This window comes from Mus caroli, unplaced genomic scaffold (assembly GCF_978045245.1).
Source record: "Mus caroli unplaced genomic scaffold, Mus_caroli_1 scaffold_17, whole genome shotgun sequence".
Taxonomy (NCBI): domain Eukaryota; kingdom Metazoa; phylum Chordata; class Mammalia; order Rodentia; family Muridae; genus Mus; species Mus caroli.
In genome coordinates, this window is record NW_028227272.1 from 42,198,743 (window position 1) to 42,270,831 (window position 72,089).

Below are 72,089 nucleotides of genomic sequence, written 5' to 3' on the forward strand. Positions count from 1 at the left end.
CATTATGGGAGCACGGGGGGGGGGGGGAGGGTTGTAAGATACATTACACTGATGAAGTATCATAATCACAAACTATAAAAAGGGGAAATATATGCTTACCATAGGTACTTTTCGTAAGAATTTCCTGACCCTGATTTGATCAGAATCTAAACCTAAAGGCTGTAACAATTTAGATCTTTTTTTTTTTAAGTTTAATTGTTCACTTTGAGAAAAACCTCAAGGTTATGCAAGAATGGTGGCAGAGCGGAAGCAAGGAGCCAGCTGCTTTGCACATCAGAGGGCTTGAAAGAGAACAGCAGGTCGCATCAGAAACAAAACCACAGCAGGGCCTCTTGCTCTCACAAATCCTTCGGACTACTCACACTGTCCTGTCCCAGCAGGTCTCCTGATTTGATTTTAATTAATTAATTTATTTTGGCCTAAGATGCTGCTAGTGTGAATAACGTGATCCAGCTCTGAAGATCTCTAGGGAGGAAGAGGAAGTTTGCCTTTACCTGACACATGCTGGGAATGAAGACAATGCCTGCCATGCTTGGGACTCCTCGGTTATTTAGGGAATTCTTCATCCTCCATCTGGGCCTCTGGAGCATCCTTTGTGAGAAAGCTACTAAGAGGAATGGTAAGGGACCTATTAAGAAAGCTGTTTTTCTTCCTCGGGGTTCCTGTCAGTGATAGTTGAGCTTGCTCTGTGGAGAGGGATGTTCATGTCCAGGGTATATATAGCTCAGAGTGATGAGTCCCTTTTGCTTCTTGAAAATGCTACAGGATGTGAGTGAAGTTAGGACATGCTACTAACCTGCCTACAGAGCAAAAACCGATCCATAGCTTGAGCTAAGTTTCCTAAAACCAGGTCCTGATGGTAAATGAAGAGATTTGAGCAGATGTTATAAATGTGTACGTACAGATTTGTCACTATTACAAAACTCTCTGTGGCTGCCGTGCTAACAGAAAAGACATGTTATGTGTCTTGGTATGAGATGTCAGCAGGATGTTGTAGTGCGTACTGGGGTGGGAAAGCTCTTGGATACTTGTGGTTATAGCTGTGGCCATGGTTACACTCAAATAATGTTCAATCTAAATAGGCTCCCTCCTTCTTTCTATGGGGTGTACTATGAGAATACTGTGGGCTGTGCTATGAGAGTACTCAGCAGGCTTCTCCATGTGAAGCTGAAGAGTAAATCATGAGTGCTTCTTTAGTTTGGCTGGACAGGATGATTCATGAATGGTTGCCAACTGAAAATAGGAAACAATTCTCCATAGTTTATGAAGACAAGGTCTGTAATGCTTGGGATCCTTGGGTTATTTATGGAACTCTTTCTGGCCAAACTTGCAATCCCTTCTTTATCTTGAAGGCTCTTGGTACTTTGAACCTGCACAAGAACCAGGTACTGTAGAGGGGAAAGGCCTATGAATGATGAGCAGAAGTTTCTTATTGCTCAGTTGATTCTGGGCTCAAAGACATTTTTAAGATATTATCTTCCACCATCACACGTGTAGCAACTGGGCACATTCGTGTTGAATTGAAAAATAGAACCACTGAGGTCCTGTGGAATGTCATCTTGAAATCTGGAACTGTGAAGTTTAGGATTTAGTGATCTGATGTCACGAGACCACCTAGCCAAGAGCAGAGTAGAACTTCTTCTCAGCCATTCAAGCCCTTGTTTATTATTACCCACCTCTGAAAGACAAGAGGAGTCAAATATTAATTCTATTTCATTCTAAGGGATCTCTTGTAGACTGGACTCTGTGAAACAAAGGAAATATTTTTAATTTCACAGCACAATTGGGGTTGTAATTCGAATTACATTCTTCTACCCAGTATGTTATAATCTGGTATTTATTCCGCACAGAAACTTGGTTATCAGGTGGGAGTATTTACTCCCTCTGCTGCTTACATTATGAACTCAGTTAAGTTTCTTCTCCTTTCTTAGTTTTCCTTTCTTCATTAAAAAATATATAATTATACCTAGCAGTTGGCCTTTTCTTATACCTATAGTGCCTAGCTATGGTAAGCGGATGCAATTAAAGCTTGATAATGGATGTTAATGGTGACCTTTGCCAATAGTTTTTTTTCCTTTAGTACCTTTGATAAAATCCAATTAAATGAGAACTTAGGTTTAACATTAATACCTTAAGTAGATCTAGTTTTAAAAATCGCCAAATGCTATAGATATTTATGAAGTAAGATTATAATGCAGGCATACATTGTAGAATGTTTAAATCAATTGAACTAACTTGCCTATGACCTTACATACTTATCATTTTAAATTTACCAGATCTTAATTTAAAAATAATTAGCTGTAGTCACTGTGTTTTGACTAGAACATTTTACTTATGTCTAGCTCTGACTTCATGCTTTGGTATTAATGTCTCACTAATACTTGCTTCAAATAATTAATATTTTGTTGGAAATTTTTATCCCCAAACATAATAAATCAATACATAGAGAAAATGAAATGGAAAGATTTAGATAAGCACAGGCCAGGTGCCTTATTCAGCAGTTTTTATGGTGGATTACAATGTTGCTCGTATTAAATTACTAACATAGACTGGGTGTTGATAGGATGGCTCAGTGGGCAGAGGTGCTTACTGCCAAATCTGATAACTTGTGTTCAATCCCTAGGACCCACATGGTAGAGGGAGAAAGCCTAACCTTGAATCTTGAAAGTTATTAATATTCTCTCTAATCCCTGTACATGTGAATCCCCCCCAGACACACACACACACACACATACACACACACACACACTCCGGTGCACATGCACACATACACATGTGCATATACACATTAAATAAATGTAATAAAATATATTTTAAAATAATATAGGTCGAGAAAGGAACATTTGGTGAGTTTTGGAAGGGTGGTTCAGTGAAAGAGCACTTACTTAACATACATGAGGGCTTAGACTATCCTCAGCACCCCGCTGTCCCCTCCCTTCAAAAGAAGAATGAAAAAAGTAATCTTTTGTAAAAATGTATTCTTCTGGACAAAACCGATAGTGAATACATTCCTTAAAATTATACTAATGACATAAATAGCCTTTATAGTCTGAAGAAGTCCTAAGACTTTCAGAAACTATGGAATTCTTTACAACACTCTATTTTCAACTTATTTCCCACCGTTATAGTAATATGAAATTCTCAGGAGGTGGGCTTTTGTGTTTCTCAAGGGTGGGAAAATACAGAGAAAAACTCCCCTAGTTTCAAGAACATCATTTCTCTCCTGATTGAAGTAGAGTAGAAATCACTGCTCCTCAGGATGCCTGAAAGATGAAAATCAAGTTGAGCTGGTAGGTCTCGTTAACATTTTTTTTCTTTTCCCTAATTGCCATGTTCATCTAATGAACAACCTGGAGTTCACATCCATCACAAATAGTCCACAGTTCCCAAGTCATCAATAGGAGAAACCGAGGTGTTCAACTCTGAGCTGGATGGGAGTGGCTCATTTCATTTTCATTTGTAATACTAGAAAAGGAAAGTGAACACTGGGGAACAATGGGTGAATTTTTAACCACAGAGGTAGAGTCAACCATATCTGGGGCTTGAGATCCAGTGAAGCTCAGTGAAGTCTGCCATCTCTGTAGCAGACTGTATTGGGGATGTGAGAAAATCAATTGGAAGTGAAAGTGGACTTCCCTGCACCTTTCTTTCTCTTTTTCTTTTTTCTTTCTTTTTTCCTTATTAGATATTTTCTTTATTTACATTTCAAATGTTATCCCCTTTCCTAGTTTCCCCTCCGAAAATACCCTATCCCCTCCCTCCTCCCCCTGCTCACCAACCCACCCACTCCTGACGCTGCTTCTTAGCCCTGGCATTCCCCTACACTGAGGCATAGAGCCTTCACAGGACCAAGGGCCTCTCCTCCCATTGATGACCGTCTAGGCCATCCTCTGCTACATATGCAGCTAGAGCCATGAGTCCCACCATGTGTACTCTTTGGTTGATGGTTTAGTCCCAGGTAGCTCTGGGGGTACTGGTTAGTTCATATTGTTGTTCATCCTATGCCCTGCACCTTTCTGACTTAACATACTCTTACTGAACATCACAAGGAAACACCTTTTGACACTTAGAAAAACTCATGCTGGTTTCTGATAGAATGTGAGAGCAGCTCACCAGTTCTACTGTCAACAGCTGTTAAGGCTGGCTTCCCTTCCTGAAAGCTTTGTGATCAAGGTAGAGAGGTCCTGCCATCTATGGAAGTCAAAACCCACTTGTAACAGGTAGCCAGTGTTCCCCTGACCAGAAGTATTCTATAGCTTATCAGTATGAATCATCATTCCTTGGATTCACTAAACTGTTCAAACCCTTCTGTTATTCACTGGAGACATTTATATATTAACTACCAAACTAACAGCCAGAACCTCACCCCTTGACACATACAATGGACGAGGAATTCCATGAGGTGGGATGAATGTGAAGCCTTTGACCTGGGTTGCAAAGGCAATGAACAATAGGGTAGAAACATAAAGAGACACCTGTCACCTTGTAGACGCATAATGAAGTATCAAGAGCCAACATTAAAACAGCCAAAGACAAAGCCTTTTAGTTTGTAGTTTTGGCTATGTCAATCAAGCCTTGTTGGTCAGTGTAATTCTATAACATTTTTATTTATATAAAGGAATTACAGCATGTCCCTTTTCCATCTCTATTAATTGTTTGCCTATCACAGATCCCATTTATTACACACCACTGTTAATTCCATGAAAGTAATTAGGATTAATTTTTCAGAACAGAGGTACTTGGGGAAGACGTTTGAATTTCTATTTTGTCCCTGGCATTCACTGGCTTTATAGCTTTTGACAATTACTTATGTGTCAGTTTTATAAATCTATATTATTATGAAAATTGCAATACCTGGATTTCTAAGTATAATCTGAGTGTAGTGATAAGAACTTTTTCTACATATTCTCATTCACAATAAGCCTTTGAATCACAGCCTGCGCCTTGGAGTAAGCAGTGGACCTGGGTTCAGATTCTAGTTCCAAATCTTTCTCCCAATACATGGTGACCTACGGCTGGTGGCTTATTTGTTCTCAGATTCAGTGTACTCAACTTAAATAAAAAGACAGTGCTGGTAACTACCTTATAAAATCATTGTATGATATATTGAAATAATATATGTATGATTTCCTAATTAGGATCAGTCAACTTGTAAATTGTCAAATTTTACAATGGTGCAAAAGTGATAGGAATTCAGTAGAAGATACACTTCAAAATTTTGATATCTTCCAGGCTAACAGTATATGCTATGGACAGTCTTTTGCAATTCTGTGTAGCCCTACTCAACTGTGCAATCGCTAAGATAAACATGATAGTATACCATGTCGCAAGCATTTTTTTTTTGGTTAACTATATTCTAAAATTCCATGAGGTAACACACTTAATTATAAAATAGGCTTTATATTGGTTTATTTTGACTTACTGTAGGCTAATTTGTTTTGAATAAGTTTAAGGCAGGATAGATTAATATATGGTGCTTGATAGGCTAGGTTTGCCAAATGCAATTTGACTTAAAGTAATTTTTAAAAATTATGATAAGTTTATCAGGATGTGATTTTACAATAATTCAAAGATCACTTGTAACTATGATGCCCCAAAGGGCTTACCACATAGTAAGAACTTCAGAATTACTAGTCATCTCTCCATTTGCCTGCTTTTGTGCTAAACCTGAGAGGTGTGTATGGCACTTTGATAAGAGAGATTTGGAGGGGGGGTAACTAGTTATGAGTAAGTTAGATGAGGTTCTGGAATTATCTGCTATACTGCCTGGTTTTGTGTGTCAACTTGACAGAAGCTGGAGTTATCACAGAGAAAGGACCCTCCCTTGAGGAAATGCCTCTATGAGATCCAGCTGTCAGGCATTTTCTCAATTAGTGATCAAGGGCAGGAGGGCCCATTGTGGGTGATGCCATCCCTAGGCTGGTAGTCCTGGGTTCTATAAGAAAGCAAGCTTAGCAAGCCAGGGGAAGCAAACCAGTAAGAAACATCCCTCCATGGCCTCTGTATCAGTTCCTGCCTCCAGGTTCCTACCCTGTGTGAGTTCCTGTCTTGACTCTCTTTGGTGATGAACAGTAATGTGGAAGTGTAAGTGGAATAAACCCTTTCTTCCCCAACTAGCTTCTTGGTCATGATGTTTTGTGCAGGAATAGAAACCCTGACTAAGGCATCTGCCAAACATGGCTTAAATTGTTCTCTGGGTGACTTCTCAAGATCTCTGCTTGTTCCACTTTAAATATCTCTAGGAGAGAAAATATCATGGTATTTTAAACCCCCAAAGTTTCAAAATCATTGGTAAAAATAAGAGATGTCTAGCTTAATGTCTCTGATAATCATATACAACTAAATTTAAGAGGTAGTCTTTAAATTCTTTTCCAAAATGTCATAGTAACTATAAGAAATTCTAGACCTAGAAGAAACCATGTTGGAAAAAAAAAAAAAAAAAAAACACCATCTGAGAGCAAATTCAAATGTTTCATATATGACTATAGAGATGTATATGCTTTAAGTAGAAAATAATAAATGATTATGAAAATCCTTCCAATTTTCTTGTTTCGTGGTCTCTGCTGTATTTTAAGTTGTGTTGTTATGAGTTCATACCATGTGTTTCACCTGGAGTTACTTCTGTCCAGGTTCATCTGAGAGCAGACTCAGCTTTCATTGATTTCTTTAGCCTGTACACCAAAACACAAGGTTTCTTTCAACAGTGAGTCTTTCACCATTGCAGTTCTGATTTACACACACACACACACACACACACACACACACACACAGACACACACACACACAGACACACACACACACACACACACACACACACACACACACTTCTCTAGGTATTCCTAGAATTTCTGGGAATATCGAACTTATAGAATGGGCTCATTTACTGTAAAGTAATACATTTTACCAAAATGGCACAACATTAAATGAGTGGTTTTTGAAAGGAGTGCAGATGCCCCAGTACCCTCTAAAGTTACTGTCTTTCTAATTTTGTTACTGTGACGGTTAGCATATGATTAAAAAAGTGATAGATGATGACTCGATTTTCTGACATAGTGCCTATAATTTTCTCAAGTGTCTTCCCTGATATCCTGGGATTGTTCATGTGCAATTACAAGGCTGTTCATAGACTAGTCTGGGATGGGTGTAGGCCACTAACTCAAAGGACTTCTACATGCCATTTTTCTAGAGAAGATGCAGCTCTTTTCCTTCCTCGGTGAGTGTCATCTCTGCCCTTCACTATCCTTACCCTTGAAGGTAAACAGACTATATTATTGAATGTTATCTAGAGACCAACTCCTCTCTCCTGGCTATGAAGATTTTTCTACATTTCTAGCTTCTCTAGCATGTTTCTGAAGCTTTTCTTTGTTGTTTATGTATCACAATATCTCCTGATAGGAGCTAAAGGGATTGATTCTGGCTAGATAATAAAAGTATTAATGCGTCATTGATAATAATTTTATTTTTCTAAAATAGTTTACATTTCTATGTTCATCTCTAGCATTGTAAATCAAATTAATCTTTATTCATTTTTTTCATTGATTTCGCTCAACGAAACCATTTTTGAAATTTCTATTTGTAAGAATTTTTCAATGGGAGGTTAGTGACTTTCAGTTGGGATTTGCTTTACAATAATAACTGTAATCAAGGCAATGTAGTTGGAGCTATCACAGAATAACATAAGGTATTTTTAAGGAGTGCCCATGGTATTAACTGTAAGGCCAAGAGGACTAGATTCTCTAGGAGTGGGCTTGGGCTCAGATTGCTCTTTCATGACATCTTTCTTGAGCAACTCAACCAGAGGTGTTTCCCCTTCTTGAGGATCTGAAAGATAGGAGATTATGTCATGTATAAGGTTAATTGTAAAATTCTGTTAGAAACCATCACATTCTTACATAATCATAGGCAATGGGATGTCCACACCTTTAGAGTATGGACAGTAAGAAGGTACAGTATCCATACTATCTACTGTCACCTATCACAATGTATTAGAAGTGATGAACAACGTCCATGTTAAAGCATTCTCCACAAGAATATTTTTTGGTTTAAGTTCTAACTAATTAATATGTTATTACTGAGGTTCAATAATATGTATGTAATTTATAAATTAATATGTTTGTAATATTTATCTTCCACAGAAATTTTACTTTACATGAAAGTTAACTCATAGACCTGCCCAGACAGGAGAGCTGGCCCTGAGCACATGTGAATTCAACTTCTTGTGCTCAGAATCACTTGAGTTTGATTTTGGCCAGTGTTCCCACATTGTCTGTGATAATACATATTCCTATAATGGTTTTGTTTCTTGACTTTATTTTAACATTTCTGATCATTTTATTGTTTGTTTTCTATTGTGATTTCTGAAAGTGTATTTTTCATATGGAGATAGCAGTTGTTCAAAATAATGCAGCCCAGACTTCACATTTGCTACGCTACCTGGTTATGAATCTCTGTATACAGTTCATGTAGAATAGAACACAGAAATAACTTTTGGGAGCCCTTTAAAGAGACTTCTCTATTTCTAGAGGCTCACAAAGAGGTGTATTGGCATATGATATCCTAAGGGTGGCAGCTAATTTTTTTTGTCTTAATGTACATGTCTTTATTTTTTAACATTTAAAATTCTCTATCAGATATAAATGTTTGAGAAAAGCAGCAGGAACAGTAATACCAAAGATAGAGTGAGGAGGAGTTGGCAGATAAGTCAGAGGTAAAAACAGTTGTGATTATGCCCTCTTCAGAAAATATTTGCTTGAAAGAAACACTGCAGTCAAGTGTAGCTGAATGCGTCTTGAGTGTCACACAGTTGACTGGCATATTTTGAGGCAGATACAAAGGAATAGTCATGTATTCCTTGTCAATGTGCTTGCCAGATAGAAAATCAGAACTGTGACATCTGACTTGGGGGATTATTCTTGACCCACTAATGCCAGTTATCGGCTTTGAAGGTAATAATAAAAAAAAAAAGCACCTTATTTGTACACAGAAGGGGGTTGATCTTGATTTCTAATATGGTAAAAATCATTCCTCTTCTGTGCATTTTGACACTCAAGAAAAAATTCTGTGCCAGCTGATGTGATGGTCAGTCACCCTTATCCTGTGGAAAAGAATAGAAGCCACCATGTTTCCATCATCCCGTTCCTGGTCAGTGACGTAGTCAGGGCTGGTCACTACCTCTTCCCTGCATGTAATTCATGAGCTCCTCTCGAGTGTGTAGTCACAGAACACTCACACGAACAGTATGTTCAACTGTGCTATTAGCATGAGGTAGCAGTTCTCTGCCTGAGTGGGAAGGCAATCCATCAGAATATGGACAGAGAAACGGAGGATCAATCAGATTAAATGTCCCAAGTAGACACACTGCGCTGTCATTGGAAATGGCTATGTTAAGTAAATGTTCCCATTTTTCACCAATTTCATGCCTTTTGTATGTCTGCCCAAGTTGAACTTCACATTTTTTCCTCCGTGGCTAGAAAAAGTTTCAGTGTCCCCCAGTTGCGCTTCTCCTATTCATTCTGAAATAACCAAGGAGCTCTGTCACTTCCAGAAAATTGCAGCCCTGCTGTGCCTCTGTTCCCTGAACAGCTGTGAGGCTTTTGATCTAACAGAAAGCCCCTTGCCTTTCCACTTCCTCAGCCTCCAGTATCTCCCCTGTCTCTGCTCTGATGGTCAAGGGTGGTTCATTCACCAAAGGGCAGCCCCGCCTTCCAGCAAAGCATCATCCCCCAGCAGCCCATGCCAACTGCTTTGTACCCAGGGCCAGTGGGATTCTCCCACCCTTGAGCATGTTTCTTTTCCATATGAAGGCAAATTCCACAGAGGCAGACCTCATTCTCAATCCCTAGAGCCTCTAACAATGAGTCTATGAGACTCCATTGTACCTTGTTTTCAAGCTCAGATACATTTGAAGGGAACAGAGTACTACATCATAGAATGACTTAGAAAAAGTACTTCTCATGACATATTTGTTTCATGAATTGAGCAGTAAGCTCACTAAGGACGATGGCTATTTGTCCACAGCCACCTCATTGTTCAAATGTACTCATGAAAATGAAAAAGGATCTGAGCTGGCTGAGCTCTCTTAACCTGAGAGAGGAACTGACTTTGGAGACAGGGTTTCACTTGGCCTTTCCACCCTTGGCTTCCTTGCCTTTTGCCATAAATCTGACCACAGCAGGGATTGTATTGTTAGGTGCTTCCTTTTGGTCAGCAGCCTTGCCCTTTCTCTTCAAGTTTTTGAAAACCTCATCCTCATAACTTACCTTTTAACTTGCTTTCATGTTTATTCTAGAAAATCTGAGGCAACTCAACTATGAAGTCTTAAACTGACGTTGTCTGAGAATCCAATATAGTTTGAAATAAGTCAGTAATCAGAGATGCTATAGGTTCTCTGCAGGCTCCTAGTCTCCACATGACTCCTGAAAATTCAATCAAATTTCAGTTATTCTATGCAAGAGTTGATGAGATCTGGGCAAAAGTTACAGTGAGGATTTATTAAGTGTTAAGAAGTATTTAAAGTAAGGCCTCGAGCATTCTTCATTTTTAATGGAGCTTTGACTGTAACTTCATTTAGGCATCATTATAGCCCATAATTCCATAAATCTCTTCCGAAAAAGTACTGAAGGATGGAAGTTAGTGAGGAGGCAGAATAAGTTTGTTGGCATGTAAAGAATAGTTCAATACCAGGAAAAGGCAGGGTGTAGTGGCACATGCCTTTAATCCCAGCACCTAGCAGCAGAGGCAAGTGGATCTCTGTGAGTTTGAAGTCAGTCTGGTCTATATAGTGAATTCCAGGATGGCCACAACAAAAAACAACCGAACAACAACAACAACAACAAAAAACAAGAAAAAAATCACAAAGGTGGAAGAAAGAACGTGAAATACCTTAAGACCCTGTGCTTAGCCTTATGTTTAATATAAAAGGAAAAGGATGAAAGTGCCATGACATACTTAATAAAAAGGGATCTTCACTTGTGTTGCTTCTTGTGTGTCTCCAGCTGAGGGAATCCAATCCAGTAATTTCTAGATGCCTTAGATATACAAGTTATATGATGTGACTGATGCCCAGTGGCTTCTAACGTTGTTATGAGCATGCCTTTCCCCCCAGTCCTCTTAAGGGTGGATCTCCAAAGGGACAATGCAGTCCTTCAGTTGTGAGAATGAACTCTTACAGGAGACTGCATCCTGAGCAACCAAACCTTGAGCCTTTGAAGCCAGTCTCTCTTTTGAAGTAGCAATGCTGGTAGAATCTTTTGTAGACCAAATTGCATACTTGTTTCAAGAAAGGGGTATGATTAAACATAATTTTAAGTTTTATACTTTTTGTTGTTCATATAACATAATTATAGGTTAATTATCAAATAATAATGACACTGTAAGAGCTATGTGTAAAGTGAGGTAAATTTGGCATCTTATATTGTCTATCTTTTCTGCTTAAAGAAAACCTGTTTTTCTTTTTTCTTTTTTTAAAGATATAAAGCTATTTTTTATTTAAAATTTTTTTCATACACTTTTTTTTCTGAGAAGGATTAGGGTAGGGAAAAGTATAGTCAATATTATTATTATTGACTACTCCCTCCCCTAGTTTGAACTCCTTTCTCCTCTTTTTAATGGGGATAAGTAAACAAAAATGTAATTAAAAGTCAAAAAGAAAGTCAAAGATTAAAACCTTGAGTGAAGTTCCATGGGTTCATGGAGAAAACCTGTTTTTCATGTGTGTTGGCTTCAGGTTTACTTTATGTGTTCTATTACAAGGTAGAGGAGAATAAGTTAATGATAAGAATATTAATTTGTAACCTAATGATAGTAGAGCTTATTCAATGCTTTTGAATTTAAATTGCTTTTGAATGTTATATGTTGGTTTTTGTTTGTATTTGATTTTTGTTTGTTTTGGATTTTTTTTTAAGACAGTGTCTTGCTATATAGCACAGGTTGGCCTGAAAATTGCCATGTGATTCAGGCTGTCTTAAAATGAGCAATAATTCATCTGCTCCAGCCTCTGAAGTACTAGTATTAGACATATGAACAACTACTCCTGGCTTGTGCAGCTGTTTTTATAAACTGTCGGCAGTTACCAACTCAAGGTTTATAAGTCATTGGGATTCACATTTCCAGGAGAAAAGCTTGCTTCACCTAAACAAAAGGAGGTTTATTTCCAAAATATCTGTCTGGGATGCAGAGATTTCTAAAGAGGTCAGGTGCTGTTTCTCTTTCTGCTCTGTAAAGTATACAAACATGGGCTGTCATCAAAGCATGTCCTACCTTGTGAAAGTTATCCTAATTATATCCTGAGGATAGTTATCCTCAGACAGATTCATAGAGAATATTGCAAGACAGTATTAAGGCCATCACCAAGAGAATGCTTATTATATATACTACCAAATCATCTGAAAATAATACTTTCTTTTTAAGATTTATTTATTTATTATATGTAAGTACACTGTAGTAACCGGAAGAGGGCATCCCATCTCATTACAGATGGTTGTGAGCCACCGTGTGGTTACTGGGATTTGAACTCTGGGCCTTCGGAAGAGCAGCCAGTGCTCTTAACCACTAAGCCATCTCTCCAGCCCCAGTAATGATACATTCACTTCGTCCTTTCCAATTTGTATTCCCTTGATCTCCTTCAGTTGTCTTATTGTTCTTGCCAAAACTTCAAGTACTAGATTGAATAGATATGGAGACAGTGGAGCAGTCTTGTCTTGTTCCTGATTTTAGTGGAATGTTTTACCTTTCTCTTCCTTTAATTTGATGTTGGCTATAGACTTGCTGTAGATTGCCAGGCAAAGCTTCCAGTGGTGAGACTGGGACACAATCCACCCACAAAACCTTCGACCTATAATCAACCTGTATGCAAGATGTACTAGGCCAATATCAGAACTTAAAGGAGTTCTGATATTAGTCTAACTTGAGGGGTGAGTTAACCATACCATGAGAGGGAGCCCATCCTGCATGGTGAGGAACTGGAGGATAAATAACCCAGAGATATAGAGTAGAATAATGAGCTACCCCCTCCCCAAACAAAACAAAACAAATCAACACAAATCAGTAAATGATTCTTAATGATATTCTGCTATTCTGATCAGTGCCTAGCCCAATTGTCATGGGAGAGGTTTCCTCCAGCAGCTGATAAGAGCAGATGCAAAGACCCACAGTTCAACATTTGGCAGAGCTTAGTGATCTCCTTAGAAGAAGGAGAGGAAGGATTATAGGAACCAGAGGGGTCAAGGACACCAGGAGAACAATGACCTACAGAATCAACTAAACAGGGCTCACAGAGAATGAAGAGGAAATCACCAGGCCTGCATGGGTCTGTGCTAGGTCCTTTGCATATATATTATAATTGTTTAGCTCGGGGATTTTTGTTGGGCTACTAACACTGGAAGTGAGGATGTCTCTGACCCTTTTGCCTGTCCTTGGGGCCCGTTTTGTCCTAAGGAGTTGCCTCATTCAGCCTTGATATAAGGGTTTGTTCTTAGTCTTATTGTATCTTGCTATGCATATGGCCTGCTCCTTTCTGAAGGGAGAGGGAGGAGGAGTGAATCTGGGGGTGAGGGAGGGGCGGGAGAAGGAGTGGAGGGAGGGGAAAATGTGGTCAGGATATAGGAGAGAAGAATAAAGAAAGAAAATTAAACAATCAATTCCAAATAAAACAAAGCTAAAAAAAGAAAAGGAAAGGAAAGAAAGAAAAAAAGGAAGGAAGGAAGGAAGGAAGGAAGGAAGGAAGGAAGGAAGGAAGGAAGGAAGAAAGAAAGAAAGAAAGAAAGAAAGAAAGAAAGAAAGAAAGAAAGAAAGAAAGAAAGAAAAGAAAAGAAAAACACAGGAAGAAAATTACTAATATCAAGTATTGTTGAAATAATCCTGATTTCACTTAGTGGACTGTAGGAGTGCTGGTATTAGAAAATGTGATTACTAGCTAAGAAGTAATACAAACAATACAGCGCTAGTAAGTTATACAGCAACGACCTCATTAAGACTTTAAAGTCTCAATTTTCTTAATTAATAGCATATAATCATGGGTATTTTCTTTAGCATTTCAACATCATCTGTAAAATAGGATTTATGATAATATATTGTGGGAAAGCATTAAATTGTTTGTTTGTTTGTTTGTTTGTTTGTTTGAGGCAGTGCTTCTCTTTGTATCCCTGGCTGTCCTAGAACTCACTCTGTAGATCAGGCTGGCCTTGAACTCAGAGATCTGCCTGCCTCTGCTTCCAGAGATCTTGAATTAAAGGCATTCGCCACCATCACCCAGTAAAATTATTTTTTAAGGCAAGCATTTATTATGTGACAGTTGTGTACCACACTGGAATACTGAAGGTAAAGTATAGTTAAGAAAATTGAAGCAAATTATAGAATTAAACATGAGAAAAACTTTAGTGAAAATTATTGCAATGATATCTATGGTCCTTCTAAGAGTGAACACTGATTCCAGTTTTGTTTTTGTTTTAGATGAAGAGTGTGCAGTGCAACTTACTATTACGAGGAATTCCAAACACTCTGCCTGGACAGGAGAGTTATTTAAAATTGAATGTCCTGTGAAATACTGTGTTCATAGACCTAATGTGACTTGGTGTAAGCACAATGGAACAATCTGTGTACCCCTTGAGGTTAGCCCTCAGCTATACACTAATTGGGAAGAAAATCAATCAGTTCCGGTTTTTGTTCTCCATTTTAAACCAATACATCTCAGTGATAACGGGTCGTATAGCTGTTCTACAAACTTCAATTCTCAAGTTATTAATAGCCATTCAGTAACCATCTATGTGACAGGTAAGTGATCTACCCCAGACCATCTATAGCTTTTTATTTTTATCATATTTTTCTGTGAAAGAGATAATTCAGACTTTTAGGTGCTTCAGTTAGAAGTTGGAACACTTGTGTCACACCCACAGTCCACCACATCCCCCCCCAGATCAGAACAGTCACAAGCACATAAAATAGGGGAGAAAACTGTGAAGCCAAGAACAGTAGAGGAAAAATAATGGAAGTCACTAGTCTCTTGGGAGAAAGGTTTACTTGTGTAACCCTGTCTGTCCTGGAACTCACTTTGTAGACCAGGCTAGCCTTGAATTCACAGAGATCTGTCTACCGCTGCCTCCTGAGTGCTTGGATTAAAAGCACGTATCAACATAACCAGATGAAGTTACTGACTGTTCTGTAGAGATTAAAACATTTATTTGACAAGTTCAAAAATAGATCACAAGTATTATTTTCTTTTTTGAACTCATTTTTTTTTCTGTTGTTGACTTTTGTTGATGAGAGTTTGTAGAAGTTATGTTTGGATGCTCTGATGGGCACACACTTTTGAAAGTGCTGACTCATACTTTGCCCACAGGACTAAGAACATACAAATGAGTGTGTGTTTTGATTCCTTGTTGAGTTCTAGGGAATAGGCAGAGTTTCCACGTCCTCCCATTCCCCGAGTTTTTCAATTGGTTCTAGGAGCAAAGACAAGAAGGGCAGGCAGTAAGCTGGGAACACTCAAGGCGAACAAAACCTAGACGAGTAAAAATGAAAAGGCAGGAATGATAGAGAGTAACGAACAGTCAGTTTATGGACATCTATCTCCAATACTATACTCCCTGCTGAGAAGCTGGTTCCCTAAAGAGTGGAAACTTCCATTCATCACTGAGCTGGAAGCTCCAACCAGAAAAATCTGACAAGACTAAGAAATAAAAGGTACTGAAAATGGAATGGGAGTAAAAGAATCTCTTTTCATGGATGAAATGACCTTATATTTAGAAGAAAATGTATAAACGTCCATAAAAGTACTAACGTTAATATATGAGTTCAATTTTAGGAACATGTATTAACACATAAGAACTAATGGGCTCTACATGCTAGCAATGGATAATCTGAAAAGGTTGTTAAGAAAACAATTCCACTTATAACAGATCAAAAAGTACAAGGTACTTATAAGCAACAGACTTGTAGACAGAACCAAGAAAGCATGAATTAACAAAGAAATTAAGGAAGATATAAAAATATCCTATTGTCATCAGTTTCGAAGACTTAACTATTATGGAGATGACAGTCCCCAAAATCCAACATCATCTTCATCAACTCATACTTCTGAAACCTTTTAAAAGAGATGTAAGAGCTAATTCTAGAATTCACATCATATTGTAATAGACCAGAGCAGCCAAAATAAACTTGATAAAGATGGGAATTGGAAGAGCTCTCTATTTCAAAACTTATTATTAAAATACAGCTACTTAAATACTGTGGTGAGATCAACATGGTAGAATTGATAGTCTAGCATAAAACTCTGTATATGATTTGAATTGATTTTTTACATTATTTTTATTTTCTGTCTATGGGTGTTTTAGCCAGCATATATGTCTGTGTACCATGTATATACCTGGTTCCAGTGAGACTGGAGTTACAGATGGTTTGGATCTTCAAGTGCGTTCTTAGAATTGGACCTGGGTCCTCTGGAAGAACAGACCATGCTCTTAATCACTGAGCCGTCTCTATAGCCCCTCAGTTACATTTTTTGTTTATTTTTGTTTTGCTTTGTTTGTGTTTTGAGACAGGGTTTCAGTATGTAGCCTTGGCTGGCCTAAAGTCAGGTTGACTATGCTGGACTTTAGCCCTACTTTCAATTGCCTCATCTGTGTACGTGTATACTCATGTGCACATGTATGTGTCTGTACCCATGTGTATACAGAGGCCAGAGGTTGACATCTGATGTAATCCTCACTTGTTCTTCCCCTTACTTTTTTGAGACATGGTATCTCAGTGAACTTGGGACTCAACTGAATAGTTCGGCTGGCTAGTGATCGCCCACGATGCTCCTGTCGGGGCTTCCTTGGCACTGGATTAGAGACAGGAGCGGTCCTGTTCTGTCTTTACATGGATCCTGAAGATTCAATGCACACACTTCAAGATCATACATGTGATTCATCTCCTCAGGCCCAACCTTGTCTCATGTCTATCATCATTCTTTCTACACCATTGTCATCCATTTCAGAAAATTCATTGTTTTTCAGAATATCCATTTTTATATCTTTCACAGCTATACTTTTCCTTTCAAGCCCAGCTTATTGCCCAAGTTCTCCAGGAAGCTTCCAGGCTTATCTTCCATGTAGTATAAGTTATACTGCAGTCTGTTGATTTGCTTACTGTTTAAGGTCATTTATCACACATTTCCTTTCCCCATTGCATTATATAAAAATCTGTCAAATTCCATAAAAGGTTACAGAGCCTTACAAAATAGAAATCATGTCTCACTTTTTGGGGGGTTGTTTTTCTTTAGTAGAAGTGAAGTAATTTCTTTTTAGAATTAGTTTAAATTTTAGCTGAATATGTAGAATCCTTTAGGGAAACAGTGATTACCAGGAAAGAGTAAAAATATTCATTTTATTTCTGAACCTGAGAGTGCTAATGGAACTGCTTATGGAGTAAGGAAAGAAATATGTCCTGGAACTATGGCTTTGCTTGTCATTGGTACATTTTGGAGATATGATATATGTATTTTGGTTTTTTACCCCCTTGAAATCTCTTTCTGAGGTGATATTAGGAATGTTTCTGTTTTTGCATATGTCTCATACTCATATGCAAATAAGAATATATACATGTGTACATTATATGTTTTATATATATATATATGTATATATATATATATATATATATATATATATATATATGAATTTTTTTTCTGTGCTTCTCACTTGTCCCAGGACAGTTTCTGATCAGTGGTAGAGGGTGCAGGGAGATGAGTGTTGATTGAGAAGGTAGGAGAGCTATCATCTTTGTTTCAGAATCTGTACCTGGAATGTCACCCAGGGCATCTTTTCCCTATGGCCATCCACACTCTCTTAGAGCACTTGCTGGTGGCATTTTATGTTATATTGTAGGTGTCAGAGATCACACATGGTCTGTTTGTCTTTATGTTTAAAGAACGAGGAATAGAGGACCAAGGAAGTCAGATGAAGGTGAAGATTTGTGAATTATTCAAGCTCAACTTGGCCTCGATGGTTGGATTCTCTGTTGATGTGCCAATACTAGAGTCCTTTCTCATTAGCTCTGTCTTTAGAGGTAACTTTGAGAACCACCTCTGTGTTTTCTCAAGCCATTTTAATATTTAATCTTGTTTTCTATTTCAGAAAGGACTCAAAACTATTCAGAACACCCACTAATAAGTAAGTATCAAATCAATCAAAATTAACAAGATAAATAATGGGAATAAGGTCTTCTTAAATGAGTTTGTTTGTATTAGATTATTATATTATTGTCTGCCATCCAACTGCCTGCCCCAAGACAACTGTGTGTGCCTTTGGCTACTTGCCAACCTAAAGAGCAGCTGCAGTACATTTGCCACCATTCTGTGTCACTAAACTATATGCCCATTGTATCCTCCCCACTTCCCCTCATTGTTTTTACCCTCAAAGAACAGATCTAGGGGGAAAATCACTCATGTAATCCAATACTTTCCTTCACTGCTTTTGATACTGTGTTAATGGGGACCCCCAAATGAAAAAGTACATCTTACATCTTAACTCAGAATCCACGCACATAAAAAGCAGTTTCACAAAATCCACAGATAGTTGAGTTGCTTGATTGCTGTGCTGTGGTGATGGAGGGGTATCCTGTGTGATTCAAGAAGTTTGGCAAGCTCCTGGGCTCTCTTCACTAGATGTAGATCATCTCCCACCTTGTGATACCAGAAATGTCTCCAGAAACTACCACATTTCTAGGGGATGAGAAAATTTTATGGTTGAGAACCCCTTCAGTGGCCTATATTATGCATTCAGATTTTTTTTTCAGTTTACTTTATATCATTTAAAAACCACTATCTTGGGCTGGAGAGATGGTTCAGTGGTTTAGAGCACTGACTGCTCTTCCAGAGGTCCTGAGTTCAAATCCCAGAAACCACATGGTGACTTACAACCATATGTAATAAAATCTGATGCCCTCTTCTGGTGTGTCTGAAGACAGCGACAGTGTACTTATGTATAATAATGAATAAATCTTTAAAAACAAAACAAAACAAAACATCTATCTTTGATGCACTGAGTTGTAGATAAAAAAAACTCCCAAGTTTCAGTCATCCTTGATCGTACTGTGGCCTGGTGACTGTTAACACTGATAGGCGGAAATGAGCACTGACTGGATGTCAAGCAAAGCATCCTTGGTAGAAATGGAAGTATTTGCTGTTTGGAGGTAACAGCTTATGAGAGGAAACCAAAGCACAGCATCAGAAAGCTGCCTGATGTGGGTCCTACCACCATCCACAAACTATCTGACTTAGAGCAGCTTTTGGAACAGTAACATTCTTCTCGAGTTATAAAACTGCATAAAAAAAATGGCTTCCTAAGGTACTGAAATAAACATATAAACAAAGTGGCCTGGCAGATCGATCAGTTTGTTAGAACTGTCATGGAGATCCTTCTACAAATGACTCATCCAAGAAGAATGTGAGACCATGACAAAAGATTAAAAATAGTAGGTTGAGGGTCCTGGGACCACCAAAGGAGAAATTAGGGCTTAGCCTGCACATTCCATCTGTTGAATCACAACAATACAAGGGGTGTTGCCAACTCTAATGTTTCTCAGACTTTTTAACTGTGTTCAGTAGTATCTGACATCCCAGATGCCACCAATGCCTCAGGACCATCCACCATGGAAGAGAGGCCAGGCAGGACCTGGCTGCTTTACACCTTGCTTCCTTTGGGGGCATTGCTTCTGCTCCTTGCCTGTGTCTGCCTGCTCTGCTTTCTGAAAAGGATCCAAGGTGAGTTGCAATTTCCCTTTGCCCCATGTGCCACACATTTGGGGTTCTTTCTCTAGGGCCAATAGAAATAACAATAGCTGGTTATTGTTTTCTTTCTGGATAAAGATTCTCAGGGAACTACTAGTTTCTACTAGAAAACTGAGTGGATTGATTTAAGTTCCCACCAAGCGTGATAAAGCATACTTACCTCACCACAGTGCTAGCCAAGGGTTGTGGCTAAGCATACTCCAGGCTGGAACTTTCTCATTTTATGTACACCAATCTTAACTGTATATAAGAAGGCATCCTCCTAAACTTTAGCTAAGTCAAAGGACTGGTTGTAGTAATCTCTTGAATCAACATGTCTAATTTAAGATGTTTGGTTTCAGCCCTTTCCACAGCTATACCACATAATTCCAGTGTTACACACCCTATCTAAATAAGGAATCATTGTCCCAGAAGGAATTCATATGTGTATGTAGTTTCTATTGCTATCATAAACACATGCCTGAGTCAGTTTTTTACTCAATAACACTGCATTTGAGAATGTGACTTGCCTATAATGAGAGATGTGATATATTTTAAAATTATTTTATTTATTTATGTTGCAAATGTTACTTCCCAGTATCCCCTTCAAGAGTTCTGGTCAAACACGTGATATTCTGAAGACAGCTGGTTTTTTTCTTTTGAAGTTATGCCTTCTTTGTCACCACTGAGTAGTTAAAATCAGCAAGAGAGACATGTTGATCTGGTCCATCTATATTCACTATTTTTCTGCTCTTCTCCATGTCTTCCCCTCCCCTTTTCTACAATACCAGCCACAGTGTAGCTATAGAAACTGAGCCAGACAAAGCATCCATTTATTTGGCTGCTACAAGAAAAAGCTTTGTCTGGGCCAAAGTGCTTCTGGCATTTTGAAGTAAGGATCCTGGAGCTATCTTAGAGTTTTAAGGAATCCCTCTCTGCATCTGTAACCATGAAGCCCTTTCCATGGTCTCTTTGTGGCTTCATATTTCCTAAAACTTCTAGAACCTCTCTCTGAGTGATGAATAAGAAACTGGGATAATCTTTATTGGCCATCATATCCAAAGGAAACTGGGAGCATGTATATGTGACAGAAGCATTTGTGAAATTTTTATATTTTTATGGGTTGAGAATTTCATACATGCATACAGTGTACTTTGATATTATTCACCCCACTCATTTTCTCTTATCCATCCTGAATCCCCTATGGCCCCTCCCCAAATACATATTCTTTTAAAAATATATTATAATCTGCTGATTCAAGTTTGTATTGCTCATATACATATGGTTGTGGAGATTTATTGGGAGGTTATATTTATAGTACCAAAGATTACACCCCTAAAGGAACTGATTCTATGTACCCTACCAGCCGTCATTTGTCATCAGCTAAGGGTTACAGGGCTCATGTACTGGGATATTGGCTGGCTTAATCTTGTAAAAAATAACAGGTATTAGGAGTTAGTTGGTACAGTAGTGTATTCATGCCCAGAAGATAGTTTTTCCTCTAGTATTCTCCAACCTCTGGCTCTTACAGTCTTTCCTCAATTACTTGAGCCTTGAGGGACAGGGGTATGATATATGTCTCATACATCACCAAGCCAACAGAAGCACTTTTAGCGTTGGTTTAGCATGGAATCTGCAATGACTACAAACCATTTGAAACTGTTTTACTAGGTCCTACTCCTTCCTTTGGATGTGAAGACTGTTATGTGAAGTAGGAAGGTTGGGGGGGGGGAGTGGGCATGTGTATGTGCACATACTGAGATGCCAATGGAACATGCTAGCCAAGTCAGTCAGCAAGGTGAAGCTAAGAGTGTGGCTGCTAACAAGCAATGTGCTGGGCATGGGAGGAAGATAGTTCACCTTGCTTTCTTAACCCCTTTTTATTACCAAATTCTCTCCAATTTTTTAGGGAAAGAAAAGAAGCCTTCTGACTTGGCAGGAAGAGACACTAACCTGGTAGGTTTCAAATATCTGTCTAGATAAACACATTTTTATATTATACCATATGTACTTTTTCAGTAGGTTTATATGACATCTCACACACACACACACACACACACACACACACATGAACTTTCACATAGGCCATGATTGCCTGCATAATACTTGTATAAGATAGGGCCCATGAACATCTTGTTATGGAGTAAGGAGACATTGACAGGGCAGTTAATAACTCATGGGAATCAAGGGCCATTTTCAGTGTAGTCAGAGTAAATAAACCCTCACCCACACTATTGTAAGCAGCCAAAGTGAAGTCCATTAGGGGAACAACCAGGAAAATAGAAAGGAAGTAGTTGGGAAGAGGAAGAGTTTGGGAAGGGGAAAAGAGAGAGCACTGGAGGGTGAACATGTACACATGTGTTCTATACACGTACGCCAGAGTAAAACATTAATATGTGTAATTACTACATGCTAACAAAACATAAAAATTAATAAACGGAAAAGTTCAGAGTTCTGATCTTATTTCCCTTTAGGACAATTGTTCTCAACCTTCCCAATGCTGTGACCATTTAATACAGTTACTCCCATTGTGGTAACCCTCAACATGACCCTCAGCAAAATTATTTTCACTGCTACTTCATAACTGTAATTTTGCTACTGTTATAAATTGTAGCATCAATATTTTTGGAAGTAGAATTTTGCCAAAGGGGTCTTGACCCACAAGTTGAGAACAGCTATTCTAAGGGAATAAAAGTGGTTGTATAGTAAAGTCCACTCAGACATAATACAGCTACAAGGGTGGGGTTTTTGGAATGTGAGTTATTAATCACCTGGTTTTTAAAAAGAGCTTTACAACTGTTAAGCACAATATGTATGTAACTATGTAAGCACAATGGAGAGATGGCTGCCTCTGTTTAACATACTTCACTTATCCACCTATGGCCACCCCGTCATAGTATACCACCATGTGGTACCTATCGCTTTTATGGAGAGCTTCAGGGGCGAAGAACCATGTTCATGCCACATTTGGCTCTTTCAGACCTCTAGCCTTAGTGCTATTTCTGGGAGCTCACCTCATAGGGAAAGCACAGAATATCAGCAGTTATTGTACATTATGGCTAAGCATGCTTTCAGACAGAGCTTCCCTTAGTAGATATGAGTTATATCCAACTGCATACATCACAGTGACACTTACCAAGGACAAGAGGAGTATGGATAGTCAAAGATCAAGAACCGTACAAGATGAATATAACTTGGCTGGCAAAATGGAGTTTTAAAAACTCAAAGTAGAGTCCTGGGGAAATGGATGAGTGGGTAAAGTACTCACTGTGCAAGCTTAAGGACTGCAAGCTTGGTTCTCCAGCACTTATGACCGGGAGTAGTTGTATACATTTGTAAACCCAACAGTGAGAGAGACAGTGAAAACCAGTTGAACCAGGGCTCACTGACCATCCAGCCTAGTTGAAAAAGTGCCAGCTTCAGTGAGAAAACTCTTTCTTAAAAAGCAAAGTGTAGAGGAAGAGACAAGAAACCTGACATTGACCTTTGATCTATAACACACACACACACACACACACACACTATCATACACATACGGCTAAGACCACCTATCCACACACATATGTATCTTTAATTTTTTTAAAACCTACTTTTAATGATTGTTCTTAAATACTTTAATCTCCCTTTTAGCCCACCACCCAATAGAGGTAATGGGAAAGAAAAGATCCAAGGGAAACGGGCCTCTTTATTTTTAATTAGGTATTTTCTTTATTTACATTTCCAATGCTCTCCCAAAAGTCCCCCATACCCTCCCCCCAACTCCCCTACCCACCCACTCCCACTTCTTGGCCCTGGTGTTCCCCTGTACTGGGGCATTTAAAGTTTGCAAGACCAATGGGCCTCTCTTTCCAATGATGCCCATCTTCTGATACATATGCAGCTAGAGACACGAGCTACGGGGGGTACTGGTTAGTTCATATTGTTGTTCCACCTATAGGGTTGCAGACCCCTTTGGCTCCTTGGGTACTTTCTCTAGCTTCTCCATTGGGGGCCCTGTGATCCATCAAATAGCTGACTGTGTGCATCCAATTCTGTGTTTGCAAGGCTCCGGCATAGCCTCACAAGGGACAGCTAAATCTAGGTCCTTTCAGTAAAATCTTGCTAGTGTATGCAATGGTATCAGCGTTTAGAGGCTGATTATGGGATGCATCCCCAGGTATGGCAGTCTCTAGATGGTCCATCCTTTTGTCTCAGCTCCAAACGTTGTGTCTGTAACTCCTTCCATGGGTGTTTTGTTCCCAATTCTAAGAAGGGGCAAAGTGTCCACACTTTGGTCTTCGTTCTTCTTGAGTTTCAACGGGCCTCTTTAAAAAGAGTTTTTAGAATAACTCCCATCTATGTTGTCTAGAAATTGACAATTTAGTTCATAGGTCAACAGCAACAGCTCAGGCCACTCACAGACACTTCACAGATACACCAGCAGTCCAGTTTGGTAGAGTCATGTTAGCAACATTGATGATACTATCTAACAGAGACAGCAAGGCCTCAGCCTCAGCCTCAGCCTCAGCCTCAGCCTCAGCCTCAGCCTCAGCCTCAGCCTCAGCCTCAGCCTCAGCCTCAGCCTCAGCCTCAGCTCAGCCTCAGCTCAGCCAGCGAGACCAGGAGGAACATCAGAAGTTCCCAGCTATGCCTCTCTCAGAGAAGTGAAGATCAGTGAAGACACGGAGCCTATAGCGTTACACAGCTAGCGCTATAAAAAAGCCAAGCTCAGCCTCCATCACTGTCTCTCACATTCTATTTATATCTTCTAAACATCATATGTCTTGTCTTAGCACATGTCTTCTGTCAGCATGTGTCTTGTCTCAATATGTAAGTCTATCTCAGCTGATATCACTCTGTTAAATCAGCCCAAGAAGTGACAAGAAACTATAGCACACCACCAGAAGGTTTTTGGTGTGTTTCTCCCTATGGAGTCCCAACAAATGTAGCTCAACTACACAATATAAGATGGACCAATACACATACATACAAACACACACACACACACACACACACACACACACACACACATGTTGTTAGCAAAGAATCTTTCAACATATGTCTTTTCATGTGCTTACTTTAGCAGAACATCCTTTATCCTGTGTCTGCTTCAGCTAAACGTTCCTTCACCAGTCTTCCTTAGTCTTTTGCCTATGTCCACTTCAAGTAAAGGTTCCTTTACATGTTTGCCCCAACAAAACACCATCCAAACAACTTTCCAAAGACCCCTTAAGTTACCTTTACAAACATATACACATACACATACATGAATGAGCATACCTACCCACTGCCCCCATACAGGTGAATTCACCTATCCATACACACACACACACACAAACACACATAAACACACACACAGACACACACACACACACACACATGAGTGCATCTATCTCATCCCACACATACAGGTGAACATACACACATACACACACATGGTGAGCTTACCTACCCACTTATAAGTTCCACACCCCCAACTTCTGCACATGAAAGTTTAAAACTCTTACTGTTAATACGACATCAACATTTTTACCATCTGCACTCTGTGTATAACCAGGAACAGCAAATAACTGAAAAGAGAGAAAAAGAAAACATCAGGATTCACTTTAGTTTGTACAAATTCCTCTTTAGCTCGTAGGATTCAGGTCTCTGACACCATTTGAAAGTATGATGATTAGAAATAACAACTAGAATAATATTTTAGAACCTCGTGGAAATTTTGTTCTTTCAAAACTGGTCTCTATTTTACAATTTAGTTCTCAAATCATAATAACTTGTCTTGAGTGACCCACACTCTTCCTGTTCCTAGTCTCCTGGAGAGGTCTCAGGTCTTTTGGCTGGGTGCTTCATCTTTTGTTATTCTACATTCCATATGCCAAATTTTTTATAAATTGCCTGGCATTTTCTTTGGATTACTTTTCTTTTCCTATGAACTTGGAACTGTGATTTCCCATTGAATGAACGTTGCGTGTATGCACTGTGACCTCCAATGACTCATGATAAATCATAAAACAATTGTTTGGGATGACCATAGATGACTTCAGATGTTTGGCCTTTGGAGCTCATTGGTTAAATACCTGCCTAACACTCATGTGGATCTGAACATAACATTAAAAAATAAAAAACAAACAAACAAACAAACCAAATTCAACACTTTCACCCTTTGTTAGTACAAAGTTTAATGAAAATGTAGATATAAAGTGGCTTATAGGAGGGACAAAATGCTTGACATAATGTAGCCTTTCCCTCGTAGTCCAATAATGATTATGTTTTGTCACATCCTTATGTGGTATATCTCTTTTCTTTCATAGGTTGATATTCCAGCCAGTTCTAGGACAAATCACCAAGCACTGCCATCAGGAACTGGAATTTATGATAATGATCCCTGGTCTAGCATGCAGGATGAATCTGAATTGACAATTAGCTTGCAGTCTGAGAGAAACAACCAGGGCATTGTTTATGCTTCTTTGAACCATTGTGTTATTGGAAGGAACCCAAGACAGGAAAACAACATGCAGGAGGCACCCACAGAATATGCATCCATTTGTGTGAGAAGTTAAACCTGCCACAGAGCCAGGCAGCCTACACTGCATGAGTGCCTGTCAATACCTCGGTCTGGACCTTCAGTTTCAAATAACCTTCAATCTGGAAAGATTCAATTAAGATGCTCTGTGCTGGTGCTTCGTCTTAAAGGTCCATGAAGTATTTAGTTAAAATTTCTCCTGAAAACTTTGGGAGAGTTTTGTACAAGACAGACTCTTCCCTGGGAAAACTCATATTATGAATAGCAGACTTTTAAAATTGACCATGTCGCACCATGTGGTACCCAATGTGTGAATTCAATATTTTCTTTGGAACTACCAGAGAGACTTACAGGGAAGAAAGAAGTGTGATAGTTGGATCTGCTCACTACACATTCTAGAAAAAGAATGGCCCAGTTTGACTAACTAATCATAAATACAGTAATGATTGTATGTCCTCAGTCAGTCATGATAAGACAACTTCCCATGTCAATCTATAGATAATGCTTTATTATTTTTTTAATGTGAAAGAAAAATTATCTTGGACTCAATTCAGAAAAAGATTAGAAAGGGTAATTGGTATAATATAGAAACAGCATATGCCAGATAGATGTGGTGCCAACGATCCTTATCCCCACAAATGAGCTGTTCATCTTTAGCTGACTTGATTGAGAAAGTAAGGTAGGTAGTAAAGGGTTCATCCACATATAGTGAGTGGATTTGTAATCCACGTGGTAGTATTTGGATCAAGATTAATGCACATGAATGTGATTCAATGCTGCTGAATTAATATATATATATATATGGTACATATGGGCCTATGAACAAGTGTCCATGGGAATAGATATTATCAATCTAGATCGAACTTTTAACCAGCTCAAAGGGCAATTTATGAAAGGAGAATCTTGAATATTGAGTTGATCCGTAGGGACTGGCATACATTCATTAATGTCTGTTTCTTGATTCTGAGGAAGTGAATCAGGAAGAATCATATGTAATGAAGTAGGGCGTAGGGAGATCACTCAGGTTTAAATTCTGACATTGCAGCTGTTCAAGAAGATGATTATCAGGTGTTCTGAATTTCCGGATTGAGTCTAATTACTTAAAAATAGCTCATAATTTTATTCATCAGCTTGAGGCTTGAGTTCTCAGACCCTGAAACTGAATAATGGCATAGTCTTAGTATACAGCAGATTGGGCCTGAGTTAGAAGCCACTGGAGCAAACACATGTCTATGTAATTGCAGGCATATATGTGGGTGTACCTGTGCATGTATGTGCTAGCATGCAAATGCAAGATGTGATGTCCGGAAATGAGACAAGAGAAACCAGCCCTATTGCTGCGCTATTTTTAGTTTGCTTAGAAGGGGCAAAGTACTAGAAAAAAAATGAGTCATTTATAGAAAATAACACATAGACCTGTGAGAATGGAAGGGAGTTGAGAATGTATCCATAAACAGTGAATGAAGAGGCCTTACTACACAGCTTTTCTCACCTACTGCTCACCTCAGGTTCCAGTTCCCTGAATCTAGAACAACAGACAACGTTTTCAGACATGCTACAACAACTTCTAGTTAAGCTTGTTCAGGCAGGTGCATTTGTGGGATTTTATGCAAAAAAGACCTTAGAATAGCTGCTCATCTTCAAAATAGAAACAGGAAGTATGGGAGGGGGCTGAGTACTGCACTCTGTCTCTCTTATCAGATCAACAGGCAACTTAAGCAAATCTTTCAGAATTGTCTCCGGCTTTAAAAACAAAATACTTAGGTCTACTCTGTTTAAAACAATCTTTTTAAAACGTTGTGTGTACATGTATATTTGGGTATGCATGTATGTGTGTATATGGTATATGTGCGTGGTGTACACACATGTGTATGCAGGAGCCAGAAGAGAAAGTCAGGCACCCTTTTCTATTGCACTCCACTTTATTCTGTTAAGGGAAGGTCTCTCATCGAACCTGGAGCTCTGCTAGCAAGCAGCAAGCCAGCGATGGATCCTCCCATCCCTGACCCCCACTTTGCTGGACTATATTTGCTCATGCCCAGCTTTTTACAAGGATGTGGAAAACCCAAACTCAGGTTCTTATGCTTGCATAACAAGTATTCTCACTTAATAAGCATGTTCTTAATATGTTTTACGATGAAAGACGCTGCTCAGGATTTCACCTCAATGAATGATCAATTCTGTTTGTAACTTGTTTGCCAATCACATAGCGTTTATGTTCTTATTCCTACTTAGTAAATATGTATGTTGTAGCTCCTCCAATAAATTTGTTCCAGCATTATTTTCATGGTTACCTAACTCACAGGTGGGAGATGATTTCATGATTTCCTTGAACTTTAAGATTGTCATTTTTACCCAGTAAGACAGTAAAATTGTTAACATTTACTGGAAATTGAGGAAATGACTCCTTCACCCTTTCCCCCAGCAATCAACTGCCAATAGCTCTCCAGGCCAGAGCAGCCATCTTATGTCCCTTCTCCATCCACAAGGGACATTGATGGCACCAGTCTGGTATAGGTCTTGTACAAGTACTCCCAGCTGCTGTGAGTTTAAGAGGACAACACTCCCGTCATGTCCAGAAGCTAGTATTTTACAACACTCTTTCCTGTGACCCAGGTCTCAGTTTCTTTCCCCCTCCTGCTTCGCTCATCTTCCTTGAGCATTGAAAGGGAGTGGGTAGAGATGCCACAGGTATAGCCAAACCCTCAATGGCCACTTGTTCTTCACCCTTGTTCTTCAAGCAACAGTTACTCTCTGCATTGGCCACACCTACCACAGTGAGACGTTTCTCTGACCATGGCTGAGAATGGTCCAGATCTATAGTTTATACATAAGTATTCCAGAGCCTGCATGACCAGGTGAAAATTTACTGAGCATTTTATTTCTAATTTTTCTTTTATTGAAAATATATTTAATACAACGTATTCTGATTACAGTTTTTCCTTCTTTAACTTCTCCCAACTCCCCTCTCATCCAGATCCACACCCTTCCTGTCTCTGCTTAGAAAACAAATAGGTATCTAAAGAATCATAATAAAATAAGACAAAAATGAATCAGAATAGGACAAAACAAACAGAAGAAAAAAAAACAAAGAAAAAGCACAAGACACATACATAGATATATGCAATGACTCACATATTCACACACACACATACACACACAAACACACACACACACACACACACACACACAAAGGAATTCCATGAAAACCCAGAATACGAAGCCATAATATAAATCCAAAGGGTCTGTAAGTTTTTTTTTTAATGCCCTGACAAAACAAAGTTGCCATTGAGTTCATTTTGTGGTGGTCATATACAGCTAGGAATAGGGTCTGCCCTTAAGAGTGGTTTGTAGATCCAGTGAGATTCCATTGGAGAAAATTAAATTTTCATTTTTGAGTGATAATTAATTGGAGATAGCTTCAAGATTAAGGAGCTTGTATCTACTACTTTCAATTCTAGAACCCCATCTTGTAAGCAGATCTAGAACCCCTGGGCATGCTGCCTCAGTCTCTGTGAGATCATACACGTGTCTGCCCTACTGTGTCTAGAAGGCCTTATTTTGCCTTGCCTAGCCACACTAGGAGAAGATGCACCTTATCCTACTTTAACTTGATAGATCAAGGTGGGCTGATATCCATGGGAAGCCTCCCCTTTTCTGAGGAGAAAGGGAGGATAGGAAGATGAAGGGAGGTGAGGTGAGAGCAAGGGGCTGGGAGAAGGGGAGGGAGGTAAAGCTGATGAGATCTGGATGTAAAGCAATTACTTAAAGAAAGAGTAAACTAGAATGAGAGAGAGAGAGAGAGAGAGAGAGAGAGAGAGAGAGAGAGAGAGAGAGAGAGAGAGAGAGAGAGAGCCTTGTGTCCTTGCCCTGTGATCTCTTAAAAAGATTTGCCTCCTGTTCCAGCAGGATTCCCTGAACCCTGAGGGGAGAGTTTGATGGAGGCATCCCATTTAGCCCCAAATGTTCTAAGATCTCTCACACTATACATAGTGTCTGGCTGTGAGTCTCTGTATTTTTTTCCCATGGACAACACAAAAAAAAAACTCCAGCATTTTTGTAGACTTTGTCTCATATTGCTTTGTTTGGGCCTTTTTAAAAACCTTACTGGTCTTTTGCTTGTATATTATAGCTAATAATTTTTAATGGGTTTTGTTTGTGTGTGTGTGTGTGTGTGTGTGCGTGTACACATGTGTGTTGTATGTGTGTTTATTTCTTGTGGTTCTTTTCTAAAGTTTTTTACTCTGTTTTGTTTTCTAAAGAGATAAAGAAAGAAAGGGTGTAGAATTGGGTGGGTGGGGAGAATCATGGAGGAGGAATTTGGGGAGGGGAAACTAAGATCAGAATATATTTTATGAAAATTTTTCATTAGAATATATAAAAAGAATTAAAATAACTAAAAGTTAAGTTTTAGCAGAGAAATATTAAGAAGAAAACACTAACATTTTCCATGTGCTCTTTTATGCAATATTCTCAGCTGCATGCCCTCTCCCCTGTGCCCAACAATCAATAGGATGGGAGAATATTAGTTGAATGAGAACCAAAGCTGAGATGTCATTATCAACCCTGTCTTTTTTTTTTAGTTTGTTTTAGGGTATATAATCTTGGTGCTGTCGTTTTTATGATTTTCACTTGTACCATCACTTGTACACATTGCTAGGGCAACCTACAGAGCAATCCCGCTATGTCTCCTCCTGGACACTGTCTCATGCACCACGTCTTCACCCTTTCTGTTCTCTTAACTCCTGGAGAGTGTGTCATCAATGAATTGTATCTATCGCTTTGCATTTTCCAGAATAGTTGGAGTTATATCTTATGTATCCTTTTCATACTGGCTTCTTTGATGCGGTAATGTGTTCCTTCATGTTTTTCCATAGCTTAATAGTTTATTTCTTCTCAGGGATGAATAACATTTCATTGCTGGGACATCTTAGAGCTTATTCATTTTCCTTCTGAAGGAATTCTCGGTGGCTTCCAAGTTTTGGTAATTATGAAGTGCTATAAACATTTGTGTGTAAGTTTATATAGGAAGGAACTCTCATTTTATTTGGATAAATGTCAAGGGAGATGACTGTTGGCCTGGAGGTGTGTTTACTTTTGTAATAATCACTATGATGTCTCGCTATGATAGCTTTACCACTTTGTATTCCCACCAGCTTCCTAGCCAACATGTGATGTCATGTTTTGGAATATCACCAGCTAATGTTTAGTGATAATGTCTCATGGCTGTTTACACTTTAAATTCCATCATGATATGTGGTCCTGGCCACCTTTAAGCGGCTTAATTGCCTTCTCTGCATCTTCTTTGGTGAGGTATACGTTCAAATTTCTCATCCCAATCTACAATTCATCTTCTTTTTTTAATTATGTATTTTCCTCATTTACATTTCCAATGCTATCCTAAAAGTCCCCCATACCCTCCCCCCCCCCGACACCCCTACCCACCCACTCCCACTTTTTGGCCCTGGTGTTCCCCTGTACTGGGGCATATAAAGTTTGCAAGTCCAATGGGCCTCTCTTTCCAGAGATGCCCGACTAGGCCATCTTTTGATACATATGCAGCTAGAGTCAAGAGTTCCTGGGTACTGGTTAGTTCATAATGTTTTTCCACCTATAGGGTTGCAGATCCCTTTAGCTCCTTGGGTATTTTCTCTAGCTCCTCCATTGGGGACCCTGTGATCCATCTAATAGCTGACTGTGAGCATCCACTTATGTGTTTGCTAGACCCCGGTGTAGTCTCACTAGAGACAGCTATATCAGGGTCCTTTCAGCACAATCTTGCTAGTGTATGCAATGACATTTCATCTTCTTATGTTCATGATGATCACAGAATTTACACAGAATTTGTTATGTTGGCTTCCACATTAGACTGGGGACTTTAAAATAATTACTTTATTTTATATGTCTTGCTTGTATTTATTTGCACCATCTGCTGCCCCAGGCTTAAGAAATCCAGAAGAGGGCATCACATTGTCCTGAACTGGAGTTGCAAACAGTTGTTAGCTGTTATGTAGGTGCTAGAAATCAAACCTGGGTCCTCTGGAAGAAGATCTGGTACTTTTAACACTTGAGCCATGTCTCCATTCCCAGCTGTGGGCCTTTTAAGGGTAAATATTGTTATATTCCTAATTAGTTTCCCAACCCAGTGCTTGGCATGTATTATAATTAGAAAGTGTTGAATATTTTTGAAGTAAACCATCCTCTTCCCTCTTACTCAAAGGATGATCTTTTTGTCAGATACGTAAAAACGTTTGGGAGTATTTTGTAATGTAAAATCACAACTTCACACCCTAAACAGGATTCTCCATCTGAACAAGACCCTGATGTGTCGTACGCACTCTGTGCATTTTACAATTCATTTAGCCTGCTTGAACCTCTTTCTTCCCACTCTCGCTCAAGTGTGGCAGGAAGCAAAGTACATTTATAAGAGAGACTAATCTGGAAAGTTCTGTTTTAAGCAGATACAGGAAGGGCCTCTACACCCCACCCAGAAAGTAAAAACAGCAAGTAAGAAAGAAAACATTTTTTTTTTAGAAGCTTTTGAAAAAGAACTCGAGAACATGAGAACTGAACATTCTGTGCTAGCAATCAGCTTACAGACTCCAGACAAATTATAGGTGTTGATTTTCAAAATGAGGTCCTGTGCAGAAGTCAGAGTGAGTAAACATTCTGTGTGCCTTGCTTGGCCTGAGTATAGGAGCACATACTAGCACCTATGGGGTTTGCTGGCTTCTGAGACTACAGGACAAGCCAAGGTTCTATTTTTGCATGGCATAGCCTACAAATAGAGATAAAGGCTATAACCTGACAGCTTAATAATGTCACAGAAGTAGATGCAGAGCACATGGAAACCCTATGCCACTCTAAGCTCCTTGAAGGTAAAGCTTGTTTCTTACTTTACTCGACTCTTCATTCCCTAGAAACTGCCTGGAAGGTTATGAAGAAAACCCCAATTCACTGCATTCCTCTATCTTTATAGGTGCGCATGGCTCGGACCCAAAGACAAAAATCTCATGAATTCCTTTCTAAATCCTGCTTCACTTTGGGACTTACCTGCAGATAGAGTTCATTTACAGAGAGATGCTTCAGACCTTCAAGGGTGCCAGCTGGCTACATGCAGCCACAGGCAGAGAGACAGGATTGCAATTTCTTGGCCTTTAATGCAAGAGTTGTTTTCTTGAGGTTCATGTGGTCAAAGGGGCAAGAGCCCTGTCTCTTATAGACAGCTAAATATCCTCTTTCTGGAGGGCGTGCCTGCAGAGGGAGGCCAGACAAAGATTCCATTTTGTGGCTGGGGTAAACCTATGAGGAAATCAGAAGAATGGTTTCTTGCTTCCGTGAGTTTATAATAAGAATGAACAGCATGTTACACCAGTTACTGGATGGAATGACATTAAAAGTGCACTTCTCTGGGGGAAATCAAAGAAAGAGTACTTGTGATTTCTCATCTAGTCAGACTAAAGATAGAGAATTCTAATTAGAGATAGCCATTTCTAAGGGCTTGGGGTATTTAGTAAAGTTGTTTCTATTTCTGTTTCTCTTAGTGTATATATATATATATATTAATTGTGCACATGAAGTGATTTCATTGTTCTATTCTGATACAAGTCTATAATGTATTTTAATCATATCTACCCTCTGATTCTCTTCCCAACTGGTTGCTCTACTACTATCGGGTCTTTTTGGATTTGTTGTTTGTTTCGGTGACTCAGTGAGTTTCAACAGTGTTACTTACAGGAGCATAGGTGGGAAGGTTGTTTACAGGCGCATAGACACCTTACCAGTGGCTATATCATTGAAGAAAATATCTCTCCCTTTCCAGAGGCATTAACTGCTTATGGATCCTCAGGCAATTCATGTACACCTCTCTACTCTGTGAGGAAATGTTGGCAGCCCAATCTTTTGGAAGTACTGTGAGGGTACTCTTATTGCTGTTGAGTTTAAGAGTGCAATGATATGTGCCCACAAGATACTTTGGTGGGTAGGGCCACCTGCCACATGGCTTAATGACCTGAGATTAATCCCTGGAACCTATAAAGTAGAAAGAAAGAATTGAATCCCACAACTTGCCCTCTGACCTCCACATGTATGCTCTGGCACACATATCCCCCTCCCTTCAATAAAGAGAATAAAATCTAGTTTTTCAAAAAAAAACTTCAATAGTCATATAGCACCCAGGAATCTGCATTCCACAATGCCCCACCACTTACTCCAGGTCTTGATTTTTTCTTCTCTTCTGTGATATTTCCTGAAAGTTAGAATGGCTGAACTGTTCATGGCTGAGTACTCAGTCACATGTTCTAAAGACTTTGACCAGTTAGGAGTCCCTGCAGTCACTCCTGTGAGTGTGGAACATATTGGCAGTGTCAGAAATGCAAACATGAAGATTTGAGTTTGATCCCTAGAACCCATGTCAAACAGCATTGATATACCGAATTCTCTGCTCTCAGGAGGAAGGAATAGGGGGATCCCAGGGGGCTTGTTGACCATTCAGTCTAGTCAAATCATTGAGCTCTTGATTTGGTGAGACGCCTCGTCTCAAAAATTAAGGTAGGGAGTAAATGAGAAAAACAGCTGACATTGGTCTTTGCCCTTCATATGCATGTACACATTTATGAACATATATACATACACAAAATTACATAGTTAATATGCCTATATAACAATAACTATCATTTTAATTTACAACAATGCTATGAGCTTATCAAAGTCTTAGAAACTATGTAGTAGTTGGTAATTTTATTGGGCAGGAATGATTAGAATTCTATCAAGCCCTGTAAAATGCTAAACAAATAGAGATTAGAAAGCACAAACTCAGGAGCCTGGAACGATGGTGCATGCCTGTAACCCAAGTACTCAGAAGGCAGAAGCAAGAGGATCATAACTCTGAGGCTGGTCCTGGCAATGGAGTAAGCTGCTGTCTCCTAAAACAAAGCAAAACAAATCAAATCAAAACAAAACAAAACACAAACTAAGAAACAAACAAAAGTATATCTTAGTTTGTGTTTTGTTGTTATGAAGAGACACCATGACCATGACAACTCTTATAAAGAGAAACATTTAATCAGTGCTGGCTTACAGTTTAAGAGGTTCAGTCCATTATCAGATGCTAGTAAGCATGGTGGTGTCCAGGCAGACATGGCGCTGGAGAAGGAGCTAGGAGTTCTATATCTGGATCCTTAAACACCATTGAAATGGGCTTGACGGCCACCTACTGGTGCACTTCCTCCAAAAAAGTCACACCCACTCCAAGGCTACAACTATGGAACTATGGGGGCCATTTTTTATTAAACCCACACAAATACTAACAACAAAAAAATCCTTCACACATTCTTACTATTCACCAACTAGTAAAAATGGTTAAAAGAATAGCTCCTATCATAGATTATGTTGTTTTTACAACCCTAGAGAGTTTTTATTTTCTTCGGATGATTTTCTATATAGTTTTTGGGTCAGTGTGATCTCCAAGTTCATTTTAACTATAAATTCTCAGTGTAACTTCTTTTTTATTATTATTAGATATTTTCTTTATTTACATTTCAAATGTTATCCCCTTTCCTAGTTTCCTCTCCTATCCCCTATCCCCTCCCCTCTCACCCTGCTCCCCAACCCACTCCCATTCCTGGTCCTGGCATTCCCCTATACTGGGGCATAGAGCCTTCGCAGGACCAAGGGTCTGTCCTCCCATTGATGACCGACTAGGCTATCCTCTGCTACATATATAGATAGAGCCACAAGTTCCACCATGTGTTTTCTTTGGTTGGCGTTATAGTTCCAAGGAGCTCTGAGTGTACTGGGTAGTTCATATCGATGTTCCTTCTATGGGGCTTCAGTCCCCTTCAGCTCCTTATAACTTCTTTTAAACTTAAGAAGAATAATGTAAATAATATACTATATTTATTTTGATCAATAGTGGAATATTAACTTGAAATGTATGCTATTTAGGGCTTTCTATGGTTCACAATTGTGCACTTATGAGCGCTACTCTCTACAAGCTACCACTTGGCCATTATTTTTCCACACATCAAACACTGTCCTAAGAATTATATATATACAACTTAAGTCTCAAAGCCACCATATTACATAGGTAGTCACCATGCTCATTCTACTGGTTAGAGAGCCCAGGCACACATAACTTGCCCATGTGCTTATCATTAATAAGTTTAAAGAGTTTGTTGCAAACTAGCAGACTTGTTGCAGACCCCAGGTCTTAGGTAGTGTTTCCATTGCTATGAAGAGACACCATGGCCAAGACAACTCTTATAAAGGCAAACATTTAATTGAGGCTGGCTTACAGTTTAGAATTTCATCATAGCAGGAAGCATGACAACATGCAGGCAGACATGGTGCTGGAGAAGGAGCTGAGAGACTGGAATCCCCAAGCAGCTAGGAAGAAGCTCTTTTTTATCAATGGGTGGGGCCTAGGCTCTAGGAGCCCTCAAAGCTCACCTATACACGTCCCCCAACAAGGCCACCCCTCCCAATAGTGCCACTTCTCATGGATCAAGCATATTCAAACCACCACACCCTATGAAACATCAAAGGAGTCTGGTTGTTCTGGGCTTTGTAGTTGCACAAGAGCTCAGAGTGATGTGGTGCCTTAGAGCTGTCTGCTGAAGCCGACAGACACGAGTGTTTGCTGAGTCCTGTAAGATCAGTAATATTTGCAATTGTTGCTTATCAGCAGGGTGCATCAGTGGATGAAAGGAGTCATTGTCAAGAGAAGTGAATAGCACTATGTTGGCATTGACAGCCTGCTTGTGGAAGGAAAGGGGCAGATCATAAGATAGCCATTAGGGTAGGTATGCTTAGGAGGAAACAAATGGGCAGACTCTAAATGGGTGATCTGTGATTCAAATAAGAGTGGTTGGAGACAAAGCAAATGGCACAAAAACATTTGCCAAGAGCTCAGGCCAATAACATATGAGTGTGGGGCCCTAACATACTTCCTATCTAGACCTAGCTGCAGACTAGAGAGGTCTGCAGTCTCAAGATGAAGCCACTCCAGGCTTTTCTAGAGAGGAGTATTGTGGAATGAGAGAAGGTAGATGCTTCGAGTTACAGTCCTGAGTGAAACACAGTTCACGGGCATTACTGACAGCTTGTACCACACTCCTCTTCCCCACAGTGAGCAGGAATATGTTGGAAAAACAAATAAAACTGGATTAACAATAAAACCAAAGAAGGAAGGAGAGTCTGGGGCATGGTGAACTGCTGAATCAAACTTAGGGTTAAGGGTAAGTCCCATCACCCATAAGCTAAAAATGAACTCCTGTGGTCTCAGGAAAATCAGAGGGTAACCAATTTGATGAACCCCATATGTCTTATGAAAGCCTAACTTTACCCTTGTTTTGATGACAACTCTAAAAGTTCTGGTCTTGTGGCATATGGTTCCATGGAAATCCAAGCAACTTTCAAACAGACACAACCGCAAAATCTGCGTATTTTGTTTTATAGTATACTTAGTCTGTACTGTAATTTTTTTTGAGCACTTTGGAAACTCTGACAAACAATATTATCAAAAATATAACATGTCTATACACATTCACACATAGATACACAGACACAGACATTTTCGTGGATACATATGTGTATTTAGTTCAAAAAGTGAAAATTAAACATTTTTAAATGGCTACCTCTTGATGGAACAAAATAGTGTAGAATAAGCAAAGAAAAAAATGAATCTTGTTAGACATGGTGCTGCATGCTTTTAATCCCAGCACTGGGCAGAGCATAGAGGCAGAGGAGGCAGAGGCAGCAGAGGCATCAGAGGCAGGAGGCAGGGGAGGCAGGGGAGGCAGGGGAGGCAGGGGAGGCAGGGGACAGGGGCAGAGGTCAAGGGACAGGAGAGGCAGGAGAAACAAGAGAGGCAGGGAAGGCAGGAAGAAGGAGGTAGAGGCAAAGGCAGACATATTTCTCCCAACTCAAAAGTAGCTTAGACTATACAGCAAGTTCTAGGACAGTCAGGGCTGCATAGAAATACTCTTTCTCAAAAACTGGAGAAGAAAAGAAAACAAATCTTTTATCTTTCTTTCTTTCTTTCTTTCTTTCTTTCTTTCTTTCTTTATCTATCTGGTTTTTTGGTTTTTCAAGACAGGGTTTCTCTGTATAGCTCTGGCTGTCCTGGAACTCACTTTGTAGACCAGGCTGGCCTCGAACTCAGAAATCCACCTTCCTCTGCCTCCCGAGTGCTGGGATTAAAGGCATGTACCACCATGCTTGGCTAACAAGTCTTTTAAAAACTGTATCTTGTAGAATTTGACTTTGGGATCATGGTAATTCTTTGCACAGTCAGGTAATAACAATACTTTATGATAATCTTTAAAATTAAAAAAACTCAAATAATCTCAAATTCATGTTGGGTAGATGGCATAGCCAGACAGATAAAATAACTATTTCTAATTATTGAATCAGTCTGATATAAGAAAAATGAACTGGGAAAATATTTTAGTCTACATTTTTCAGAGTAAAACTTTAGAAAAGATGCATGAAGATCTAAAGAGATGGTCAGGCACTATTGTGTTTGCTGCGTAAACAGGAGGTTCTGAATTCAGTCCTCTAGAACCCATATTAAAAGCCAAGTGCAAAGATAGTATCCTTCAATCTCAGCATGAGACAGGGAGATCCTGGGCTTGCAGACCAGTCTGCCTAGTCAAATCTGTAGGCTGCAGGTTTAATGAGAGATTTAGTCTCTGAACACAAGGTTGTAGTGCAATGAAGTAAGATATCAACATCAATGTCTGTCTGCTAAACATGCACGCACACACATACACACACACACATACACACACACACACACACACACACACATGTATATCAGAATACATATGCAGGTATACACCACCACATGCATTACCTCCAAAATAAATGTGGATGGCATATGAAGAATATAAGGTGCAGCAAGTCGGTGTGCATATAGTTGGTTGAAAGCAAAGCCTTTCTGTGTGACAAAAAAGAAATCATAAACTGAAGATTTAAAGTAAGAACCTGAAGTTCAATTCTGAATCAAAAGAGGACTCATAAATTCATGACTTTTCCTCTCTAGAAACTTTTTCTTACATTTCTCGACTGTCAGGATCCATAATGGGACAAGCTAATAACTAGCAGGTGATTGTCCCAAGATGGCCTGCTTCAGATTATTATATAATCTGCGACAGGTTCACCATTATTAAGCAAGGCTGTAAGGGATTCATTTTAGGAATGATTCTTGCTATTAATATGCTTTTCTTATTATTGTTAAACATATATAACAATCACTAAGTAATAGCACACCCCTTTGGAGCAGATCTCGGCAGGTCCACAAAGATGTACTGTCTTGTAGTGATGCTATATAGACAAATAAATAACTTAAGTCTTAGTGATGATCCTACAAGAATTCCTAAAATTATATCTGTGATTATTAAGCTCTTTTATAGTGGGACTGCTATTAGGGCCTTTTCTGATAGTCAAAACTGCAATGAGAATTCTGCCAGTTTCACAAGTGTCACCAGTTAATTGATCTTAGATAATAACCAGACTTTCTCCTACTCAGAGCACATTCTAAGAGGTTGTAAAACAATTAACCAAATATCATAAAAATAGAACTAATGATTTATTATAGGTGCTAGGACAGAAGATAAAATAGTGACTGGGTTTATCTATACTAAACTTCACTAATAACTTAGTTATGGTTTTGAACCTTCAGTGAATCTGTACAGGAGCTGAAACAGGTGATAGATGTTTAGCTAGATAATTACTCCTAATGGATATGCATGTAAACATTCTCTGTTGTAAACTTCTATTTCACTTTATGATTTGATTTTGTTTGTGAACTTGTAATGAACTTTGTAACATGTGATCATGCATTCTGAAAGACGTTTAAGTGCTGAGGACAAAGAGAAGAGTCAGAATGGAGGTGAGAAGAATTTAGCTGAGAAGACATGACCTGTGAGAGGGAACTGAACTGCGGAGAAGTTTTTAGATAGAACACTTTTTAGACAGAACTGAACTCAAGAAGAATTTAGAAGTATAGGCATAGCTTTCAGAGGAAAGGCTTTTCAAAGAGAGCATTGTTGTGACTTCAGAGCAGGTGGAGAGAACAAGATTAAAAGGAGACTGCAGAGTGGAATAACTGAGAAACTATAGATAACCTCTAAGAGAACAATGCAAAATGCAGAGGGAAAGAGGAAAAAAAGAAGCTGCAGAGAGCAGAAGGAGCAGGCAGGCTTCTCCTTACCATGGGACAGAACAGGTCCCATGGTAAAGACAAGGCAGGTTTTGTCTTATTAAAAGGAACAAAGCTTTTTTCTTACAAACACGGATTTAAATCATTTAGCATTAAAAGGATAGAAGCTTTTTCTTTCTCTATGCAATAAAGATTGGAATGCATTTTTCATCCAGAACGAGTGAGTTCTTTCTGCACTGGTGCTTGATCTTTTGCTCCATATGCATATGTAAGTATGGATGTGTGTGTGAGTATGTAATTGTGAGAAGGTATGCATGTGTGTGTAGTTGTGAGAATGCCTGCAAGCTGAGCCCAACTGGGGTTGAATAGAAATGTATAAATGAGCATGCATGAGTCTATATATGAATTTATGTGAGATTATGCATATTTGCTTATGTAAAAGTTTTCCCTTCTTTGAGTGTTATTCTCCTCTCCTGGTTCAATAGCCTTTTACTGTTCCAAACTTCCCCCTAGCCTGACAAGCAAGAGGCATCTGGACAAAAGGAAAAAGGCTCTAGCAATTAATCTTCTACTTAATCTCCTGCTGTTTTAGGATGAGATGCTAAGTGCCTGAGACTGCAGTCTCTGGCCTCAGAGGAACACAGAAGGCAGGTCAGCTGCAATAGCATAGAAACTTAGATTCAGATAAACTTTTTATTATACATCAACCCTAAATATCTCATAAGACAAAGTCTTACCCTCCGCCTACACTCTTCCTCCTCTGCTGCCTCAAGAAAAACCGACAAGAAAGAGACCCTCTGCCAGGACTGACCCCCAGCAGTCTACTGAATCAAAATAAATTTAAAGGAAAGAACGTGAACATTTCTCTTATATCATTTTGATAAGTGGCCTTTAATTAATTTTTTTCAAATGTGAAGCAACAGGACATGCACAAAACAAGACAATAGAACCAAGCAAAACAGCCTAAGGACTAATTAATAGAGTTTTAATATATATATAACGATAGCCTCAAACAGACAACAGTGAATCTAATGTAGACAAGATGTATCTGAAGAAACAACATTAAAATCACTTCTAAATTTGGTGAAAAAATATCAACTCAAATGTCTCAAAGAAGGCAACCACAAAGAAAACTAGGTCATTTCCAGTTTCTGGCTATTAAGAATAAAGCCACGCTGCATATGTAGCAGAAGATGGCCTAGTCGGCCATCATTGGGAAGAGAGACACCCCTTGGTCTTGCAAACTTTATATGCTTCAGTACAGGGGAATGCCAGGGCCAAGAAGTGGGAGTGGGTGGGTAGGGGAGTGGGGGGAAGAGGGTATGGGGGACTTTTGGGATAGCATTTGAAATGTAAATGAAGAAAATACCTAATTAAAAAAATTTGGAAAAAAAAAAGAAGGGACATTTCTTAGGACAGATCTCTCTGCTAAATACAACTATTCTCTAGAATTCACCCTGCAGAAAAATCTGTCTTTACATCTTACCAGCCAGACCCAGATCACATGCTCTGGTTCTGGATAAGAATATCCCTGGGGTTGGCAAGATGGCTCAGTGGTTAAGAGCACTGACTGTTCTTCCAGAGGTCCTGAGTTCAATCAAATCCTAGCAACTACACGGTGACTCACAACCATATCTAATGAAATCTGATGCCCTCTTCTAGTGTGCCTGAAGACAGCTACAGTGTACATAATAAATAAATAAATAAATAAATAAATAAATCTTTTTTTGAAGAAGAAGAAATGAATAAAGCCACTATGAACATTGTTGAACAAGTGTCTCTATGATAGGATGAAACATCTTTTCAGTATATGCCCTGGAATAAATAGCTGGTTTTTGGGTAGATTTTCTGAGAAACCACAGTATTGATTTCCATAGTGGCTGTACAAGTTTGCACTCGCATCAGCAATAGAAGAGTGTTCGCCTTCCTCCACATCCTTGCCAGAAAGAGTTGTCACTTGTGCTATTGATCTTAGCCATTTGGACCGGTGTAAGATGGAATCTCCAAGTAGTTTTCATTTGCATTTTCCTGGTGGATAAGGGTGTTGAACATTTCTTTAAGTGTTTCTTAGCCATTTGAGATTCCTCTATTGACAATTCTCTATTTAGAGCTCATTTTTAAATTGGTTTATTTGGTTTGTTGAAGTCTAGTTTCTTGAGGTTTTAATACATTTTGGAAATTAGCCCTGTATTGGATTTGGAGTTGGTAAAAATCTTTTCCCATTCTATAGGCTGTAGTTTTGTCGCATTAATAGTGTTTTTTTCCTTACAGAATCTTTTACAGACTTAGAAGGTCCCATTTATTAATTGTCAATTTTAGTGCCTGTGGTATTGGTGTCCTATTCAGGAAATTGTCTACTATGCCAGTGTATTCCAGGCTATTCTCCACTGTCTATTCTATTAGGTTCACTGTATCTGGTTTTATGTTGCGGTCTTTGATATACTATTACTGTGAATCTATTTGGATTCTTCTATATGACATCCAGTTAGATCAGCACCATTTGTTGAAGATGCTTTCTTAGATGTCCCTAAACTGAAGAATGAATAAAGAAAATGTAGAACATTTAAACAATGGAGTTTTACTCAACTCAGCTGTTAAAGCAAAGCAAAGCAAAGCAAAGCAAAACAAAACATACATACATACAATTTGCAGGCAAATGGATGCAACTAGTAAATATCATTGTGAGGTAACTCAGACCCAGAAAGATGAACATAGTATGTACTCACTTATAAGAGGCTATTGGCTATTAAGTAAATGATAATCATGCTACAACCCACAGACCCAGAAAGGCTAAGTAACAAAGGAGAAGCATGAGACTCACTGGGAAGTGAAAACAGAATAGACTTTTGTGGGTGGACTGCTGGTGGGTGGGAATAGGAACAGGAGCGAGCCGGTGATGAGGAGGGATTCAGGGATTGAGTATGAGAAGGGACAACTTAAACCAGAGAGCATGTGGGGGGCAATGTGGAAGCAGTATGGTAGAGACTCCCAGGATTCTGTGAAGGTGACCCTGGTGAGGACTCCTAGTAATGGAGAATATGGAGCCTGAAATGGCCATCTTCTGTAACCAGGCAACTTGATGGGGCAGAAATATCAACCAAGCCTCAAAACCTGCAACCTATAATCTATCCTGCCTGCAAGATGTGTGGGGAAGTGGAAGCTTAGAAACTGTGGGAATGGCTAACCAACAACTGACCTAATTTGAGGGCCATTCTCCAAAAGAGATCCCATGCCCAACACTGCCTGAATGACCAGGAGCTGGAGACCGTATGGCCTAGAGACCTAGGATTGGAAAATAAAAAAAATCAATAAAATGGTTCCTAATGATATTTTGCTATGATATGATGATTCATTCATAGGTCAGTGCCTAGACCAATCATCATCAGAGAGACTTCTACAGGCAGCTGATGGGAGCAGATTGTGCAGAAACACACAACCAAACATTAAGTGCATTGAGATCCAAAACTGGAGATCTTCATCTGGTTCAACCCCTTAGAGCTTGGAGAACCCATGGAAGAGAATGTAAGAAAAGAATTGCAAAAGAATTGTAGGAACCAGAGGGGTTAAGAACACCAGAACACAGCCCACAGAATCAACTAAGCAGGACTCCTTAAGACTGAAGCTCCAGTTAAGGAGCCTGCATGGGTCTGTAGTGGGTCCTGTGTACATATGCTATGGTTGTTAGCTTGGTGTTTTTGTGGGACTCCTAACAGTGGGAATGGGAGTGTCTCTGACTCTTTCACCTGCCCTTAGGACACTTCTACTTGGTTGCCTCACCCAGCCCTGTTTGTGTCTAGTCTTATTGAAACTTGTTATAGTGTGGTGATGGATGTCCATCACAGTTCTGATCTTTTCTGAAGGGAAACTGAGGAGGAATGGATGTGGGGGAGAGGGAACATGGGGGGTTACTTGGGAGGAGGGGAAACTGTAGTTAGGATGTATTATATGAGAGAAGAATAAAAATGAAAAGAAAAAAACTGAACAGTGATTCCAAACTGCCTTTTATATTGTGATTGAAGGCACAATAAAATTTTAATAAAGCACCCCCAGCCAACAACAACAACAACAAACAGCCAGCCAAACAAATGGAAAAATAAAAAGAAATGAAAAGCATATATGAATAGAACATGGTCAAATTACCAAAAAACAAATATAAAACAAAAATCCTTTTAAAACACAGGAAAAAAAATACTTGCAGCATTTGAAAAGCATTCATGGGATGAAGAAAGTAATGCCAGAGAGAAAGTAGGTTCTGGCAACAGAATGAAAAGTGTCGGGAATAGAAATATATGGCTAAATATAAAAGGCATTTAAATTCTATTTTTAAAGTTTTTGAAATGTTGACGAGTGGAAGAAAAAAGTAGCAATGTGATATGGGAATTTCAGAATGTGCATATGTAAAATATATAACAACAGTAGTTCAAAGAAGGAACACATGTTAAATGGAAGTATTACATGCATACAAACTATGGTACATTAAAGATAAATGTGAACTCCTGGGGGCAGTCAGTTAGTTCTTGAATTGTAGCTAAAAAGCCAAAAAGGATAAAAATGAAATATCACTTTAGTATCAAACAGAGAGGGAATTAAGAAAGAGGGAACAGACAGAAAGTATGAGACAAATAAAAACAAATATTAAGATATTGAATCTAAGCCCAGCCACATAATTCATTTCCCAAAATGAAAAGGAAATACAAGTCCCAATTAATTACCAATTAATTTTTTAGAGATTGTCATACTGGGAAACAATCAAAACTTTATTAGATATTTGGTTCATAAGAGCTATGCCTTCCAGCACTTGGGAGGCAGAGGCAGGCGGATTTCTGAGTTCGAGGCCAGCCTGGTCTACAAAGTGAGTGCCAGGACAGCCAGGGCTACACAGAGAAACCCTGTCTTGAAAAACCAAAAAAAAAAAAAAAAAAAAGAGCTATGCCTTAAATGTGCAGATCCGAAGTAGAAGAAGGATATAAAAAGATATGTCACACAAATATTAATCATAATAAAAGTGGAATGTCTATATTAATATCAGCACAACTTGAGAGAAGAAATTTTATCAAGGCGAGAGACATTTCATAATAATTTAGGCATTAGTTTTGCAAGAAAAAGTTGATTCTAAATATATATGGTGAAAGAAGGTCTTAAAACATATGTAACAGAGATCAAGAGTATTGGGGGAAATTTATAATGCCACAATTAAAACTTCAGTTGAGCCGGGTGGTGGTGGCGCACGCCTTTAATCCCAGCACTCGGGAGGCAGAGGCAGGCAGATTTCTGAGATCGAGGCCAGCCTGGTCTACAAAGTGAGTTCTAGGATAGCCAGGGCTATACAGAGAAACATTAAAAAAAAAAAAAAACTTCAGTTGAGAAACTCTGTAGAGACAACACTTCAGTGGAAGAGAAGAGAAGGTCTATACATTAGCTCACACATTTTGTTATAAAATTAAATATGCCTATATCCTATGACAAAAATTCCTTTCCTAGACATTTACTAAAGATCAATGAAAACATGTATAGTAGTTTATGTTGCAGTTTTATGAATAACAGAAAATTCTATCAAAACAAAAGTGAACTTAAAAATCATGCTACACTCACACATGACCACTCTACAATACAAAGTAGTGTATCCCCACCGCCTACATCTGTGTGGATGTAGTTCCAAAATATTTTGCAATGTGGAAGAATTATAGGCATAAAAATGGTAATTTCATTTGTAGAAGTTCTAGAATAGGAAAAATGAATCAGAAAAGTAATTTTCGGATACGGGGAATGCGTATATGTACGGCAATGCTGGTGTGAAGATCCCCAAGGGGATTTTCTCAGAGGAGTGGCAGTACTCATTGTCCTGACAGGGAGATAGGACTACAGAGATAGACACATTCAGCAAAACTTGATGATGATGATGATGGTGGTGGTGGTGGTGGTGGTGGTGATGGTGATATGAATATATCACGTGGCAAGTCCTGTGTTACATTCTGGGTCAAAGAAGCCTTGCCTTTAGGTGACTTGGTATGTAGTAAGGAATCACATGCAAGTGTTGTCATATGAAGTGATAGTTGTAAGGGTGGACATTCATTTGAAGGACTCTGGAAACAGAGAAGAAGGACCTGGCCTTTGTGTGAGTGAGTCTGATCACAAGCAGGTTTTCTCTTAGGATCCAAGATTACTGAACTACAAACAGGTAACTCATGCAATAGTTTCTGAAAATATCATTAATGAGATCCTTGAGGCATGAAAGCTAATAAGAGTGAAAAGCTGATTTTAAGGCATTTCCAAATTATTGGAAATCAATTAATCGTCATCTATAATACTGAATGCAAGTCATAATAACAGACTGTTAAGGATTTTCATGTCTTACACTGTTTGATACTTTTAGTATTTCTACGAATGGGTTCCACTTCAAGTACCCATTTAGAGATGCAAAGCCTGGGGCATGGAAGGATGGCTTTTTTCATATATTCCAGTGAAAGTGTTCTTCTATTGGTAGAAAAAAACGTTTGTTCACCAAAATTAAATCTTTTAATGTTTCTTTCTGCTTAAAAAAATACTGTAGCTTCCCTGTGCTCTGGAAAATGTCCCCTCTACAATAGAATAGGCTAGGGCTGTATTGCCAAGACTGACTTTCCCCTGGATTTTATGTGACCTAACTAGAGTGGTTAAGGTCAAAGAGCTAGTATTTACTCTATGCATAAAGCTCCATGATGTTGCCTGACAGATGGGAATGAACAGAGATGTGAACATGACTTTAGATCAGAAATTAGCATGGCTAGGCTGTTTACAGCGGAGGGAAGGAGCCATGTGGAGAGTCTGGTTTATGGGGTACCAGGAAGGGTGTTCATACTCAGGTTCTTAGTGAAGCTGCAGATATTTTAGAATTCCCCCCTCCCTTGGGTTAAATTCTTGTGTATGTCTGGAGACAATGGTTTTCTGCTGACATCAGTTTGTGATATGATGGCACCCATGCTTGGCGTACACACTGCTAAGAGACCAGAAGGAGGCTTGTGTGATTATAAGTAGGGCCTTTTAAAAAATTTATATTCATTTACATCCTAAACCCTGCCCCTTCCAGTCCCCCACTCACAAAGATCCTCCCTCCATCCCCCTCCTCTTCTCCTATGAGAGAGTGCCCACTCCCTTCTGAGTATCCCCCTACCCTGGCACATTGATTCAAAATAGGCACATTCTCTCCCACTGAAACTAGACAAGGCAGCCCTGCTGGGAAATGGATACCACAGTCAGACTACAGCTTTAAGAAGAGCCTCCACTCCAGTTGTTGCAAGCTGCACATCTGCTACAGATGTGCCACTGATAGAACCTAATGGGGAAACCCCCACTCAATTCCCAATTCGGCGTGCACCCAAAAAAATCACGAATAGACAATCTTGATGTAATTACACAAAGTAGTTTAATGACGGAGCTCCGGACCGACATGCATCCCACACAAGATATAATGGATGTCGGCCACAAGGCTCGAAAGCTAGGGGTTTTTATGGGGTAAGGGGCTTAGGGGTGTGGAATTCAGCATAGCGACACACTATTGGCTTATTCAAACATCAGCAGAAAAATCACATGTACGTGCAGGGTGTCAGAGTTCTGTGAGTTGTTGACTCAGTTCAGATAGCCCTGTTATGTCCTCACATTCCTCTTTATCTTTATGGTCAAGCTGTTCCCAGGAATGTTTTAACTACGGGGCATACCCGGATTTGTTTTTCTTTTTTCTCAGCCCCAGGCAGCCTCTAGGCTCACAAACAACCAGCAATTTCTGAGTACTTTATATGACTTACAGGTCTTGAAATTTCATCCTTCTTTCACCACGGACCTTGTTCCAGCCTGTGTGTTCTTTGGTTGATGGCTCAGTCTCTGAAAACTCCTAGGGGTCCAGGTTAGTTGACTCTGTTAGTCCTCCTGTGGGGTTCCCATCCCCTTGAAGGCCTTCAGTCCTTCCCCCAACTCTTCTGTAAGAGTCCCTGACCTCTGTGCAGTGTTTGGTTGTGGTTACCTGTGTCTGTTTCAGTCAGCTGCGAGGTAGAGCCTCTCAGAGGACAGTTATACTAGGCTCCTATCTGCAAGCATAACAGAGTGTCATTAATAACATCAGAAATTGGTGTTTGCCCATGGGATGGGTTTCAAGTTGGGCCAGTTATTGGTTGGTCATTTCTTCATTTTCTCCTCCATTTCTGTCCCTGTGTTTCTTTTAGACAGGAAAACTTTTGGGTCGAACGTTTTGTGGGTGAGTTGGAATAAGTCAGAGTTGGAATAAGTCAGACCTTGAGGCTGGGGATACATTTATAGCCAAGGACAGAACAGTCTTGGCCTGAAAAAAAATATATCTCCTCCTCCTCCTCCTCCTCCTCCTCCTCCTCCTCCTCCTCCTCCTCCTCCTCCTCCTCCTCCTCCTCCTCCTCCTCCTCCTTCTTCTTCTTCTTCTTCTTCTTCTTCTTCTTCTTCTTCTTCTTCTCACCTCTCAACAATGGGCTCCAAAGCATTCTTGGTGACCCATGACCTCTTGGCACACAAGGACCCAAGGAGAGTTGCATATTGAGCCAATTTCCCATTGTGTTTCAGTGAGGAATAGAAAACATCCTTAGCTAATTCCAGTCTGAGGAATGAATCTGTTGTAAACACAGAGAATAGCTCACCAGAATTCTGTGGCTTGAAAAGCCAACCTGGCTACACATCTTAGTTACAAAATATTTTTTTTTCCAGCTGACGCTCACCCTTACCCCTGGAAATTAACAGGAAGAGGATCCGCCTGGTTGTCTTGGCCCAGTCTCTTGGACTCTTTCCCTGTCTTAGTCTGGTAAGACTATTCCTGGCCCTGGTCTTTTTTCCCATTTATCTCTTTGCCTTGTTTGTGGGAGGTTTCTTCTAACACTTAGCTCTGCCTAATTTATTCTAAAGGTGGGGATCCTTTCTTCTTGCTGATATGAGACACCACCTGCATAGGCATGCCTGCCTGGCACGGGATTTGATTACAGGTTGATTGTCAACTTGCCAGGATTGATTTCTCTACTCTGATTGATAACTAGTTCCTGTTAATTGCTTGTGCAGGAATTCTTACTCAATGTTCTGAATTTTGTAAGACAGCAGTTCATTTTGTTAATATGCTTTGCTCATATTTCTCTCATCCTCTCAGTCTACAGTTTTTCTCTTGAAACATTTTTTGTTACATGTAGTGTGTGTGTGTGTGTGTGTGTGTGTGTGTGTGTGTGTGTGTGTATGAATGTATGCATCTAGGTGTGTGCCATGGTGCTGCCATGGAGAACAAAGGAAATCCAGATGGACTCAGTCCTCTTCCTCATTAATTAAATGAATGAGGGCACAACTCACATCATCAGGCTCAACAGCAGGCATCTCCATCCACTGAGATCTCTCTCTCTCTCCCTCCTTCCCTCCCTCCCTCCCTCCCTCCCTCCCTCCCTCCCTCCCTCTCTCTCTCCCTCCTGCCTCCCTTATAGTCTAACATTTCCTAGTTGAAGGTAAACTACAAAGTCCACTGTGGGATATTTTAAAACCTATTCAATTTGGTTCTAAGCTTAAGCCTTTTCTCGGACTTGTTTCCCTCATTTTCTTCATTGTCTTTTCTATCTAAATGATGAAAATCTTTGCCTTAACTTCTCGAATCTTGCTAAGTAGAGAACACAGAACAGGTGTCACCACCTGTCTTTTGACACAGTAAAGTCCTCACTGTGTTCCACTGAATACCCATGAAGTAATAGTTACTGTTACATTATGTTCAACATTTTTTAAATTTTATTTTATTTTAATTCATTTTTTACACTCCATATTCCATTCCCTGTCTCCCCCACCCCACCCCGCATCCACCCTCTGACTGCTCAACATCCCACACCTCCTCCACACCCCACCCCACCTGACCTCTAAACTCTCTGGGGCCTCCAGTCTCTTGAGGGTTAGGTGCATCATCTCTGAATGAACACAGATCCAGAAGTCCTCTACTGTATGTGTGTTGGGGGCCTCATATCAGCTGGTGTATGCTTTGCTGTCTGTTTGGTCGTCCAGTGTTTGAGAGATCTTGGGGGTCCAGATTAATTGAGACTGCTGGTCCTCTTATAGGGTTGCCCTCCTCCTCAGCTTCTTTCAGCCTTCCCTAATTCATCAACAGGGGTCAGCAGCTTCTATCCATTGGTTGAGTGCAACTATCTGCATCTGACTCCTTCAGCTGCTTGTTGAGTCTTTCAGAGGACAGTCATGATAGACCCCTTTTTGTGAGTGCCCCATAGCCTCAATTATAGTTTCAGACCTTGGAACCTCCCCTTGAACCTCCCTTCCACTTTGGGCCTGTTGCTGGACCTCCTTTTCTTTCAGGCTCTTCTCCATTTTTGTCCCTGTAGTTCTTTCAGACAGGAACAATTGTGGGTCAGAGATGTGACTGTGGGATTACATACATAGCCACAGAATCTTAAAACTAGGGTTGGATTCTACTTTAAGAGAGGATGCAAGGAGAAACTATGCATCCTGTCTCTATAGCAATAACCAATCATTCAGTACCTGTGAATTCTTTACTCTTCCGTAGCCTTCAATATCCATTTCTTTCCATTTTCATCCCATATTTGTGTCTCTTGGCATGTAGATTGTATTCACAATAAATTCCTATTGCTTTTTAAAAGGTTTTATTTGTTTACCTTTGATGCAGGGTCACATGCAGTACCAAGGAGGCTGGCTTGTAATCAGTACTGTAGCTGAGGCCAGCTTTGGATTTCTAGCTCTACCTCTAGCTATTGTAAACTTGTAAATGCAAGTATAGTCTGTGAATCCTTCTTCACACTCTAATATTATTTCCTGATACCGAGGAGATGAATGTATCCCTCGTATTCTGTTTTTCTACATCCAAGCTTCTAGCTCTGATTTACTAGTCACTATCTCTGTTTTCACAAAGCTTGCCTCTGCAATTCCTTTAAAGTCGGAACAAATAGACATTCTGGAACACATTCTACCCTGATCTTGAGTAGTGAGTGCTTGCCTTAACTCATATTAGTCTTTGTTGAATTCCTCACGTTACAGCCCCACAAATGATCCAACATGTCCATCAGCACATGTGCTGGAGAGAAGTTGATTCGCTTTGGTGTGGGGCCTATACCTTCAGTTTGTATAAAAATGAGACAGTTGGATTGATACCCAGAGGGAAAAAATTAGAAGTAATGAAATATTTATACTAGAAATAGGTAAAATCTAATCTTTTCTTGGATAGTCTATATTCTACGCACAGTGAAAGCTATGACAGTTCTTAATATCCATACTAGTAAGTGTGGAAAATGCTCACAAGTACTGAGGGGGTGATGCTAGCATGGTTTACACATTATGCATTTACTTTTTCTTACCCAAGTGACAGCTCTGCTAAGGTGAAGAATGAAGATTTATAAAGTAGTTTTAGAAACTCTTGTCCTTACTATGTCATGATCCCTATGTAATGATCCATCTACATGACTCCGAGATGTCCCTTCTAGGGGCTGGTGAGATGGCTCAGTGGTTAAGAGCACCCGACTGCTCTTCCGAAGGTCCTGAGTTCAAATCCCAGCAACCACATGGTGGCTCACAACCATCCGTAAAAAAGATATGACTCCCTCTTCTGGTGTGTCTGAAGACAGCTACAGTGTACTTACATATAATAAATAAATATATCTTAAAAAAAAAAAGATGTCTCTTCTGTTGCTAGGTTATTGTCTTCAAAGCAAAATCTATCTGCCATGAATTGTGGTTGTATTCTAATTCCTACATCCCAGTTTTCATTGGTTTGGTTGGTTTATTTGTGACAAGGTTTGTTTGTTTGTCTGTTTTGTTGTTGTTTTTGTAGCTTTAATTGACTTAAGTTTCACTCAGTAGAAAAAGCTTTCCTTGAACTCCTGATCCTCTAGCTCCACACCTAATCTGACATTTTAAGGCCCAGATATTTTATTCTGTAACTGGTTTCTTTACTCTGTGAGTATGCTTTGTTGTGAGGAAACATTACAATTTAATAGAAATTGCGTATTTTTACAAGGAGAGGATTAGCCACAATTATCCAAAAAATTTGAACAGCATATTTGGCACTTTTAAACAAAGAGAAATACAGATATTTCTCTTTTTAAAAAGAATTTAAAAATAGATTTAAAGAATATTCCTTCAAAATAAATTATATTTTACAAGCCATTGGCTTATTGAATAAACAGTAGATTTGGGCTATGACAGGATCCAGGCTTGTCTTCTAATGGATCTTCTCAACATGAGAAGACCTATCAGGATGCTCACCCATGTGTGGCTAAGGTGACTCTGTGTATGTTGTCTTCCTTTGGTATTCCTTCTAGGGTACATAGGATGAAATGGGCAGCTCAACTCTTGGGGCTGTTTGTATCACGTAGCTATAACATTAAAGGTCTGAACATCAGATGAAGCTAACTCTTGAGCTTAAAGAAGGATGAGTCACAGAAATTGATCTTGGCTTTTTCTGATGGAAATGTTGGTACATGTTGAACAGGTAGACAATTAAGCTAGAGTATCCAGAGCTGTTGGGTGGGAAGAGCTTCCAGGAAGGTCTTTTATGTGCTCTTGGCTCCCAATCCTGACAGCAATAAGGATCATTTCTTTACTTAATAGATTTCCCCCTCAGGGTGAACACTTGTCTAGAGCACTAGAAATTTCTGGAAACAAGAGATTCAGAAGTTCTGTTAGGGATGAGGACAAACTGATGCATGACAATATGTAAGCAACCAAGTCACCTATAAGCATATTAAAAACTTCTGGGGTTCTTTTAATTATTCATTGTTTCTCTTCTTACATGAAGCACCCTTCTCTTGGATGTGGATTTAGATTTCTGTCTCTGGCAGCTAGAATGATACTGTCATCATTTTTTTTTTAATGTAAGAACCACACAGTTAAACATTACTGATGTGTCAGATCATTTCTCTCTTTCTCATATGTAGAAGATAATTTGACTAAATTCAAAATTCTTCAGTAACTTTTCTCTTCCCCTTTCAAAATGATGTAGTTCCATGTGGTTCTAGAATTCATCATTGAACCAAACTCTTTCCCGAGATAATTTTTCATATTTTGGATGCATGTTAGTTGTATTTCTGTTTTATTTCCCTCTTTCTCTTCATGACTAAATACTTGCAAAGTTGTTTTCGTGCTTTCAATTCTAAATTTAAAACAGTTATCTGTCCAAAAACATGCCTGTCTCAACCCTTCTCTGCTTTTGGAATCTCAAGAGAAAGCATTGTTTATTTCTCTTGGAGTTCTGTTTCAATTACCTTTTGGCCAAACCTAGTCTGTTCCTTGTCTCTTTCTTTGCATTATGAGTAAATATATTTTCATTTCAAAAATTGTCAGCTTATCAATCAACAGAACCTACGATAATTAAGTTATTGCCTTAAAACCTTAAACAGAAATTTTGTTTTATTTTTTAATGTCATCTTTATTTATCTAATCATGTATTTTAGAATGTGATTGTTATCCTTCTGCATCATACTTTTTTCACTGGATGTGATGTCTTCAAATTCTATCATTTTTTTTTTTTGCTGTAAATGACAGCGTTTTATTTTCCTTAAAGTCTGTAAACATGTGTCATATACAATAATTTCTTTTTAAGAATCTCTAACTGCGTGTGAGTGTAAATGTGCTTCTGCTTTTTCTACCATGTGGGTTCTAGGGATCAACGCAGGTCATTAGCTTTAGTACTCAGTGCCTTTACTCACTGAATCATCTCATTTGCTCTCTCTATGATATTTTACTTATTCATTTAGCTGCTCTTGTCACTTAGGTTGCTTCCATACTTTGGGTGCTGTGGAAATTTCCACAATAAACATAGTATGCAGTTCAGCATTTTCTTTGATTGATGTCTCAGTTATTTCTATCATATCTACTCCTGAGATTCCCTCTTCCATTTCTTGAATTCTGTTGGTGATTGTTGGGTCTGTTATTCCTGTTCTCTTCCTTAGCTTATCTGTCTCCAGGATTCCCTCAGATTGTGTTTTCTTTATTGCTTCCATTTCCATTTCTAGGTTTTAAACAGTTGCATTTCCTTTACCTGTTTAATTGCATTTCCTGTATTTTTTTTTGAGGGATCTATTAGTTTCCTCTTTAAAGGTCTCTATCTGTTTGATTGTATTTCTCTAAATTTCTTTAAGGGAACTTTTCATTTCCTCTTTAATATCATCAATCATTTTTATAAAGTTGGATTTAAGGTCATTTACTTGTGCTTCAGTTGTGTTAACACCCAGGGAATGCTATAGTGGGATAGCTTTGCTCTGAGGTACCATGTTGCCCTGGATTTTATGTTGCTTGTGTTCTTATGCTGGCCTTTAGCAGTCTGATTTTCTTTGGATGTTCCTGGTGTAGCAGGTACTGGGAAGGCAGGCTTAATCTGGAAGTCCTCTGAGCATCAGACCTCTATTGGGCAGCCTTGGACTGGATGTTCTTAGTGTTGAAGACCTGAATGTTGCTTGTTTGGTAGGCTTAATGGAGGCTGGCTGAGTGGTGGCCACACAATGGAGCTGGTGGGGGGGGGTGCAGGTCACAGCTAACTCAGGGCAGAGGAGTGGGAGAATTCAAACCTGGATATTCTTTGTTCTGAGAGCCTGATGGAGGCTAACAGAGCAGCAGCCAGACAACGGAGTTCTGGGGACAGCCCACAGCTAGCTCTGAGGCTTTATATTTTGAGGCTATATGAAATGGAAATTTCTTGTTTCTTTGGAGACTCAGTTATATCATGTGATTTTTTTCTGGAAACTGTCTTACGAGAGTATGTTTTGGCTGAAACAGACGTGTGGGAGGATGTTTTGCTGAGAACATGTGATATTTTTCTGGAAGCTGCCTGGAAAAAAGGGAATGTGATGTTTTCCTAGAATCAACGCATGAGAGAACATATGAAGTTTGGAAAAGGTCTAAATAAAATCTAGTAGACAGAGGATGGTGCTGTGTGATGTTGGTTCTCCTTTCCACTTGTTGCTGGTCTTGGTTGGGCTTTGCTGACACTGCTCTTGCCTGAAGACACTGTGTGGTATTGGTTCTCCTTGCCACTCTTTGCTGATCATCATTTGTTATGATTTTGTAAAGAGAAATGCACCAAAGAACTTTCTGATGGTGTTCCAGCAGCTTCTGGCTACTCCAGCAGACTAAGGCTGATTGGCAGAGCCTCATAGTTTCTTCTGGATCAAACTGCTGTTGCTGATTTGTGAATGGTGTTTTTGAGTGAATAGAGCTACTGCTACTGATTCATGTGAAATGAACTGCTGCTAACTTGACAATGCAGATTGGATTCACTACATAGAACAATTTCTAAAAAGGTCCACATCTTCCTTTGCTTTATTTGCCTTCCTTTCCACTACTTCTGGTGGAGAGTGGGCTAGAGGGAGGATTAACACTTAAGGATAATTATTAAATTAGGTTTTGAGAAATAAAAGCCTACAGCTATAATGATGGGTACTATTGTTTGATTTCTTTCTTAGTCCATCTGTCTTTTGTATACATGAAGGCTACTGATATTTATGTATTGAATTTGTAGCACACTAATTTACTAAAAGCATTTACCGGCTATAGTTTTCTGGTAGAACTTTTAGGCTCACATATATATAGATAATCTTATCATCTGCAAATCAAGATACATTAACTTCCTTTATGCCTATTTGCAGCTCCTTGATCTCCTTCAGTTAGCTTAATGCTATAGTAAAACACCATGTCCTATATTGAATAGGTATGGAGAAAATGGACAACCTTGTCCTGTACTTGATGTTCATACAAATGTGTTACATTTCTGTGTAGTTTGATGCAAACTATGGGCTTGCTGTAAATCACCTTTATTATGGTCTTTTTTACATCTAATGGCATAGCCATGTGGTTTTGTCCTTCAGTCTGTTTATGATGCCGGTTACATTTATCAACTTACATATGCTGAACCATCTCTGCATCTCTGGAGTGAAGCCAACTTGTTCATGGTGGATGATCTTTTTCATGTGTTCTCAGATTTGTAGTTTGAGTATGGGGCAATTGTGAAATGAATTGGGCAATGTTCCCTCTTTTTTCTATTTTGTGGAATAATTTGAGGAGTATTAGCATTAATTATTCTTTAAAAGTGTGGTGGAATTCTACACTAAAACCCTGGGCTTCTTTTTTTTTCTTTTCTTTTCTTTTGGTTGGTAGACTTTTTATTACTGCTTCTACACTACTAGGAGTTATAGGTTTGTTTAAATTGCTTTGTTTTGGTGATTATTTGTATTGTTTTTGTTTGTTTATTTCTTTTTATGATTACAGCCTTGAATTTGGTTGTTTCTTGCCATCTTCTCTGTGTGGGTGTTAGCTATTTTTCTTCTAGGTCTTTCAGGCTTGTCATTAAGTTTTTTTTTAAGTCCTGTAGTAATCATGTTTTTTTATATTATTATTACATATTTTCCTCAATTACATTTCCAGTGCTATCCCAAAAGTCCCCCACACCCTCCCCCCCACTTCCCTACCCACCCATTCCCATTTTTTTGGCCCTGGCGTTCCCCTGTACTGGGGCATATAAAGTTTGTATGTCCAATGGGTCTCTCCAGTGATGGCCAACTAGGCCATCTTTTGATACATATGCAGCTAGAGTCAAAAGCTCCGGGGTACTGGTTAGTTCATAATGTTGCACCTACAATGTGAGATCTCTCCATTTTTTTTTTTTTTTTTTTTTTTTTAATATTTTTATTACATAATTTCCTCAATTACATTTCCAATACTATCCCAAAAGTCCCCCATAGCGCCCCCCACTTCCCTACCCACCCATTCCCATTCTTTTGGCCCTGGCATTCCCCTATATTGGGGCATATAAAGTTTGCAAGTCCAATGGGCCTCTCTTTCCATTGATGGCCGACTAGGCCATCTTTCGATACATATGCAGCTAGAGACAAGAGCTCCAGGGTTCCGGTTAGTACATCATGTTGTTCCAACAATAGGGTTGCAGATCCCTTTAGCTCCTTGGGTACTTTCTCTAGCTTCTCCATTGGGAGCCCTGTGATACATCCAATAGCTGACTGTGAACATCCACTCCTGTGTTTGCTAGGCCCCGGCATCGTCTCACAAGAGACAGCTATATTTGGGTCCTTTCAGCAAGATCTTGCTAGTGTATGCAATGGTGTCAGCGTTTAGAAGCTGATTATGGGACGGATCCCTGGATACAGCAGTCTCTAAATGGACCATCCTTTCATCACAGCTACGAACTTTGTCTCTGTAGCTCCTTCCCTGGGTGTTTTGTTCCCAATTCTAAGAAGGTGCACAGTGTCCACACTTTGGTCTTCATTCTTCTTGAGTTTCATGCGTTTAGCAAATTGTATCTTATATCTTGGGTATCCTAAGTTTTGGGCTAATATCCACTTATCAATGAATACATATTGTGTGAGTTCTTTTGTGATTGTGTTACTTCACTCAAGATGATGCCCTCCAGGTCCATCCATTTGGCTAGGAATTTCATAAATTCATTCTTTTTAATAGCTGAGTAGTACTCCATTGTGTAAATGTACCATAATTTCTGTATCCATTCCTCTGTTGAGGGACATCTGGGTTCTTTCCAGCTTCTGGCTATTATAAATAGGGCTGCTATGAACATAGTGGAGCATGTGTCCTTCTTACCGGTTGGGACATCTTCTGGATATATGCCCAGGAGAGGTATTGCTGGATCCTCCGGTAGTACTATGTCCAATTTTCTGAGGAACCGCCAGACTGATTTCCAGAGTGGTTGTACAAGCTTGCAATCCCACCAACAATGGAGGAGTGTTCCTCTTTCTCCACATCCTCGCCAGCATCTGCTGTCACCTGAATTTTTGATCTTAGCCATTCTGACTGGTGTGAGGTGGAATCTCAGGGTTGTTTTGATTTGCATTTCCCTGATGATTAAGGATGTTGAACATTTTTTCAGGTGCTTCTCTGCCATTCGGTATTCCTCAGGTGAGAATTCTTTGTTCAGTTCTGAGCCCCATTTTTTAATGGGGTTATTTGACTTTCTGGAGTCCACCTTCTTGAGTTCTTTATATATATTGGATATTAGTCCCTTATCTGATTTAGGATAGGTGAAGATCCTTTCCCAATCTGTTGGTGGTTTTTTTGTCTTATTGATGGTGTCTTTAGCCTTGCAGAAGCTTTGTAGTTTCATGAGGTCCCACTTGTCAATTCTCGATCTTACAGCACAAGCCATTACTGTTCTATTCAGGAATTTTTCCCCTGTGCCCATATCTTCAAGGCTTTTCCCCACTTTCTCCTCTATAAGTTTCAGTGTCTCTGGTTTTATGTGAAGTTCCTTGATCCACTTAGACTTGACCTTAGTACAAGGAGATAGGAATGGATCGATTCGCATTCTTCTACATGTTAACAACCAGTTGTGCCAGCACCATTTGTTGAAAATGCTGTCTTTCTTCCACTGGATGTTTTTAGCTCCCTTGTCGAAGATCAAGTGACCATAGGTGTGTGGGTTCATTTCTGGGTCTTCAATTCTATTCCATTGGTCTATTTGTCTGTCACTATACCAGTACCATGCAGTTTTTATCACAATTGCTCTGTAGTAGAGCTTTAGGTCCGGCATGGTGATTCCACCAGAGGTTCTTTTATCCTTGAGAAGAGTTTTTGCTATCCTAGGTTTTTTGTTATTCCAGATGAATTTGCAGATTGCACTTTCTAATTCGTTGAAGAATTGATTTGGAATTTTGATGGGGATTGCATTGAATCTGTAGATTGCTTTTGGCAAGATAGCCATTTTTACAATGTTGATCCTGCCAATCCATGAGCATGGGAGATCTTTCCATCTTCTGAGATCTTCTATAATTTCTTTCTTCAGAGACTTGAAGTTTTTATTATACAGATCTTTCACTTCCTTAGTTAGAGTCACGCCAAGATATTTTATATTATTTGTGACTATTGAGAAGGGTGTTGTTTCCCTAATTTCTTTCTCAGCCTGTTTATTCTTTGTGTAGAGAAAGGCCATTGATTTGTTTGAGTTAATTTTATATCCAGCTACTTCACCGAAGCTGTTTATCAGGCTTAAGAGTTCTCTGGTGGAATTTTTAGGGTCACTTATATATACTATCATATCATCTGCAAAAAGTGATATTTTGACTTCCTCTTTTCCAATTTGTATCCCTTTGATCTCCTTTTGTTGTCGAATTGCTCTGGCTAGGACTTCAAGTACAATGTTGAATAGGTATGGAGAAAGTGGACAGCCTTGTCTAGTCCCTGATTTTAGAGGGATTGCTTCAAGCTTCTCACCATTTACTTTGATGTTGGCTACTGGTTTGCTGTAGATTGCTTTTATCATGTTTAGGTATGGGCCTTGAATTCCTGATCTTTCCAAGACTTTTATCATGAATGGGTGTTGGATCTTGTCAAATGCTTTTTCCGCATCTAAGGAGATGACCATGTGGTTTTTATCTTTGAGTTTGTTTATATACTGGATTACGTTGATGGATTTCCGTATATTGAACCATCCCTGCATCCCTGGGATGAAACCTACTTGGTCAGGATGGATGATTGTTTTGATGTGTTCTTGGATTCGGTTAGCAAGAACTTTATTGAGGATTTTTGCATCAATATTCATAAGGGATATTGGTCTGAAGTTTTCTATCTTTGTTGGGTCTTTTTGTGGTTTAGGTATCAGAGTAATTGTGGCTTCATAGAATGAGTTGGGTAGAGTACCTTCTGTTTCTATTTTGTGGAATAGTTTGTGAAGAACTGGGATTAGATCTTCTTTGAAGGTCTGATAGAACTCTGCACTAAACCCATCTGGTCCTGGGCTTTTTTTAGTTGGGAGACTATTAATGACTGCTTCTATTTCTTTGGGGGATATAGGGCTGTTTAGATCATTAACCTGATCTTGTTTCAACTTTGGTACCTGGTATCTGTCTAGGAACTTGTCCATTTCATCCAGGTTCTCCAGTTTTGTTGAGTATAGCCTTTGGTAGAAGGATCTGATGGTGTTTTGGATGTCTTCAGGATCTGTTGTTATGTCTCCTTTTTCATTTCTGATTTTGTTAATTAGGATGCTTTCCCTGTGCCCTCTAGTGAGTCTGGCTAAGGGTTTATCTATCTTGTTGATTTTCTCAAAGAACCAGCTCCTTGATTGGTTGATTCTTTGAATAGTTTTTCTTGTTTCTACTTGGTTGATTTCACCCCTGAGTTTGATTATTTCCTGCCGTCTACTCCTCTTGGGTGAATTTGCTTCCTTTTGTTCTAGTGCTTTTAGGTGTGTTGTCAAGCTGCTAATGTGTGCTCTCTCTAGTTTCCTTTTGGAGGCACTCAGAGCTATGAGTTTTCCTCTTAAAAATGCTTTCATTGCGTCCCATAAGTTTGGGTATGTTGTGGCTTCATTTTCATTGAACTCTAAAAAGTCCTTAATTTCTTTCTTTATACCTTCCTTGACCAAGGTATCATTGAGAAGAGTGTTGTTCAGTTTCCACGTGAAGGTTGGCTTTCTATTATTTATTTTGTTATTGAAGATCAGCCTTAGTCCATGGTGATCTGATAGGATGCATGGGACAATTTCAATATTTTTATATCTGTTGAGGCCTGTTTTGTGACCAATTATGTGGTCAATTTTGGAGAAGGTACCATGAGGTGCTGAGAAGAAGGTATATCCTTTTGTTTTAGGATAGAATGTTCTGTAGATATCTGCCAGATCCATTTGATTCATAATTTCTCTTAGTTTCACTGTGTCCCTGTTTAGTTTCTGTTTCCATGATCTGTCCATTGGTGAAAGTGGTGTGTTGAAGTCTCCCACTATTATTGTATGAGGTGCAATGTGTGCTTTGAGATTTACTAAAGTTTCTTTAATGAATGTGGCTGCCTTTGTATTTGGAGCATAGATATTCAGGATTGATAGTTCCTCTTGGAGGATTTTACCTTTGATGAGTATGAAGTGTCCCTCCCTGTCTTTTTTAATGACTTTGGGTTGGAAGTCAATCTTATCAGATATTAGAATGGCTACTCCAGCTTGTTTCTTCATGCCATTTGCTTGGAGAATTGTTTTCCAGCCTTTCATTCTGAGGTAGTGTCTATCCTTTTCTCTGAGATGAGTTTCCTGTAAGCAGCAAAATGTTGGGTCTTGTTTGTGTAGCCAGTTTGTTAGTCTATGTCTTTTTATCGGGGAGTTGAGTCCATTGATATTAAGAGATATTAAGGAAAAGAAATTGGTGTTTCCTGTTATTTTTGATGTTAAAGTTGGCATTTTGTTCTTGTGGCTGTCTTCTTTTAGGTTTGTTGAGGGATTACCTTCTTGTTGTTTCTAGGGCGTGGTTCCTGTCCTTGTATTGGTTTTTTTCTGTTATTATCCTTTGAAGGGCTGGATTCGTGGAGAGATAATGTGTGAATTTGGTTTTGTCGTGGAATACTTTGGTTTCTCCATCTATGTTAATTGAGAGTTTGGCTGGGTATAGTAGCCTGGGCTGGAATTTGTGTTCTTTTAGTGTCTGTATAACATCTGTCCAGGATCTTCTGGCTTTCATAGTCTCTGGTGAAAAATCTGGTGTAATTCTGATAGGCTTGCCTTTATATGTTACTTGGCCTTTTTCTCTTACTGCTTTTAGTATTCTATCTTTATTTAGAGCATTTGTTGCTCTGATTATTATGTGTCGGGAGGTATTTCTTTTCTGATCCAGTCTATTTGGAGTTCTGTAGGCTTCTTGTATGTTCATGGGCATCTCTTTCTTTAGATTTGGGAAGTTTTCTTCTATAATTTTGTTGAAGATGTTTGCTGGTCCTTTGAGTTGAAAATCTTCATTCTCATCCACTCCTATTATCCGTAGGTTTGGTCTTCTCATTATGTCCTGTATTTCTTGGATGTTTTGAGTTAGGATCTTTTTGCATTTTCCATTTTCCTTGATTGTTGTGCCGATGTTCTCTATGGAATCTTCTGCACCTGAGATTCTCTCTTCCATCTCTTGTATTCTGTTGCTGATGCTTGCATCTATGGTTCCAGATTTCTTTCCTAGGGTTTCTATCTCCAGTGTTGCCTCACTTTGGGTTTTCTTTATTGTGTCTACTTCCCTTTTTAGGTCTAGTATGGTTTTGTTCATTTCCATCATCTGTTTGGATGTGTTTTCCTGTTTTTCTGTAAGGACTTCTACCTGTTTGATTATGTTATCATGTTTTTCTTTAAGGATTTGTAACTCTTTAGCAGTGTTCTCCTGCAATTCTTTAAGGGATTTTTGTGCTTCCTCTTTATTGTCTTCTTCCTTTTTAGCAGTGTTCTCCTGCATTTCTTTAAGTGTGTTATTAACGTCCTTCTTGAAGTCCTCTATCATCATCAGGAGATATGCTTTTAAATCCGTGTCTAGCTTTTCCGGTGTGTTGGGGTGCCCTGGACTGGGTGAAGTGGGGGTGCTGGGTTCTGATGATGGTGAGTGGTCTTGGTTTCTGTTAGTAAGATTATTACGTTTACCTTTCGCCATCTGGTAATCTCTGGTGTTAGTTGTTATCGTTGTCACTATTTAAAGATTGGAGCAGAAGCTGTGTTCCACTCACCAGCAGTCCCAAAATCCTGCGGTGGGGGTCGTGGGTAGCTGGCGAGTGTCAGGCAACCCTGCGCTCCCGCTACCCTGGCGCTGATCCGGCCGGGTGAGGCCTGTGGCCCTACTCAGGCTGGTTTCCGCTTCCCTAACTAATGCAGTCTCAGGTCCCGCGCAATTGGATTGGAGCAGAAGCTGTGCTCCCCTCACCAGAAGTCTTAAGATCCTGTGGCGGGTGTTGTGGGCAGTTGGCGAGTGTCAGCAGACCCTGCGCCCCAGCTGCTCAGGTGCTTTTCTGACCGGAAGAGGCTTGTGGCCCTGTGTGGGCCGGATTTCTCTCTCCCCAACCAGAGCAGTCTCAGGTCCCGCGTGATTGGACTGGAGCAGAAGCTGTGTTCCACTCACCAGCAGTCCCAAAATCCTGCGGCGGGGGTCGTGGGTAGCTGGCGGGTGTCAGGCAACCCTGCGCTCCCGCTACCCTGGCGCTGATCCAGCCGGGTGAGGCCTGTGGCCCTACTCAGGCCGGTTTCTGCTTCCCTAACTAATGCAGTCTCAGGTCCCGCGCAATTGGATTGGAGCAGAAGCTGTGTTCCACTCACCAGCAGTCCCAAAATCCTGCGGCGGGGGTCGTGGGTAGCTGGCGGGTGTCAGGCAACCCTGCGCTCCCGCTACCCCGGCGCTGATCCAGCCGGATGAGGCCTGTGGTCCTACTCAGGCCGGTTTCTGCTTCCCTAACTAATGCAGTCTCAGGTCCCGCGCAATTGGATTGGAGCAGAAGCTGTGCTCCCCTCACCAGAAGTCTTAAGATCCTGTGGCGGGTGTTGTGGGCAGTTGGCGAGTGTCAGCAGACCCTGCGCCCCAGCTGCTCCTCCATTTTTTTTTAATGTAACAACTTTAGTAGTGGTACAAAGTTGCCTCTTAGAACAGCCTTCATTGTGTCCCCAAGGTTTGAATATGCTATGTTTTAATTTTCATGCAATTCTAAAATGTTTTGAATTTCTTTAACTTTTTCACTGACTCATTTTTCATTAATTATTGAGTTGCTCAGTTTCCATGAGTTTGTAAATTTCCTGTTGTTTCTGTTGTTGGTATCTAGCTTTAATCCATGGTGATCACATAGATTGCAGAGTGTTATTCAAATTTTCTTATATCTGTTGCAACTTGCTTTGTGTCCAAGTATGTGGTCAATTTTGGAGAAAGTTCTATGAGCTGCTGAAAAGAAGGTATATTCTTTTGTATTTGGGTGAAATGATGTTCTGTAAATATCTGTTAAGTATATTTGATATTATGATATTAGTTAGTTCTAGCATATCTCTGTTTAGTTTTTATTTTGATGACCTGTCTACTGGTGAGAGTGTAGTATTGAAGTCTCTTACTATTCCTGTGTGAGGATCAATATATTAAGTTTAGCAGTCTTTCTTTCATCAACTTGGGTGCCTCTAAATTTGGTGCATAGATCTTAGCAATTGCAACATCTTCTTGGTGGAGTTTTCTTTGATGAGTAAATAGTGTGAGCATGTTCTCTCTCTTCAGATTAGGTTTCGTTTGATGTCGAGTTCATCAGATACTAAAATTGCTATGCCTGCTCCCTTCTTTGTTTTATTGCTTGGAATATCTTCTTTCATCCGTTTACCTTGAGGAGATGTTTATCCTTCATGTTAAAGTCTGTTTCTTGGATGCAGCAAAATATAGATCCTGTTTTTTAATTCAACCTGTTATGTTGCCCTTATTAAATTGGGGAATTGAGGCCCGAATATTGGGAGTTACCTATGAAGAAAGATTATTGATTGTTGTTGAGAGAGTCACCCTATCTCCTCTGATTTTCTGGTCTGGGATTATTTGTTTGTATTTTCTTACATATGGTTAGCCTCTCTAGATTGAAATTATCCTTCTAGTGCCTTCTGTAGAGCTTGGTTGGTAGAGAGATGCTGCCTCTACCTAAATTTGATCTTATTGTGGGATATTTTTCTTTCCCTGTTTAGTGTAATTGATATTTTTGTGGAGTATAGTAATCTGGGCTAATATTGGTGGTCTCTTAGACTCTGTGAGCCATTCTTTCAGGATGTTCAGGCTTTTAGATTCTCTACTGAGAACTCAGGTGTTAGTCTAGTAGGTCTGGTTTTATACGTTACTTGATCTTTCCCCCTTAAAACTTTTAAAAGTTTTTCTTTTTTTTTCTGTATATTTAGGGTTCTGATAATTTTGTGTTCAGGGGAATTATTTCTTCTGATCTTGTCTACTTGGTGTCTTTTATGCTTCTTCTACCTTTATTGGTATTTCCTTCTTTAGATTGAGAAAATTTTCTTCTATGATTTTGTTGAAAATATTTTCTGAGTCTTTGACCTGGGTTTTTCTTCTCCTTTCTCTAGTCCTATTATTAGTAAATTTTCTCACTCCATACTGTCCCAGGTTTCCTGGTGTTTTATGCCTAGATGTTTTTTTAGTTTAATATTTTCTTTGATTGAGGAATCCATTTTCTTTTATTTTGTCTTCAAAACCTGATATTCTCTCTCTCGTCTCTGATAGCCCTGTGGTGAGGCTTATCCCTGAGGTATTTGTTTGACTTTCCTAAATTTTTCATTTCCAGTTTTCTCTTAGTTTTGATGTTCTTTAATGGTTCTATTTCTACTTCACTATTTTTATTATTTTGTTCCACTGTTTGCATTTTCACAAACTTCATTTAGGAATTTATTTATAACCTCTTTAAGATCCTTGGATGTATTTACAATTGCTATTTTGAAGTCCTTGTCTTAAGTTTTAGTTATATTAGATTTCTCTGGATCTACTCTAGGTTACTGGGTTCTGCATGAGACTTAGCATCCTAGTTGTTAATCATTGTATTTTTGCATTCATGTCTAGACATCTGTGGTTAGGATAATTAAAGTGATTTTAGGTGTTGATATCTAGTCTTGGTTTTCCTGGGTGGATATTCTTTGGTTTCTTTTACCCTGTCTGGATTTCAGAAATGTGTGATTTCTATGGGTGGCCTGGTTAGGAATGCTTCTGGAGGTCTGTGGGTGGCACAGAAGAACAGAGGTGGCCTAGGAGAAAAGGCTGAGAGAGGTTTCAGGAAATCCTGTTCACACTTGGTGGTATGGTCTCAGGGAGTTGGGCGTGTAGTGGGAACAGAGGATCCTGCAAGTAGGTTATAGTAAAGCAGTGAATTGTTCGGAAAGACAGGGATGAAAGGGCCAGGGTTTCCTGGGTCTGAACCAAGAGTGGGAGACTTCAGGGGATGGAATTGAGGTAGGAGGTGGGCTTTGTGCTGAGGGTGAGGATGTGGATCATAAAGGAGGACAAACAGGATAGTTCGATTCACTTACCTGAGACTTTTCCTGCTGTAGCCACTTGTAGCAATCATTTTGAGGTATGGTGGATGACACAAAGAGATGGAGAGAAGGAGGAAAGCTTGACCAGTTACAAGTTTTGGTGGAGTCCCAAGAAAATGGAAGGACAGAGAGAGGGAAGGAGGGAGAGAGGGTGGGAGGGAAGTAAGGCAGAGAGAGCCCTACAAGCAGTCTGCTACAGGACTGGGGCATTCTGCACTCATTATTACAGACTTTCTCTTTAGTATCACTTCTGCCATAGTTCACATGTTTTCTTATGCTGTATTTCCCTTCTTTATTTAATTCAAAAGAAACTTTTAAATTTCCCTTGCCCATTCTCCAATGATCCACTTTTCCTTTCTCTTCTTTTCTTTTCTCTTCTCTTCTTTTCTTTTCTTTTCTTTTCTCCCCCCCCCTCTCTCTCTCTTCGAGACAGGGTTTTTTTTGTTTGTTTGTTTTTTGTTTTTTGTTTGTTTTGTTTTGTTTGTTTGTTTTTGTATAGCCCTGGCTGTCCTGGAACTCACTCTGTAGACCAGGCTGGCCTCGAACTCAGAAATCCACCTGCCTCTGCCTCCCAAGTGCTGGGATTAAAGGTATGTGCCACCACGCCCGGTTCCACTTTTCATTCAGAAATATGCTATTCAATCTTTATATACTCATATAATTTATATATTTATATATTTATATTTATTATATAATTATATAAATAACATTTATATAATTTCTCTCACTGTTACCTTCTAGGTTATTCCAGAAAAGACAGATGTGTCTGATAATTCTTGAATTTGTTGCTGTTTTCATGTCCTGATATATGTCTTGTTCTACATAAAAGTTATATAAGTGAAAATTCATAGAAAAGCATAAAAAAATTTGAAATGGTTATACTTCAGGTCAAGAGGGGAAACAAAACCAGAACTATAAAAGGACCTCTAAAATTTCCTTCAATACCATGAATGGAAGACTGGCAAAACAAACAAACAATTCAAAACCAAGATTTATGCCAATATAAAGCAACATACTTTATAGAATTTAACTATAGATAGTAACATGAAAACCCATGGTCATTAACTTTTTAATAACATCCAATCCTGCTAACATAAACTCTCTACTAAATGTAGACTTCCTTTATAATGCTGCGCATAATGGTGGCTCAGGTCTGTAATCCTAGATCTTTGGTAGGATTATAAAAATTCAAGGCCAACTTCAGCAACTCAACAAGACTCTCATAGAATAAAATAAATAAAATGAAATGAATAAAATATAAAATGGTGTGATGTGAGGTTCAATCCCCAGTACTGTAAACAAATAATCAAATACAAACACAACAGTGGAAATTGTTATCAATAACCAACTTTTGTCCTGGCATTAATGCCATTACATATTGTTGTATTTTGTATACTCATCCACGTTAGACTCTTGAGTGTTTTGGATTCTTGGGTGCTTTATACTTGGAATCATGCACATATTGCAGAAAAGTGAGGCAAAAGAATATTTTGCTAATTATAGCATTTGAAAGAGCATTCTGGTGACATTTACACAAGGCAAAATATCTTTCCAAGGAGTTATCCTCCTGAAAAATGTTCCTGGGAGTTCTTTACATTGGTACTTTGAGCTGCAGAATTCTCAGCACATTTCTAAACACACTCCTCCACTAAGAGACATGACCAGACTAAGGTGATTTCTGGAATTTCTACAATGACTTCAGTCTCCTGTAATGCCTGCTTTAAGAAATGTCAGTGCCACCAGGGTTATTCCCTGCCCGTTCTGGCTAAAATGTCGCAGCACTAAGCATGTGCGTGAGCCCCTGAGCTTCTTTAAGGAAGTTTATCTTTAGAAAGTTGCAGTTGCGAATTCTTTATCTGCTCATTGGCATCTGAATTTCACCCCCTAAAACTCTTTGTACAATGGCCGATGAAGTGAGTGTTTGTTTCTCTCACTTTCACGTGTGGGAGCTCAGGACTTGGGCTCCCTAAGCTGGGCTTGTATACACAGAATGTGGAGGCTGCAAAATCTTGGCTACAGTTAAATGTTTCTGAGTTCTCAAGATGAATTCAAAATTAATTGCATAATAAATCCAAGGTGTTTCTGGCTGCGCTAACTCAGGATGCACTTTAGAAGTTCATTTGCAATCTTGCCCCTGAACACACAACATAAAAAGTGCACTGTGCATGTGTCCAGCTAATCATGCCAAGGAGAGCTAATTACAGACTACTGTATGTTATAAATCACAATGTTTTATATTGTAATTTACATATAAAGTCTTTCACTCTCATAGAAATATCATGACTTATTATTGAAAGCAAAGACTTAGTATTTTCATTTGGCTATCTAAATATATATATGTATATATGTGTATATGTGTATATTTGTATATATGTATACATACATATGTATCCAAAAATCATTGCTTGAGTTACTGACTTGAGTTTCACACACACAAAAAAATCAATAAATAAAATGTAGCTTAGGACTAGAGCAGAATTTGCAATAACTTTTAAAGTGACCCTAAACATCCTTCATATCTTTACCATGTATTCACGGGAAGTAGTGCTATCAACATGACTGATGATTCATAGACTTGAGGAATGTTGAAGATGCTCCATGTCCTGCAGTATTAAATGTGCAGCCAAGTTTTAATTATCTGTGTAAAAACAAACAAGCACGTTCCTTTCACTACTATGCAAGTTTGCTTTTGTTTTTAATGAATGGTAAAACTGTATGCATGCAAGGAATTGCTTTAAAATCATTTTCTTTATGAATTATTACCAGAAAATACTTGGTTTGTATGTCTATTTTATATACCTGTGTATCTGGAGTTACATAAAATTTTCTCAGACCAAAAAAAAAAAAAAAAAAAAAAAAGTTAAATGGAAAGGTTTAAGAAGCTTTGCACTGGCTCCTGTGTGGTGACATTTGAAGATAAGCCTGCTGAGGAAATATTGTAAGTCACATAAGTTCATTAGAGAAGGATCTTGGTTGGTAGGAGATCTGGATTTCTCAGTTCTCACACTCTGGGGAAGTCCAAGTGAGCACAGGATGAGAAGACTGCTATTGGAAAGCCAGGAAGACAGCTTGGACCAGAGTCTGAATCAGTAGACCCCCAATCTTGGAATTCTAGTTGGCACAAGTATGGAAGATGTCTATGGTTATACCACCTTGTATGTACCAGATCTCATTGAACTGAGAAATGAAATTCCACTGTTTTGTTTAGCTCACTCTTTGTTTGACACTTTACTCTAATAGCCCTAGCCAACCAATAGACACAAGAGGGCAGCAACTCCCCTTTTCTCTTTCCAGCCCCCAAAGAGGGTAAGGGCCAAACTTCAGCTTTAAGACCACCTTGCTCTGGCTCCACTGCTCACAGATGTAAAGAATTGAGGAAGTTTGCCCTCTAGGGTAAGTACCAGTGAACCAGATGGCCTTGTCACGTGGAACAAAATTTTTCTAACATGCCGAGATCCCTTTAGTGTTAAGTTAGCATTGTAACATTCACCAGCCTTTTTTCAGGGAGAAGCAGAGTTCTATTACATGTGCTCTTCTTCCCTATTGAGATAGTTGTTGAATAAAGTTCTATCCTCATCATTTTGACATCTGTGATTTTCTTTTAACAGCACCAACTTTATGGAATGAACTGCTTTGGGTTCTCAATAGTAGAGCTAGTTGAGTTCAATCAACTTTCTTTTTCTCTTTCTCACGTGTATGTGTGTGTGTGTGTGTGTGTGTGTGTGTGTGTGTGTGTGTGTGTGTAAGAGAGAGATAGACAGAGAAAGAGACAGACAGGGACAGAGATTGGAACTTGACTAGTAGAGGTTCAAGTAAGAAAAGAAAATGCCCAAAGTAATAAACACAAACTGAGGGTGTTTACAGTCAGTTAATCATTTGAATTGCTTAGTGAAGTAGAAGATTTTCTTTAATTTATTCAATTTATATTAAAGAAACCCTAAACTCCTAAAACAATGGAATCCACTCATATTTAAAACTCCTGGGGTGGAAAAACACTGTAATTATCTTCCAAATATCTTACTATCTATCCAAATTAGTAATGTGTGATAACCTGGGGATATCATGCAACTCATTTAGGTGTGATGTGATGTTCAATAAGTTGGTAATAGCTCCGTCATCATTACATTTCATTGATATGATCGTGAATGGAAATATGACTAAAAGTCAGTACAGGGAGACAAACATACAAAATTAGATTGTCCCATGAACTCAAGGGAAGATGAGGTTGATGTGTAAATACATTAAAGCAAATGGTACTCTTTACAAATAGGAATGAAATGAAGTAAGTGAAGAAGTTAATAGTGAACAATGGCACAGCTTTAGAACCAGAAAAAATATAGTTGAAATATAAGAAAGGAAAGGACCAGCAAGCCTGGCAGATTTGAGAGGGATTGGTACAACATGGTGGCTAATTTTATGAATCAGGTTGAGTTGGCCACAGTAGCCAAATACATAGTCAAACACCATTCTAGGTTGTCAACAAAGGCATTCTCAAGTGGAATTAACATATGTTATTATTCTCTGTATGTGGGTAGGTTTCATCTAGTTTGCTGGAAACCTAAATAGAATGGGGACTCCTTTTATCTTCTTGCACTCTCTATAATTATTTTTTAAATATTTTGATGCTTCCCTTACCAATAATTTCCATCTTTTTATTATTGTACAGTATTCTGTTGCACGGATGGACCTCAATCTGCTAACCAGGTCAACAATTGCTAGAAATTTAGATGGTTTTCATGTTGGAGCTATTATCAATAAAGGTACTATAAGCATTTGTATACAAATAAAAATAAAATAAAATAGGATGGGATTTCTCCTGAAGACAGAATTCTGCCAACAACTAGGCTTTAGTCTTTAAAAAAAAAAAAAACTTGGCCTTCCCTGAGTTTGAAGCCTGATAGCCTACTTACAGGGCCTGCAATCATCCCTGGTCACATGATTTCATATCTATTTTTTATATTAATATATACTTCCCTCTCTCTTTTTTTTCCCTCTCATCACCCCTCTCTAGCTCCCACTTCCACTACAAAATGCTTCTCTAGAAATTCCCCAACACAGGCAAATTCCCCAAAACTGGCAAAATTGTTTCATGCCCTTAATAAATTTCTCATTCTCTGGCAATGAGAAACTTGGCTTATTGTTATAAAGAAACCAATCAAGGCCTAGGAGTATAATTTGATTGAGTGCTTGCCCAGCACTCACAAAGCCCCTAGTCGGATCCTCAGCCTTGCATAATCCAGTTACCGTGGCTCATGACTATGAGGCTAGTGCTTGGATGGTAGAGATAGAAGAAGCAAAGATTCAAAGTCATTCTTGATTATGTTGGGGCTTTGAGATTAACCTTAGCTGCATGAGACTATCTTTAATTTTTTTTTTAAAGAAAACAGAAACACTTGATACTGTCACTTAATTTTCTAAAACTAAAAAAAAAAAAAAAAAAACAGCATTCTTGATTTTCCCCCTTCAGGTTCTGATAAACTATAATGAAGCATCAATAACTCTAAAACCTTTCTATCATAATTACAGGATTAATTACATACACTTCCCAATCTTTCAGTCCAAGGAGAAATTAAATATTATTGGGCTTTTGCAAGGAATTAATTTTTTCCCAAGCCTGGAAATTCTTACAGACATCTGATTTTCTAATTTACCATTTCCCAGTTGCATTTGAGCATTAAACCACAGTTATAATTAAACCTTGCTCCAATAAGCCTGAGGAAAGGAGTGGGGTGAGCCAAACAAGCTTGGGATTTGAAACCTCTTGCAGAATACTTCCTGGGGAACAGACAGGCACTCTTTGAGAAACCTAAAAATATCTCATGATGCTTTTCCAACAGTAAAGATGATTTCCATGCACAGCAGTGGATCCATAGACAATTTCTTCACTGTTCCATTTTTTTTTCTTTGTACACTG

The 72,089-nt window shown here is 39.1% G+C and overlaps 1 protein-coding gene across 1 annotated transcript; it reads left to right on the top strand.

The window, feature by feature from the left end:
- The first annotated feature begins 337 nt into the window (after positions 1–337).
- Btla (B and T lymphocyte associated) lies at positions 338–28,517 on the top strand. Its single transcript, XM_021185414.3, has 6 exons — positions 338–619; positions 14,449–14,769; positions 18,108–18,143; positions 19,577–19,735; positions 21,651–21,697; positions 26,032–28,517. The coding sequence occupies exons 1-6, from the start codon at positions 502–504 to the stop codon at positions 26,278–26,280; spliced, it is 930 nt and encodes a 309-aa protein (XP_021041073.1). The 5' UTR covers positions 338–501; the 3' UTR covers positions 26,281–28,517.
- The last annotated feature ends 43,572 nt before the right edge of the window (positions 28,518–72,089 follow it).

Coding starts and splice junctions, on each gene's coding strand:
- Btla (XM_021185414.3), top strand. CDS start 502: ATGCTGGGAATGAAGACAATGCCTGCCATGCTTGGGACTCCTCGGTTA. Junction 14,770..18,107: donor AGTAACCATCTATGTGACAG/GTAAGTGATCTA, acceptor TTTCTATTTCAG/AAAGGACTCAAAACTATTCA. Junction 19,736..21,650: donor CTTTCTGAAAAGGATCCAAG/GTGAGTTGCAAT, acceptor CCAATTTTTTAG/GGAAAGAAAAGAAGCCTTCT.